The 56,003-nt window shown below is 39.1% G+C and overlaps 2 protein-coding genes across 3 annotated transcripts; both read left to right on the top strand.

Moving 5' to 3' along the window:
- Positions 1–10,737: 10,737 nt before the first annotated feature.
- On the top strand, positions 10,738–37,413 carry znf592.S (zinc finger protein 592 S homeolog). 2 transcript variants are annotated; one of them, XM_018255632.2, is made up of 9 exons: positions 10,738–11,705; positions 18,209–20,477; positions 23,162–23,340; positions 24,842–25,018; positions 25,284–25,443; positions 26,798–27,058; positions 29,289–29,398; positions 30,199–30,352; positions 30,435–37,413. In XM_018255632.2, exons 2-9 carry the CDS (start codon positions 18,243–18,245, stop codon positions 30,891–30,893), a joined length of 3,735 nt encoding a protein of 1,244 aa, XP_018111121.1. In that variant the 5' UTR covers positions 10,738–11,705; positions 18,209–18,242; the 3' UTR covers positions 30,894–37,413. The 2 variants fall into 2 exon arrangements, with proteins under 2 accessions (XP_018111121.1, XP_018111122.1); XM_018255633.2 differs by having other exon boundaries at positions 10,738–11,834.
- A 1,911-nt stretch (positions 37,414–39,324) lies between these two features.
- Positions 39,325–53,536, top strand: sec11a.S (SEC11 homolog A, signal peptidase complex subunit S homeolog). Its single transcript, NM_001093665.1, is given in 6 exon segments — positions 39,325–39,409; positions 41,912–42,021; positions 44,735–44,884; positions 47,426–47,545; positions 51,186–51,243; positions 52,455–53,536. Coding segments are annotated over 6 exon segments (540 nt in total). The 5' UTR covers positions 39,325–39,358; the 3' UTR covers positions 52,506–53,536.
- Positions 53,537–56,003: the final 2,467 nt, after the last annotated feature.

The following is a 56,003-nucleotide window of genomic DNA, read 5'->3' as shown; positions in this document are numbered from 1 at the left end:
GTCCAAATTGTGTAACATGCAGATGCCTCTTGACAGGCCCTGACTTTCCTCATCCACACACAGGCAAAAGAATAAAGATACTAGAGAGACTGAGTTGTACCTCTTCCTATATCATTTACATTATCTTGTGCCTGTGTGGCAAATACTATGTGGGAAAAACGTGCTACTCTCCGTGAAAGAATCAGCAACCGCCAGTCTGCCATTAGTAAAGCGTGGAAGGAAAAGCTATGCAACCTGTTGCGAAACACTTCCTATCCGAAGGACACACTCTCCCTACATTCAGATGCATGGCCATAGATCATCAACCCCCCCTTGAAAGAGGGGGGGGGACCGTGAACAAGCCTTGCTGAGGAGAGAATCCAGGTGGATACGCAAGTTGGACACTGTGTCCCCCCGCGGTTTGAACTTCCACTGGGTTTGAACTTCCACTGGGTTATAAGCACCAGGGTACCTTCATTTATGAACCCTGGACTGATATATCAACTTTTCCTTTTTTTATTAATTATTGTATTCCATGTAAACAGCATATTATATCCAATGTCCCATAATGATGTGTTATGCGATCCTCCAAAGGCATTATTTTGATCACAGTTCACGCTGTTGAGATATGTTGTTACTAACTCTTTTTCTTACCCATGATTTACCCTGCAAAATGGCCCTGTGGGCAGTACCCCGAATTTGTTGTGTCACTGTGAGCTGATAGACACTGTCTTATCCGGTGTTTGAGTACCAACAGCGCTAATATATGGCTTTTTCCGGTCCCAATATGTGTGCAATGGGTGAAGGTGGGGGGAGCAGTGACCGACTGAGACCAGCGCTTATATTGCCCAGCATGGCTAAGTACACTACGGCGTTAGTTAGCCGATTGTACACCTAGGAACTGTAGTGCCTGCGCTGTGGTAAGCAGTAACGGAGCGCCGCCGTTGCTATGAGCAGCAGCGTGGGTTACTGCTCCTAGTTCCGAGTATGTGCATGTTGTATCCAGCTCCGCCCCCACTGAACCCACAGGCAAGCATTACGTACGCCACACCAATACAGGACCTTGGACGAGGACTGAGACTCGCTACATCTACGCTGAGAACACGATTGCTCCAGTTAACAAGGGGTCCATGCTATGGGTAATGAGGTAGGAGCTTTTAAAATTTAAGGCGGCTGATGTGTTTGTGTGATTCACTTTCAAGTGTAATATTCACTGTGTCTGTCCACACCAAGTCGGTTGCCTAGCAACCAACTTTAATGCCATAATTTGAATTTAAGCGTCCTACTGTGCACAATACTCTCACTCCCTGACGAAAGTTCCTGTGAGCAACTGAAACGTTGGTTAAATAAACCTCCAATTTTTTCACAAACAAACTTCGTTGTTGTAATACCTTGGTGTGCTGTCTCCTTGCATTGTCTCTCTCTCTCTCTCTCTCTCTCTCTATATATATATATATCTCTCATACCCCAAGGACCTCTCGAAATAGATAGTTCATGTGCCTGGATGCAGAATCACCAACTTTATCCACTTGAAAAAAAAATCCAGAAAGATCCGCACTCACAGGTCTTATTACAAGGCCTTTCTCAAAGTGTCATTGCATTATATACATGATATGGCGGGAAGAACCATGATGACGAAGCCGCATGCTAAGTGGGAGATATCCACTGGGGAGGGGTTAAGCGGACTGATCCTTGTGACATGCACATTAAGCGATGAGAATGTAGGGATAGGGGGATGAGCCACTGAGATGGAAGTCTTTTCGATACATTGTGGGGTTAAAGGGATCACCACACATAGACCTTAAGGGATACTGTCATGTGAAAACATGTTTTTTTTCAAAATGCATCAGTTAATAGTGCTACTCCAGCAGAATTCTGCACTTAAATCCATTTCTCAAAAGAGCAAACAGATTTTTTTATATTCAATTGTGAAATCTGACATGGGGCTAGACATATTGTCAGTTTCCCAGCTGCCCTGGTCATGTGACTTGTGCAAGCACTTTAGGATGGAACTCCTTTCTGGCAGGCTGTTGTTTCTCCCACTTAATGTATCTGAATCAGTCTCAGTGGGACTTGGCTTTTACTATTGAGTGCTGTTCTTAGATCTAGCAGGGAGCTATTATCTTGTGTTAGGGATCTGCTCTCTGGTTACCTTCCCATTGTTCTGTTGTTAGGCTGCTGGGGGGAAAGGGAGGGGGTGATATCACTCCAACTTGCAGTGTAGCTGTAAAGAGTGACTAAAGTTTATTAGAGCACAAGTCACATGACTGGGGGCAGCTGGGAGACTGACAATATGTCTAGCCCCATGCCAGATTTCAAAATTAAATATAAAAAAATCTGTTTGTTCTTTTGAAAAATGGATTTCAGTGCAGAATTCTGCCGGAGCAGCACTATTAATGGATGCATTTTGAAAAAAACATGTTGTCCCATGACAGTATCCCTTTACGATATGGCAATTATAGTGTATTACTAGACTATTGTAACATAAAAAGAGGAATATGTCCATGTGTTAATAGATACATCCTCAAAGATTGTAACATAATCTTGCACTGGTTTGAATATGAGACTGGAATATGAATAGGAAAGCCTTAATAGAAAGATGTGTGACACAAAGTAGTAATAACAATACACTTGTAGCCTTACAGAGAATTTGTTTTTAGATAGGGTCAGTGAACCCATTTGAAATCTGAAAAGAGTCAGAAGAAAAAGGCAAATTATATAAAAAAAAATAGATTAGGAAAACCAAGTGAAAGTTGCTTAGAATTGTCCATTCTATAACACTAAAATTTAACTTAAAGGTGAACCACCCTTTAAAGAATGAAACATAAGACATTGCACACACCTATTTTGGTGCTATTTTTCAACCACTGTATGCACTTCTTAAATAAATGCTTATTTAGTATCTGTAACATCCTTCTTTGATTAGAACATGCATTCTTAGAGCCAAAATTGTTTTTATTTATTGGAATTTTGGCTCTTCTAGTGCAGAGAGAGCAAGTGGGGTGGCACCGATTTAGACAAATCAGGGAGGCATAGGGGCCTGAAATGCCCCTGGGAGCACAGTGGTAAACAGTATATTTTAGAAGTTACACATGAATGTACCTGGACATTTTTACTTTGCTCGTGCAGCCTCGTCCATCTTCGCAGTGTCCAGAGTGCATACCTTTGCTTATCATGTTCCCACAGGAAGTACAGGGTTTACGGTTCGTATAGGCCTTCATAGTCCTTCAGTGTACAATTTTTGGTGGGTAATTGGAAAAAAAATAGCTCTGTTGCTGTTTCTTCAAACAGTTCTACTAATATGGTACATTTTCTTTTTTCGTTAACACATGCTACTAGGTGCTCTGGCTTGCATTGACTGCCCTCTTTAGTAGCAGACAGAGGAGTTAAATGCCTCAGACATTACTGCCACCAAAGCGATTGTAGTGCAGTTTTCTGGTGCAGTCAAATGCCACTATCAGATTGGGCTTTTAGGTATGTCTAAAGCTCCCCATAGACGCGACGATTCTTCTTGCCGAACGACCGATTTTAGGGAAGCCCGACCAATTATCGTGTGGTTAGTGGTATTCGAACGATCGTACATCTTACGATTTTTCGGCCGACATCTGTCGGGAAATTGATCGGCCAGGTCAAAAAATCTTTGTCGGTCCCAGTGCAATCTCTCTATGTTTGCAGGGCCAAGCAGGCAGCTCCCCTTTGTTTTCCTGGTAAATTGGTCTTTTTAGTTGATGGTAAATTCGTACGATCGTACGATCGTTCTGAGAAGATCGTGGTCTCACGATCAGGATCTGATCTTTTAAAAATCTCAACATCTATGGCCAGCTTAAGTCGAGGACAATGGTTGGTTGTGAACCTTCAAGGCATTTTAATGGCCCCCAGTAGTGATGACACAGAATGATACAAGGCTCTCTAAGATATATATCGGTAAAGTGGCAAAAACAATATAATTAGAATACAATTTAGCAGCTGTATTAATAGTATTTATGAAAACTTTAGGCAAATTAAAATTCTATTATAAAAGAAGAGTTAGGTTTAAAAATAGCTGTGTAAAAAAAGTGTTATGTGATGTCACTTTTTCCAAGATGTTTTTATGCCAGAAATTCTGTCACCTCAGACAGTCCCATTGACTTCAGTGAGTTTCACCAAAATTATGAAACTCTACAATAGGTTAAACACGCATGGCAAGATTCCCTTACACATCTTCATAGGAATGCACAGGTGACCATGCTAGTAAGATCTTTGGTAAATTATCTAGGAATTTATTGTCAAAGGCTGGTTGTGTCAGCATACAGGAAAGCGGAAAAAAACCTGCGAAACTGTCTGAATTAGCAAATGCTGTCTGTGTTAATACAGCTTCTCTACTGTGGAAAAAAATCTGAAATATATCTGAAATATGTATCCCAATACCACCTCCTAAACTGTTACACCAAAAGATATGAAAGTGAGAACCTTTGCTGTGTGTGTTTAATGTTGTGAAACCAGCCTGAATTTCTACTGTCCCCTACTGTGAGGTCAAATAAACCAGGACCCCCTGAAGCACAATACACATTGTGGGCTCCAAGTCTTCCTATTAGAGTTGTCTGGATCCTATATGTAAACTAAACTGGGCAAGCTCACCAAATGGCACCCCGTTGATCTAGCAGTATTAGCTGTGATTGGCTCCATCAATATTCAGGGCTGGATTGGTACCTATAATGGCCCACCTGGGATCTCATGTGATTGTCCCCTTTTGAAAATTTCCTTTATGGTTGGCAGAAAGAATCAAACACTGTTCTGCGTTTAAGACAGGGGCTTTTCCCTTTCTGGCTTACAAAGGTGGCTGACAAAAATTAAAATTTGTTAGTCTTCTTACAACCATCACAGCTGTACCCACATGTTCCAGTGACTAGCACTAGCAATTTCTTAACCCTCACATCCTCCGCAGGTAGAACTGCTAAGTGAAGGGTGACTACCATTGAAACACCGCAAAAACAAGTAAACATCGCTGCTATCAGAAATCATGGGGCCCTGCACAACATTCATTGTTGGCCATGGGCCCCTACAAGTTATTAAAAAAAAAAAACACTTACCCCCCCGCCACTGTGAGTGAGCTGCAGCTTGGGTGCCTTACTGTGCTCTGATTTGCCAGCAAAGTGTAAGTAAAGTAATAAAGCTGCATTGGGATTGGAAAAGTTGGAGGGGAGGTTCAAACCTATCCATTCTCCATGTGGCTTTGCCAGGACTTGCACTTTGCTGGCAAACCAGAAAAAGCTCTTAGGAAAAAAAAGAAGCACCTGAGTGCTTGCCCGCTCTCCCTTCTGAAGTCTTTAGCTCACTAGTACTGGGGACCTGGCTAATCCAAGTGAGTGCAGCACGGTCAGGCCCCTCTTAACACCCCAAATCATCCGGCCTAGGACAGCTGCACCCCCTGATGGTGGCCCTGTTTGTAACCTTGAAACTGCAATAAAGTTTAGGAGGTATGTGTAAAATATCCTACCCTGTGCCCAAATCTTCACATGGCCTGGAGCCATCACACACAGCCAGTCACTGGCATTTTCAGCTTTTTTAAAATATCAATTCTTCCCCCCTCCCGATATTCCCATGTTGTAATTTCAGAGCACATTGTTATTTTCAATTCTCCCTTAACACAGAGCTCTGTCAAAAGTTCAGTAATACCAGCAAACTGTACTACCTACCCAAAACTGGACAAAATGGGACTAGAAATATAGGGTTGTCAAAACAGGTTAATTAACAGCTGTAATGTTTAAATTTAATAAACAGAGGAGAAACCCTGCAAACAAATCTCTGACTCTCACACTGTATCCATTCTGCTGCTCTAGACTCCAATGACAATCACTAAATATGTTTTGTGCAGGGAATTGTGTTATTAAATTAATTACACCACCTTTCTAGCACATTTCTCTCCTTTTTTTTTTTAAAAAAGGTTTTTATTTTGCATTTTCAAACAATAAACAAACAAACAAATATTGTATTATGCATGGTTCCATCTTATTGTAAATATATCACACAGTATCAGCATTTGAAATATTTGAATCCTGTACATTTGTATATACTTTAATTTGGGTATAATCCTGGATCTATTGCCCCTAGGGCACTTAAGTAGGTGATATAGATATAAATGCCATTGATATCTTGCCATCTCTAACATTAAGGCTCCTCTGTGGCCTCCAGCCAGTCCCGCCACACCAGATCATATTTCTGAGGACATCCTCTTGCAGTATAGGTGAGTTGTATTAGGGGGAGTGTTGTTTTTAGCAAGTTCAACCAGCCATTAAATGTGGGTGGTTGGGGGGGACATCCAATTCAGGAGAATACATTTCCTGGCATAGAACAGTAATGTACGAAAAAGAATTCTCATGGAGCCCTTGGGGTTACCTCATCTATTACACCAAGAATGCACACCTGAGGGGTTATCAGGTTGGGTAGTGTTGTTTTATCCTGAATATAGTTGAGAACATTTCTCTCCTTTAATGCAATACCTGGAATGCAATTGAATGTTTTTACACACTTGCATAACAAAACAGAAAAATATATAGTAGCTGATTTTTTTTAATTAACGGGGACATATTGCCACAAGATATAAAAACTGTAAATCCATGTTCCTGATAGAATATTCCTCTTTCCAGTGTGCTTGAATTAACAGCGATTCACCTTTTATTAAATATAATGCTACAAGTACATAGGTTATCATTCCTGATGGAATGCAATCTAGAATCTAGGTCAATGATCAATTTCTAATGGGAAATGCCCAGCTTTTAGGGCTCTTACTCACGCGCGTTTTTACCTGCGCTCCCCTGCGTTCCGTTTTTCGGCGTTCAGCCGCAGGGGAGTGCAGGAATAGACGCATTTCATTTTTTCAAATGGGGCTGTACTCACACAGGCGCATGTAGGCGCCGAACGCAGGAAAAATGCAGCATGTTGCGTCTCAACCTGCGTTCGGCGCCTACATGCGCCTGTGTGAGTACAGCCCCATTTGAAAAAATGAAATGCGTCTATTCCTGCACTCCCCTGCGGCTGAACGCCGAAAAACGGAACGCAGGGGAGCGCAGGTAAAAACGTGCGTGAGTAAGAGCCCTAAAAGCTGGGCATTTCCCATTAGGTCACATGAGCCAATTAACAGACAGAGTTCTGTCTTTTGCTTCTACACTTCTTCCTGTTACAGTTAGAGTTGTAGTATTTCTGGTCAGGTGATCTCTGAGGCAGCACAGAGACCATCACTAAATGGTGGTTCAAAGCAAGAGATGTAAAAGGAAAATATTTACTTAAATATATTTTCCAGTTTGATAAGATTCTTTAATATGCCACGTAATCTGATTGCTCTGTTGCTCAAGTATTAAGTTTGGGGGTATAGTTTTCCTTTAACATTTATATTTTCCCCAAATTATTACTAGTCATCCTTACCTATTGCATTGCAGGGAAACAGATATGCAATGTGCCATCAAAGTGCCCACATCTTCTCCTAGCTTTAAGCCCAAAAATGGATTTCTATTCCTTTCTTTGGAGCTTCTGCCCCTCCTCCCACTATGTTCTTCATCCCAACATCAGCACCAGGTTCCAACTCATCATTATAATCATCATCGCTTGACCAACTGTCTGAATCCTCTTCCAGTGTTTCACCTGAAGGATCTTCTGAGCTTTTTTGTGCAACCGTCTCTATAACACTTTCATCTTCACAAGATGGCTAATGCTTGCAGTTGCTGGTAAGGTGCAAATTCTATACCAGCCTTTTCTGCATCAACATCCCTCTTTAACTAGTTAAACAGAGATAAAAGTGAGTACTTTATGTACTCCGTGTGATAACCTAGACTAATTCACTTGTGGTGAAAGGTTCAGTTCACCAAGTGAAGGAAATAAATAAGTCTTCTGCAACATTATTATTATTAATTAAAAAGGATTTCACTTACCAGTAGTCCTGGGTTTGGACCATCAATATGTACAAATCTAAGGCTTGGGCCAGACAGGGCTGCCTGCAAATCAGCCTACTGAAATCTGAACATCCAACCACTAGCAGAATCCTTTTGGATAATATATATATATATATATATATATATATATATATATATATATATATATATATATATATATATATATATATCTATATCTATATCTATATCTATATCTATATTATATATAACCGACCATAAGCTGTTGCATGTGTGCTGGTTATATGTATCATATAAGAATCCAAAAAAGAACCGCACAATCAGGACTTGTTCAAAGTGAAAAAGATAATACTTGTTTATTTCAACGTTTCGGCTCTAAACACAAGCCGTCTTCAGGAAATAAGGCCTATACAATAAAATTTAGAGTAGATTTCACAATGGCAAACAAAATGATAAGTAAAACAGTGGCATAGCAAAAGTGCACGTAGTATTTTTTTTTTTAAAAAAAAAAGTAGCACAACTTTTGCTTGCATAACTATTTGTCTGTTTTTTCTGGCATTATTGGACTTTGTGACTAGTAGCTGGGTTGGGCAGCACCAACCAATATATTCCTTTCCAGAATTAGATCATACATTTAGCCCCTCTTTAAAGGAACAGTAACACCAAAAAATGTAAGTGTTTTAAAGTAATGAAGATATCATGTACTGTTGCCCTGCACTGGTAAAACTGATCTGTTTGCTTCAGAAACACTACTATTGTTCATATAAACAAGCTGTTGTTGAGCAATGGCGGAAATTGAAAAACGGCTATATGGCACAGGTTAAGTAATGGATAACAGATAACACCATTAGACAGACAGAGCTTATTTGCTATCTGCTGTGTAACCTGAGCCTTTTCTCCTTTGAATGGCTGCCCCATTGCTACACAGCAGCTTATTTATCTAAACAATAGTAGTGTTTCTTAAGCAAACAGCAGTTTTACCAGTGCAGGACAACACTGCATTATATTTTCATTACTTTAAAACACTTTTATTTATTGTCGTTACTGTTCCTTTAAGAAGCTGACAATTTCATTTTACAAAGAAGTTCAGAAAAAAAACATGTTCATAGTGTATTCTGCCCAGAGAGCTGCCAATATCAATTGTTTTGATTTACTGATTATTCCCTCTGCCAAGGGCAGGTTCAATTTTCAATCAACTCCAGTGAAACCTTGCCTACGGTTGTAAAATTATTATTAAAAAAACAATCGTAAACTAACTTGGCATTAGCATGATATGAATATGAAGAGTATATGTGCCCAACTTTAGCATTTTAAAAATTCAGTTTTGGACAGCATAAAGTTTTTGTAAAGCATAATATTAAAGGGGTAGTTCACCTTTGTGTATCACATTTTATTTAAAACATCTTTATGTTCCCCCCAATTCTGTTTACATTAAAAACCAGCACCTAAACTGATTTAAAAGCAAGTAAATGCATACCAATCTTAGCTAGCTGAACATAGTTGAGTGGGAGGAGCATCTTTCTGCAGTGTAACGAGTGATTGCAGACAGCTCACAGGCTACTGTTTGCCCTTACTCTATACTAAATGGACAATAGCACTAATCTTTTTTGATTGGTTAGTCATCTTTACTATTCACATAAGCTGTATTTGTAGTTGCTTGACTAATGTCAAGCTCATATTATAATGGGAGAACTACATTTAGTAATAATCTAGGTAAACTCTTGAATTTGTGTGATAGACATGACATAGGGAAGGTGGTTATTACATTAATGAACGCACTCCTGGACTTCACTAGTAAGGGACAGTCCATGCGAGCAGATTCGGGGGGGGGGGATTAGTCGCCCCAGCAACAAATTGCCTCTTCTCCGGGGCAACAATCTACCTGAACTGCCTTCCCCCTGCTGGCTAAAATGAAAATCGCCTGCAGCAATTCACACGCAGCACTTCGTTTTGCGAAGCCGCTCGAATTTGCCTCACAAGGAAACTTCAGAAACGAAGCGCCGCATGTGAATTGCCGCAGGTGATATTTCATTTTAGCCAGCGGAGGGCAGGGGGAAGGCAGTTTGTGGGAGATTGTCGCCCGAAGAAGAGGCAATTTGTTGCTGGGGCGACTTATCTCCCTGAATCTGCTTATGTGGACTGACCCTTAAAGCTGCATGATTGTTTTAACAAGACTACTATAGTTTAAATAAACATGATGCTGTGTAGCCATGGGGGAAGCACTGTATTCTAGAGCTAATCGGTTGTCTGCTATGTAAATGTGTCTTTTCTCCTTTTTCAACTTGAATGGCAGGTTTCATTAAAACAAAGTAACAGGAGTCAGATCTCATCAGCTACCCTGCAACATTGTATCAGGAGTCACAGTGATGAATGAAAACAGCCAGACAGATGGTGCCAAACACCAATTACATTTACAAATAACGGTAAAACTCATTGCAATGTTTGAATTCATTTATATAGGATTGTATGATTTTCTGTTTTTGGCCAAAAAAAACCCACAAAACAGTTGTTGGGTAATAGCAATTTTCATACAGGGAAAAAAAAAAAGCACAACGCTGCCCAAACTGTAGTTTTAGTTTTAACTGACTGGAAGGTGAACTATTGGTTTTAGAGGCAATAGTCTAGGGCTAATCCAATACTGTTATATTCTCTCATATTATTACTGTTACAAAATTGCTATACTATACATGGTCCCAGAGCAAAATTCAAGTTAGTGGCCCAAAAAAACTAACGTGCTCCATTAGCTCTCTGATGCCTCTACCTTCTTTGTCAATTAAACGCTTCTTTATTTCTCTCCCAGAAATCTTTTCTCTGCTTTTTTCTTCTTTGTATTTAACTATATTTTACCTCTGCATTTTATTTGCATGCAGAAGTGAAGAGGAGCAAAAGACTCAAAAACTCTTGAATCCCCTCTGAGGGGTTGCGATGTCACACAAATAAAGAAGTGAAGAGAAGGCATTTCTCCCCAATACCAGCACTGTCGGCATTGAATAATTGTACAATGAGAGGCGGCACCGGAGGGGCACTACTTTAGCGCTGCAGGATAAAGTCCAGGCTCACGGTGCTAGGTAAAGTCATTGTATCCAACTACCCAGACTATGAGCCCCGCTGGGTTTTCCAAAACACCAAACCCACCACCTGGCCAGTTTTACATACCAAAAGTACGGACGGCGGCCGAGAAGTAATAAATGGTGGGTAAACATATGAATAAGCGCCCAGGCGGTAACACACTGTACGGCCAAAGGGTCCTCTGCAGTGACAGTGAAACAATTCGCTCAGTGAGGTGCAGATTTGTCTCAGGCCGGACTGAAAGCTTGCGCCAGAGCATATAAGCGTCACGGAATACATGTGTCGGCCCCACTAATCAGTTCGAGCAGGTAACCCTGCGCAGGGACACAAAAGTGAGAGAATATTCACAGAGCTGAATTCTCCTACTGCCTCTCACACTGTCTCAGCTGAAATCCAGCCTTCACTGCTTTATCTGCCCCTTTACTATTATAACACAAGAGGGAAGTGGGACTTTCGTTATATGATTATCACGTGACCCAATCTTTACCTTCCCCTCCCCAAAGATTGCCTTCCGGAAACCCCTACTTCTGCCTTCAGAGCTTGGCCCTTCCTCTTTCCCCCAGCCTACACCGCCATTCTACTCACGCAAATCCACCTCCCCTCCCTTTCTACCCAACGGCTCCTCCTCTTCCCAAGGCCCAGTCCCCCTCCGCCATGTTAGCTTCCTCCGGTTCCGGCCTACAGGTCTGGCTGATTCCCGGTTCCCCCGAAAGGTTCCGGGCCCAGCTGCCCCTTGGGGCGCTGTCGTGTGATCGATGAACCGTTTGAGGCAGGGTGAGTATGTGTGGCTTGGGTAAGGCGACCCCTCATGGCGGAGTATGGACTTTAACAAAGCTGTTAACATGGGGAGGGGGTGTATGGAGCCAATACAGGTGTCAGGGGCCATATCATACAATTATAGAGGTGAGCATTGGGGCCATATACATCTGCTGAGTATTACATGGGGGGAGGGCAGGGCATGGTTTACAGTCTATGCAGAGTGCTCTCATGTAATGCTGCAAAAGCATCCTTGCAGTATGGCACTACTTTCATAAGCCAGCAAACACAGGTAAACTGCAGATAATGTATGTGTATGATGGGAAGGCATTTCTACCTCTCCATTTGTTTTTTGTTTTGTTTTTTTTGCTTAACAGCAATAATAGGCATCGCTGCCACAGGAGGTGAGAGTTGTAGTTATACAAGCCTAGGGTGCCACAAGTTTGTCAGACCTATACACAAATGCTTAGTGCTATACAGTAAACCTGAAGCATCGCAGGGTTCAGTTTTGTTTGCAGATTTCCTGCAAGGATGCTTTCTGTGTATTTTTTTGTATTATGTGCTCAGCCTAAAGTAACTCAGGGCATGTGGGGGGTTTAAAGCCACTAACGCCAAATGGGCTTTGTTTGCATTCAAATGACAAGTACTGTTGCCCTGTAGTGGTGAAAAATGTGTGTTTGCTTCACACACTGCAGTTTATATAAGTTGCTGTGTAGCCATGGGGCAGCTGTTCAAGCTGAAACTGGTTGACAGGGCACATGTTTACATGCAAGATAAACGTTATAGAATACAATTGTAACTTCCACAGGAAGATCAACATGGGTGAAATACCATTCATGGCTTTCTACAGTTGCATATACTTCTTTCTCGTGTAAAATAGCACAGTTTTTTCCGGTAAATGTGATTCCAGCAAATTAACCAAATGCAAACTTGAATTATAAAACAAAATATTTTTGCTTTATTATGTCGTTGATGCGTTAGACTCCCTTGGCAGAGCAACCGATGAGGCTATCACCTGCTAAACTAGTTTTTGTCCATCTAGTTTGGCCTTATTAAAGTGAGTTTTGCCCTGCAGTCTACCAAAAGTTGCTGAACGGCAACTTTACCATCATATTTGACAATTACAGCAAATTGTCAAATATGCCGGTAGCTCTATTTTTGCAACATGCAGAGCTTGTGTATTCACAGCCCCTGTTCAGTATTGTTTTCTAGTTGGTGTACTGTGTAGAATAAGTAGTATATTCTGTTGAGTCTCTTCTGCACTACTGGAATGCATACAGTAATGGCATATTGTTTACTTATGTAAAAGGGCAAATCCAATTGCATCGGTGTGGTGGAGTGCCAAAATGTTAGGCACCCTCCAGTGAATATAATCAATTATCATAGACTAGGTGGTGCTGAAAAGTGCATGGGCCCAGGTTACTATACCTTGAGCACTACAACACTATCACTGTCCCAGCGATCCTTTGCACATGCACCAAAAATCCATAACCAAGTTTAGCTTTTAACCAAGTTTAGCTTCTACTCTACTGTGCACATGGGCTGTCCAGGACAGAAAAGCAGATTGCAAGGACTTAAAGGAACATTAACATAACAGAATAAGTGTTTTAAAGTAATACAAATATAATGGAGTGTTGCATTGCACTAGTAAAATTGTTGTGCTTGCTTCAGAAACACTAGTATTGTTTATATAGATAAGCTGCTGTTTAGCAATGGGGGGCAGCCATTCAAAGGAGAAAAAGCTCGGGTTACACAGCAGATAACAGATAAGCTCTGTAGGACATAATGGTGTTATCTGTTATCCACTATTTAACCTGTGCCATATAGCCTTTTTTCAGTTTCCACCATTGCTACTCAAGCAGCTTGTTTATATGAACTAAAGTGGTGTTTCTATATTCAGCGTGGGTCACTAACATATTGGCACCCCCCCCCCCCCCCCCAGTGAATGAGACTTGACCTTAAAGAAGTTTTAGTTAGACCAAAAACATTTTTTATGTAGTCAAATAAAATGTAGTTATGAGCAATTTTTGAACATACATTATTTAAATGTCAGTGGTTTTTAAATGTCATTGCTATTGAAATCACTTTTTGTTGCTTGGGTCTAATGCTTGAAAACTGAAGCAGGATTTAGTTCTCATTTGGATCTATTCATCACTTGGCTTGGCTAGATTGTTTTAGAAAAGGAGAAACACATGTGAATAGAATTTGAACATCTAGACATATACTGCTTTTAAAAGCAATTCTATTTACATTAAAACCATGAGCCACGTGTAAAAAAATGTAAAAAGATGGAGAGCAACACAATTATGCATAAAGTTTCTGGGGTTGCCAAATAAGTGCTGTGATTGGCTATTTGGTAGCCCCTAAGTGGACAGGGTATAGGAGACTGTTTGACAGTGCATCTGGTTTTTATACAACCAAAACTTGCCTCCAAGTCTATAATTAAAAAATAAGCACTGGCCACTGGGAGCAACATCCAAAGGGTTGGTGAGCAACATGTTGCTCACGAGCCACTGGTTGGGGTTCACAGATGTAGAGAGTCGTTTTCTGAGTCAGTTTGTAGTTGGTATTCATTTTTTAATAATGTATGTTTTTAGTTTGAACTAACAATTTTTTTTAACGCTTAAAGGAACAGTTCAGAGTAAAAAAAAAAAAACTGGTTAAATAGGCTGTGTGAAATAAAAACGTTTCTAATATAGTTTATTAGCCAAAATTGTAATGTATAAAGGCTTAACAGAACACTACTTCCTGCTTTTCAGCTCTCTAACGCTGAGTTAGTCGGCGACTTTAAGGGGGGCCACATGGGACATAACTGTTCAGTGTGTTTGCAATTTATCCTCAGCATGCAGCTCAGATTCAAAAGCAAATAGTTATGACCCATGTGCCCCCACCCTGATTGCCTAGTAACCAATCATTGGAAACCAAGAGAGCTACAAAGCAGGAAGTATTGTTCTGGCTATTATGTTAGACATCCAGTCACTCCAGTCTTTATACATAAAATTTTTGCCTAACTAACTATATGAGAAACATTTTTTATTTTGCACAGCCTATCTATGTACCCAGTTTTTATTTTTATACTGAACAATTCATTTAAAATCTTAAAGGAACAGTTAAGTGTGAAAATAAAAACTGTGTAAATAGGCTGTGCAAAATAAAAATGTTTCTAATATAGATAGCCATAAATATAACACTACTTCCTGCTTTTCAGCTCTATAACTCTGAGTTAGTCAGCAACTTGAAGGGGGGCCACGTGGTACATTTCTGTTCAGTGAGTTTGTAATTGGTCCTTAGCATTCAGCTCAGATTCAAAAGCAACAGATATGACCCATGTGGCCCCCCCTCAAGTATCTGCCTGGTAACCAGGGTAATCCGTCAGTGGAAACCAAGAGAGCTTAAAAACAGGAAGTAGTGTTAAAGGGATTCTGTCTTGATTTTTATAAAGTAGTTTATATTTCTAAATTACCTTGTTTACACTGCAAATAATTCACTCTACCATGTAAAATATCATTCCTAACCCAACAGGGGGGAATTTTTTTTTCGTTTTAATATTGGTGTGCAGGCAGCCCTCTCAGGTGATTTTTCCTGGTCATGTGATTTCAGAAAGTGCCAGTGCTGCACTTTCATGGAACTGCTTTTTGACAGGCTATTGTTTCTCCTACTCAATGTAACTGAAGGAGTCGCAGTGGGACATGAATTTTTACTATTGAGTGCTGTTCTTATATCTACCAGGGAGCTGTTATCTGGTTATCTTCCCATTTTTCTGCTAATAGGCTGCTGGGGGTGGGGGGAGACAGGGGGTGATATCACTCCAACTTGCAGTGTAGCAGTGAAGAGTGACTGAAGTTTATCAGAGCACAAGTTGCAAGACTGGGGGCACCTGGAAACTGGCAATATGTCTAGCCCCATGTGAGATTTCTAAAGTAAATCTAAAAAAAAAAAAATCAGTTTGCTCTTTTGAAAAACTGATTTGAGTGCAGAAGCCTCCTGGATTGATGCATTTTGGAAAAGAAAACATGTTTCCCTTTACAGTGTCCCTTTAAAACTGTGCCAGTTACATCACATCAGCTACTAAGATATGTGTTTGTGACAAGGCAAAAGTATAACCATTTTTTTTGCATATTTTTCATCTATATGTGAGCATTTTAGAAACAAAATTCTATTTGTAGTTTAGGTATGGGATCCCTTGTCCAGAAACCCATTATCCAGAAAGCTACGATTACGGAAAGGATATCTCCCATAGACTCCATTTTATCCATATAATCCAAATTTATAAAAATGATTTCCTTTTCCTCTGTAATAATAAAACGGTACCATGTACTTGATCCAGACAAAGATATAATTAAAGAAACAGCAGCACCAAAAAATAAGTTTTTTTTAGGAATGACACTATAATGTACTGTTGGCCTGCACTGGTAAAACTGTGTTATAGTTTATAAACAAGCTGCTCTGTAGCCATGGGGGCAGCTATTCAAGCACAGGATACACAGTAGATAACAGATGGGAAGAATCCCATTGTATACTGCAAAGCTCATCTGTTATCTGCTAAGTAACCTGTGCTTTTTCTCCTTTTTCAGCTTTGAATGGCTGCCCCCATGTTTACACAGCAGCTTGTTTATGTAAAATATAGTAGAGTTTCTGAAGCAAACACACCAGTTTTACCAGTGCAGGGCAACAGTACATTATATTTTCATTAAAAAACTTAATTTTTCGTGTTACTGTTCCTTTAATCTGTAATGGAAGCAAAACCAGCCTATTGGGTTAATCTAATGTTTAAATGATTTTGTAGTAGACTTAAAGTATGTAGATCCAAATTACAGAAAGATCTGTTATCTAAAAACCCCAGATCCTGAGTCAATTGGTAACTTTATGGGTAAGATTAATTAAAGTGTAAAAATTAGAGCTCATCATGGAACAACTCACCTACTTTCTATTCATTCCTATGGGATTTTTAGAAGTGTATTTATCCGTGGGTGAATTTACTATTTGATAAATGCGCTTCTAAAGATCCCATAGGAATGAATAGAAAATGGATGAGTTTTTCTCTAATTTCACACTGATAAATCCTTATGTGTTTGGTTTGCTGATCCATTGTAGTCTCAAGAATTGATACCCTCCTCTCTCTTGTCTCTCTATGCTTCGTGACCTGAAATTTGAATTAATTTGCCATGTGGAGAATCTGCACTAATGGCGCATTATAATAGCAACAATCAGCATATAAACTGAACTATTTATCATACCTTGCACCGTGCCAGCTTTTGCTATTATTATTATTTTTTTATAGGCCAGTATACTGGAATTAAATGTATTGAATGCTGGTAAATAAGGGGGTGGTGCACCAGACCTGATTGCGCTTTGTGTTAATCCCTATCTCAGTCTATGGCTTATTAACTGAACTCTGCTGCCTACCAGCACTCGCATGCCAGGGTTGGCAGTTTATGTATTTAATTTACCTGATTTAATTCAGGGTTAATCGACATACAGCCATAATACACTGGCTTCTCTCTCTTTGGCTATGGGAGGGTGTGCTTGAGGGTGAAGGGGTGGTGGATATTTTAAGGCCTAAAAGCCATCATACAAGGTTTACCCCGACTTATGGCTGATTAAATGATTGTATGTGACTTACCAGTATTTACATTTGTAGGCTCGTGGGTTACTCTTTGACATCCCAAACACCCACTGTATGCTGTGTACTTTTTTGCCCATTTGAATTCGGGTTCTTTGCCTCCCTGTCCCTAACCTTATTTTAAACGCTCCTCTGGACTTACGGTTTTAATTTATTTATTAAAAGTTAAGTTTTATTGTTCCTTGAGTCCTCGGATTTAAAGATGGGGTGGTGCAACTTTAAGGGTTAATCTTTTTCTCTTTTGTGCTACTGGTAAATAAATTACACTAACTTTACAAGGTAAATTGTACATGTTACAGTAAAGTATGGGGATTTATATATATATATATATATATATATATATATATATATATATATATATATAATTAAGATTTTTCTTAGGTTTCTTTTCTAATGTAGAATAGTTTTCAGATTAAAACATCTCAAGATAATGGCCTGTGTTGTATTCAGCATTTATTAATTTACTAATCCCTTTTGACATTTTGCGTTTTTTTTTTTTTTATATCTTTTTTTTTTTTTTTTTTTCAGTTGCGGTATAAAATTTTCACTATTTGAATTTTTGCATGTTGCTGCCTGTATAGAAACTTTTTTTATTCAGTGACTAGTCATAATTTGTAGGTTAATATACATAATTTGTAAGTTTCTAATGCTAATGGACTCCTGCTGCAGACTCCTGCTGCACAAATATGGCAGCCCCCTCATAGATGAACACAGGGAGTCAGATAAATAATGAAAAAGCATTGGGCAAATACTTTATGGCAACATTTTAAGTAGCCTGCAAAGTCAATTTGATGGTAGATGTAAAAAAAGGTTTACTTTCTTGTGTCCATATAACTTTAAATCTGTATCTTCCTTATCTTTGTGCCATGAAACTTTATCTTATTTTCTTCTATTGCAGATTATATACAGTGTTCATAGTGCTACTGTCAGTCATGGGGGACATGAAGACTCCAGACTTTGATGATCTTCTGGCTGCTTTTGATATTCCAGATGCCACAAGCCTTGATGCAAAGGAAGCAATTCAGTCTACAAGTGACGAAGCAGAAAACCATCTTAAACCAGCAGGAATGTGCATGGATGAAAATTTATCCTTGGCTCAGTCAATGCAAACTTCCGATGTCCCAGCTGTTAGTGTGATTGTTAAAAACACGAGCCGTCAGGAGTCTTTTGAGGCATCTGAAAAAGAAGGGAACCACATTGGACCAACTCTACTTCAAAATGGCTTTCGCAGCCCAGAGGTTGGAGCAGAGTCCAACAACTTGGGACAAGGGTATGGGAAATTTGAAGCCAGTTTTATCAATGGGGATAGTTGTAGAGGCTACACAGAAAAGCTTGAGACACACAAATCAGAGCCTTTACCTACGTTTTCACAGTTTAGCCCCATTTCCAGCCCTGAACCAGAGGACTCATGTAAAGATAATGGAATCCCCAGTAAGCAAAAGCAAGCAGAGTCTCCATATTTCCCACAGCCATCCATGTATGTTCCTGCTGAGGGCTGTATGGATGTAGATTTTTTGAGAAAGCCAACAGAAACAGAACTTAGTATGTTTGATGAATACTGCAAAAAAGAGCAAAGGACAGACTGCAAGGAAGCAGAGAAAGGAAAAACTGAGGAACAAACAAAGGAAGATAAGGTTGACAGCTTTATTGGAGGGTCCCTTCCATTCACAGATACTGAGAACAATAGTGTTAAAGAGGAGAGAGGTTTTTCAGAAGCAATGGATTCCTCTGCTATACCTCCTCGCCAACGTATTAAACCTGCTCATTCAAAACTGTCATCCTGTGTGGCTGCTCTTGTAGCACTGCAGGCAAAGAAAGTTGCTGTAGTTACTACTGATGTCTCTAACATCACTAAAGATACAGGAGCCCCACTGAAAGATGGTGTTAAGGGAAGTCCCAAAATGCCAAAGTCACCCAAGAGTCCCAAAAGTCCTCTGGAGGGGGTTAAGAAGATCACCAAACCCCCAGACAGTCCTATGAGTGTCTGTAGTGATACAAGTAGCAGGGGCTCTCCATCAGTTGGTGCAGGCTCCCCGCCTGCTATCCCTAAAGTAAGGATAAAGACAATAAAGATGTTGTCTGGAGAGATAAAAAGAACTGTGACCAGAATCTTGCCAGATGTTGAATCAGATGATATTGTAAAGTCTACAGAGAACCTTTTGGCTCAAAGCTCATCACATAATGATACCAATCAGGCTGATCCACTTGAAAGTGAACCAGAAAAAGCAAAGAACACTGGCAAGAGCACCCTCCATGGATCTAGTATTGTAAATCCCCAGTTAGCTAATGCCAATGGTGAAAAAAAGAAAGGAAAGGAAAGTTTTCAAAATCCTGGCAGTGGTTCAGTAAAGCTATCTAATCCAGCACTGTGCAAGAAACCATCACAATCTTCTAAGACAACATCCAACCCAACCACATTGCTCCCTAAAGCAGTGCATCTTGCTAATCTTAATTTAGTCCCTAATAGTGTTACTTCTTGTGTAGCCACAAAGGCTCCAGTCTTAAAATCAACCCAGGGGCAAACCACACCTATGACTGTGCCTTTGGTGCACAAAGTAAAAGTAGCTGCTCCTGTCATTGTGGAGGCGTTCAATAAACTTCTACACAGCACCAACCCAGTTCCTACCTATACACCCAATCTTAACCCACCTCCTAATTCCAATATCTATCTCCCAGCTTCTGGCTACAATTGTCTGGAGTGTGGTGACTCATTTGCCCTGGAAAAGAGTCTTGCACAACACCAGGGCAGACGGAGCATTCATATTGAGGTGATGTGTACCCAGTGCTCAAAAATGGTTCAGTTCTACAATAAATGTAGCTTGCTGAGCCATGCCAGAGAACACAAGAGCAAGGGGCTAATCATGCAGTGCTCCCAAGTCATGATGAAGCCAGTCTCCTCAGATCAGATGTTGTCTGCTCCATCTCTTCTTACCCCAGCACTTACCTCTCAACCTTCCGCCTCAAAACAGCGGACATTATCTCAAGGGGCTTCACTGGGAGTGTGGTCTGGGGCCTCTTCCTGTGCTCCACCTGCTATGCCTCTTTTTGCAGACCCATATGGACTAATACGCCATGGATTCAAGTGTCTAGAGTGCTCAAAACAAGTAGAGGATTATACTAGTTTAGCAGGACATTATCAGAGAGTAGCTGAGGAAAAAGATGGACTGGTGAGTAAAGTTTGAATTTCAATTGAAACATGTTTTAATATTTACCACTAGTAAAGTAGTAGTTGATAAAAATTCAGATGCCTTAATCTGCATAGGGCTGAACATTTCTTCAAATATATGACCCCTATTAGCTGTATTTCTTGTGATTGTTCTGTGTCTAATAAATGATCTTTAAAGCTACAAATTAGTATAATTAATATAGCTATTGCAATAGTTTATTACTCATCTTTCTATTCAGCTATTTCCTATTCATATTCCAGTCCATTAAAAGCAGTGCATGGTTGCTAAGGTAATTTGGACCCTAGCAGCCACATTGCTGAAATTGCGAACTGAAGAGCTGCTGAATAAAAGCCTGGACTCAAAAACTATGAATATTTAAAATGAATATAATTGCCAATTGTCTTTCTCTACATCATAAACGAAGAATGTACCTCACCTCCAAAGTATATCTAAAAAAAAAAAAGTCCACCTTTATTAATGACCTTTAGAAAAGTGCATAAGGATAAGATGATCCTTCCAGTCCTTCGTCATAGGCTAAATGATGTTCAATTCAAAACACAAATACAAAATATCACATGACCAATCTGATCAAAAGACACAAAATACACAGAATTGTGTATTGAATAGCTTCTCCCAAGGAAAAATAATAGACAGAACATTGCAGTAATTATTAATGACTTGAACAGGTGAAACCATCCTCAGATTTTTTAGCAAGCATAAAATACAAATTATAAATCATAACCATTTAAATCCATACCTTCAGGGCTTCTAGTACCTAGTTTAAAAATCCAAAATGCCTCACAGTGATGAATGATCTCTATATTCTCTACATCATACTTAAATAGGATGTAAAGGCAAAAAAATAAAATCCCATTTTTACTTTCTTTAATGAAAAAGAATCTATCTCCAATATACTTAAACTAAAAAATGTCTACCGTTTTTATAAGAAACCTGACTGTATGCAGTGAAATTCACCCTTCATTTTACTTGCTCTGACAGTTGCAGTCAGGAAACTTCAGACGGTCCCTAACTGCAGTGCAGTGAAACCATCATACTTTCAAACAGGAGGCCCCCCCCCCCACACCTTCCCAGAACTCAAGGAGCTTTGTTTCTTTCCCTGTAACAACTGTTTAGATTTGTATCCGCAGACCCAGTGCATATTCTGATTATTAATCAGTCTTCCTGTATCGGCTTCTGGCAGATATTACTTGACTTGTGCTGTTTATGACGATCCCTAAGCTTAACCTCCCAACTGAAGCCCAGACCACACTGAGCATGTGTGTAGTCTTGGTATTGCAAAGATGTTTAACAAAGTTACAAGATGACAGCCCCCTGCGCCAACTTTAAAAGCATAAATCATTTGTTTAATTGGGCTTCTGTGCAGTAAGTTCATGATTATATTTAGTATACAAAATACAGCATTTCTAACATTATTCTATTTTAGACTTTAGTTGCCCTTTAAACTTAACTCAAAGGTAAACAACCCCTTTAAAGTATGCATCAAATATACATATGATAGGGAAAAATAAATAAATATACATGTGTGTGACTTTTGAGGTCTTTTTATTTTCTGGTAATTACAATATAACCTTATAGCAGGGGGAAAAATTCCCCTCTCCTAAGATTGCTTAGGACACTTGATTAGGACATTTCTACACTGGCAGCTGCTTCTTGGCCATGCAAGCAGCACTTAAATGACAGGGAAACTAATATTCACTAGGAATTCACAATCTACCATTGCATCAAATTGTTGACCTAAGGCACCTCATAGTGACATTCTACTTACATTGTTATTTAAGTTTTTTAAGGAAAATTAAAGCCTAACTAAAGAAGTAGACTAGAAATGTTGTACATTATGTTTTGGGCTTCTGTACCAGTCCAAGGCAACCACAGCCCTTTAGCACTAAAATCTGTGTCTCCAAAGATGCCCCAGTAGCTCCCCATCTTCTTTTCTGCTGATTCACTGCACATGTTCTGTGCTGCTGTCACTTACTGAGCTTAGGGATCATCTCAAGATATACAGTACACATAGAATAGAAATGTCACAATATAAGGCTGATTAATAATTAATACACATAATTACTACATGGCTGCACAGAAACCAGTGCAATTAGCATCAGAATTTAATAATCCACATTGTAGCATCAGTTTATATTACAGACGAACCTCATTTTCTGCTTGATAATTTGCAAAGACCCCTAAGCTTAGCTTCTCAACAGCTGCTCAGAACCCACTGAGCAAGTGAGTGTCACAGACCCTTTCCAAGATGGTGACCCCCTGTGATAAGTTTGGATCATTGCTGCTATTGAGAAACTGAAACTTTAGTCTGTTGCAACCAGTTTAGTATATAAAATAGGATGTTTTTAGCCATATTAATTTTTAGGGTTTAGTTCTCATTTAAGTGCACGGATTGCATGCTTATAGAAGTAAATATTAATAGTTGTTTTTGCCCTAATTTTTGCAGCTTAACCTGTGTTTTCTTCATTTCTTCTCTTAGTCTAGTATGTCTGTTTATCTCCTGTCGTAAATATGATCTTTGATGGCTTTATTCCGCCCTAGCTGCTTCACTTTTTTTTTGTGTTCTTTGGCTAATGCATATTTGTTGATAGAGGACAGGGGGCAGACAGGGTATTTTATTCTTATCCATAGCCTTATTTCTCAGTCTTCCTTTTTATTTCCAACAGACTTGCCAGGTATGCCAGATGATGCTCCCTAATAAGTGCAGTTATGGCGCACACCAACGCATTCACACACACAAATCTCCATACTGTTGCCCAGAGTGTGGCGTGCTCTGTAGATCTGCCTATTTCCAGACTCATGTAAAGGAAAACTGTCTGCACTACACACGCAAGGTGGCATTTCGGTGGGTACAGTCCTTCAATGTTAAAGAGAAATGATTAATGTTTGAACTGCCAGTTCAAAGGGGCAGTATATACCTATGCAGTTTTTTTTAAATGTCGACACGTATGCTGGAAATACATTCTGCCTACACTTTTAAAAAAACGAAATGCATGTTTTCGTTAGCTTTCACATTTAATATATTTACTGATAAAATAATTCAAAACATCCAAAAATGTATGTTGGCTATAATAAAGATATATTTGAACTTTTAGTATATGTTTGCAATTAAGCAAAGTTAAGTTTATATTGGTGTGTGTATTTTGCATCTGACTAGATGCCTTTTTTATTTGCTATATTTTGCTCTTTAAGTTGGTCTACCCAATGAAATTGGTACCCAATGAAATGCCAAACAGTCATGGAAAATTTCAAATGTTACCATTTATGGCTAGTAAATAAAAAGGCTAATATCGCCTTTTTTCTCTGATATTCCTTTATGCAGTAACTGAATGGCATCTGCATGTCACTGCACACTGTGATGGTTTTTGTCTGAATTCACTATGTGCACTATGTGCACAGTGACGTGAAAGATGCTATTTAATGCACTTACTGCCTAAACGGATTTAAAAGGAGAATTCAACCCCTTCGGCGCTAAAATTACTCCCCCCCTTCCCTGTGTTGCCCCCCCCCGGGCAAATGCTCCTAACTTGTAACTGAACCCGCCGTGCAGTTCCTCTCCTGTTGAGTTCACGGCAGCCATGTTTGCCCGTGTGCTTTTCTTCCTGTATTCGCCTGCGTTTGGTGGCACATGCGCAGCAGAGGGATTTACCGATAAGGATCTACTGCGCATGCGCCCGAAAGTCACGAAGTTTACGGTTTCTTTTTTCGGAAACTTCGTGACTTTTGGCGCATGCGCAGTAGATTCTTAAAGGAGAAGGAAATTCCCTGGGCGCAAAAACCCTCCCTCCTCCCCCCTGGCCTAGCTGTCCCCCTGGGCAAATGCCCCTAACTTGTTACTCACCCCTCTGCGCAGGTCCTGTCCACGGAGTTCACAGGCGCCATCTTCTCTCGAGCAGTCTTCTTCCTGCTTTGACCAGAGTTTTTGGCGCATGCACAGTAGGAGCATTTACCGGTACGGATCTACTGCACATGCGCCAAAAGTCGCAAAGTTTTCCGATTTTACTTCGTGACATTCGGCGCATGCGCAGTAGATCCGTACCGGTAAATGCTCCTACTGCGCATGCGCCAGAAGATGCCGATTAATCCAGGAAGAAGACCGCTTTGGAGAAGATGGAGCCTGTGAACTCCGTGGACAGGACCTACTTTATTTATTACACAAATGTGTGTAAGCTATATAATATTTGTATGCGTTCAACTGTTTTTATATGGTGAAGCAATCAAAATCTCCTTAGCTTTTCTTTATAAGACAGTAGCCATGAACCTCTGATGTCAGTGACCCATTTCACCCCTTTGTTGAATACTGTACACAGACTATAATTAGCTTTTCTCTTAAACCCTTTTAATAGGTGCATACACTGTGGTGTGGTGTTTATGTCTCTGGGAATGCTAAAAGCTCATATCCAGGAGAAGCACTGTGAAGTGTTCCACAAGTGCTCATTCTGCCCCATGGCTTTCAAGAATGCAGAAAGTACAGCTGCGCATATCACAGCCCAGCATCCGACTGCAAACCACAAGAACTCACAGTAAGTGACATGCCTTTCTCGTACTTCCACTCTTTCCCTTTCACTAGGATTCTTATTCAGTTTTTATACTTCTGTATTTCTGTTTTTGGTTTACTAATAAATATTTGAATTTTTGTTTTTACCAAATAAACTTCATCTCCACTCTGCATTTATTAGCTTATTAATAATTCTTCTTTCAGCTTCCCAATTTACACTTCTGTTTTCGGCAGGACGTATTCTTGTCTTTTGTGAATATTGGTGATTTTAATTTTTGTTTGCTCTGTAGAATTATCTATAAGTGCTCCTGTGAGACAGTCTTCAATAAGAAGAGACTCCTTCACCAACATTTCTACCAGAACACAAACACGCTACTTGTGAGCGTTTTCAAGTGCCCTGAGTGCCAGCTTGCATACATGCAAAAACAGCTACTAGTGCAGCATCTCAAGGTGAGACATGGATTTCCTCAGCTATAGCTGAAGTTTTCAGACATGGGTTAAGCCAACCAGTATGGTACAGTATTGGGAAAGCTGGCCATAGACGCAAAGATCCGATCGTACGAATCATTGCACGATCAGATTTCCCCGTCTCCCGACCTGCCACTAACCATTCTGATCAAATAAATAAAGTAGAAAAGAACAGATCAGCCGATGTTCTGCCCCTAACAGCAATTCTGATAATGTTAAAATCCTTTATCAGTCATCTTACTATAGTTTTGAGGTTTTTTTACGGTAACAAGCTCATCCAAATGCCATCTTGGCCTTCAGGCTTAGGTTTCCATTCACTGGAATGAAACAGCCCTTTTGAGTAGGATGCAGCTGCTTTAAATTAAAGCGGAACTATCGCGAAAATTTTATATTAAATCATCATATTGAAATAAGAAACTTTGTTAATACTATCAATTACAAATTCTGTACCGTTTCTGAAATATTCAAGTTTATGTTCACTATTCCTCTCTCATCTATTTCTCTTCATTCTGTCTTCATGCAGCAGTTGGGTGTTAGATATTTATTGACCGTTAGATCCAATATATCTTATAGGGGGCCTTACTTTACTTGCAGATGTATTAGAGCTTATTCAAATAACTGATTCCAGTACAAACAAAAATCTTCCTTTTGCACAAATTCTGCATGTAGAGAGACAGGATTTTGGTGAATTTAATAGAGCGAGTGCTAATACATCTAGGCAAAAGCAGCCCCCCTATAAGATATATTGGATCTGTCAATGAATATCTGACACCCAACTTCTGCATGAAGAGAGAATGAAGAGAAACAGATGTTGAGAGAGGAATAGTGAAGATTAAATTGATTATTTTAGAAACTGTACAGAATATTTAATTGATTGTACTTAGAACGTTTCTTATTTCAGTATGATGAAGCTTATATTAAATTTTCATGATAGTTCCCCTTTAATGATAGCTTTTTTACTACTAGTTTCAAATGTGCATGTAGAGAATGCCTATACAATTCCAACAAGTGTACTTTTGTTAAAAGCAAAAAAGTCCAATCAGCGCTGTATTCGAGGTATAAGTGTTTGATTGCAGCTCACAGCAAATGTGTCCACCTTACAGGACTAACACATAGGCTTGAAAATATTTTTGTATTTGCATTAACCAGAAGCCCTTAGTTCTTTGTGCAAAGTCATTAAAAGGGAAGAGATGATTGCTGATAATTTTTTAAATATAGTTTAGAAAATGTGGTGAGACGATATGTAGCCTGTTTGTATAAATAATGTCTGTTCAGACTCGTATACATATGTATTTAAAACTTTGCTGTTGTATTACATGTCTGGTGCCCACTATAGGCTGTGCATGGCCTTCCTAAAGCTCCTGAGGAACCATCAGGCTCTATGAAAAAGACCGACTCTGCAGTAAAGAAAAGTGAGGACAAATCAGCAAAGCCTCAAGCCAAGAGTGACTTGCCTCCTCCAGCAGCCAAGAAAGAGTCTGAGGCCTCAGAATCACAAAACAAAATGAAACTGGCGGGTTGGACCTGTGGAGAATGTTCAGAGTGGATCTTGGATAGAGAGACTTATGTGTTCCATATGAAGAAAAGTCATGGAAAAGTATGTTTTATGGGATGTCGCCAATGTATTTTTTTTTTTTTAACGTTGTGTGTTATAATCCAGAAAATACTTGTTTTGCCATTTGTGATAATTATTTTAGGGGATGTACTGAATCTAGAATTCCAAGTGCCCTTTTAATGATATTGGCTGGCCTCTAAGTGTTTAGAAGATTGTGTCAGTGCATTACAATCTTTAATTATAAAAGTAATGTGCTTATAGTAACTTAATTGGTTAGGTTGAAAAAACACACGTCCATCAAGTTCTTCCTTTTAGGTCTATATATAACCTGCCTAACTGCTAGTCGATCCAGAGGAAGGCAAAGCAACCCATTTGAAGCCTCTCCAATATGCCTCAGAGGTGGGAAAAATCCTTCCTGACTCCCAAGATGGAAATCGGACCAGTCCCTTTATCAACTTGTACTATGAGCTATCTTTCATAACCCTGTATTCCCTCACTTGCTAAAAAGCCACCCAACACCTTCTTAAAGCTATCTAATATCTCAGTCATGACGACTGATTCATGGAGAGAATTCCACATCTTCATGGTTCTCGTAAAAAAAAAAAACCCCTTCTGAATATTTAGCTGGAGCCTCCCTAATTAGAATGGGTGCTTATGTGTCGGCTGGAAACACATGGTTATCATATCACCCCTCAAGCGCCTCTTCTCCAGCATGAAAAACCCCAACTTAGGCCAGTCTTAGTTGCCCTTCTCTGGACCCTCTCTAATGCAATAATGTTCTGTTTGAGCGCTGGAGACCAAAACTGTACGGCATATTCTAGGTGGGGCCTTACCAGGGCTCTGTTTGCCCTCACAGCTGTTGACTGGCGTTGCTTGCTACAGCCAAGTTTTTATCTACACGTACTCCAGGGCCCTTTTTCATTATGGATTTGCCTAGTGCAGTGACATTAAGGATATAAATAACTTGCATATTTTTACGTCCCAGGTGCATGACTTTACATTTATCAACATTGAATCTTATCTACTACTTAACTGCCCAGATTGCCAGTTTGTCAAGATCCTGTTGCAAGGATCCCGCATCCTGGATGGAATTGGGCTGCATAGTCCTTTGCAAAAACTGAACAAGTTAAATGAAAGTAGACCCATCACAGAGCCCCAAGGGACCCCACTAAGAACCTTACTCCAAGTAGAGAATGTACCATTAACAACAACCCTCTGTACCTGATCATGTAGCCAGTTTCCTATCCACGTGCAAACTACTTCATTAATCCCAACAACCCTTAGTTTAGAAAGCAGTTGTTTGTGGGGCACAGTATCAAACGCTTTGGCAACATCCAAATAGATCACATCTACTGCTTCCACGTTATCCAGCATTTTACTTACCTAATCATAAAAAGCAATCATATTTGTCTGACATGACCTATCCTTCATAAAATTGTTTATATTGGGTGGGAAAATTACAAGTGTTCCTGAAACCCTGCCCCAACCACACTCACTGGAACAGAACACTTTTTACAGAAGCCAGTAGAACTGTGCTCTTTAGAAAATTTAGCACCCAGTATTCCTGCCACATGATCTGTCACATGACAGAGAGGGAAATACTGTGACATAGCGGAAGGAATGGGGCACTTCTAGTGCGAGTATATAGAAAAGTGTGCACGGCCCGGAGGTAGAACTGGGGCAATAGAAGGTCACGCCCCACACACTTGCCGCAGTATTGATCCAATCCGTACATCACTAGTCAGCTGGTATCCAATGTGAATACGGCAGCGACTTTCGAGGTTAATATCTTTACACTTATGTAAATAAATGTACAATGGAGATGTGTTTAAAATGACATATTTCCCATACACAAACTTAAATGGTTGCTTCATGAGTAAAAGCAAGTATACAATTTCAACCACTATAGAGTAAAAGTACAATATTTAAATGCATATACATTTCATTTTATTAATAGATGTCAAAGAGCAATGTAACGAGTTGCTGGGTAACTAGAGACCGTATTGCCCATCCAATATCTCTTTCCAAAACACAGTGTATTAATATGAAATTGATCCTCATTTTGCTTTTAGAGCAGCCTCTACTCTTCTGAGGAGTGTTTCCTTAGATGTTTAGAACATTGTGGCGTTTGCTTCCACTCAGCCACAGGAGTATTGGTGAAGTTGGCCATTGATGTTGGGCAGTCAGGCCTGGCTTATAATGGGCATCTAATTCACGTCACAGAGTAAATAAAATGCATATCAGATGTAATACTCCTTGTTTTTGTGTTTAGTGTATGAAGAGGTACCCATGCAGACTGTGTGAACGATCCTTTAATTCTTCTGCCAGCTTAAAAAGACACATGCGAAATAACCATGATACAAAAAAAGATTACACATGCTGGTAAGAAGCCATTTGCATATTTTTTTCTGTATATGTTTTCTCTCTCTTGGTACTGGTATGGTACCTGTTATCCAGAATGCTTGGGACCTGGGCTTTTCTGGATAACTGATCTTTCTGTCATTTGGATCTTCATACCTTAAGTCTACTAGAAAATCATGTACATATTAAATAAACCCAATGGGCTGGTTTTGCTTCCAATAAGGATTAATTATATCTTAGTTGAGATCAAGTACAAGCTACTGTTTTTTGAAAGGAAATCATTTTAAAAAATTTTGATTATTTCATTATAATGGAGTCTGAGAGGCATCCGTTCTGTAATTCAGAATTTTCTGAATAATGGCATTCTGGATAACAGATCCCAAACCTGAATTTGTTTTATTTTAAATATCCATACAAATGCACTTTGTTTTTGTCTTTTTCATATCATTCTGTTAGTGTCATATAGGGTTTTTTTGCAACCTATATGAGGCTGATAAGTACCCCATGTGTCATTCATCTGTGGTGAAATGAAAGTTGAAGTGCACGTGTGCATCTTCCAAACACTTGATTTGGAAATACCTGGACCTGCTGCTGAAACTTCTCATACTTGCACATTTGGAGGTTTCCGTTCAAATCAATAGGAGCCACCAAAGACAAGCTAATTTTCATCCATCTGATGTACAACGCGGAAAAGTGTCCCATGTCTTACCTTAGTCTCGCTCCCTGTGTAGTGATAAGCAAAATAGTTTGAATTACTTGTAACATAGCAGAAATATTTGGAATATGTTTTTTCTCTCAAAGTATTATCCTTTGTCTTTCAGCTACTGCACAGATAAGCCAGTATTTGCCAAGCCATCCATGTTGGCCAATCACATAATTCTAATGCATGGTATCAAAAACCCTGAACTTCCCCAGCTTCCCACAAATTCCCTATCAATTGGAGAGACACCAGCCCAGAGTGGGGAACGTGAAAAGGTACAATTTTCCTTCATCTTGTTTGTCATGTTCTACTTTTTCCAGTGCTTTATCACTTATTTCTTTGCTCTGTGGTTTCTAGGCATCTCGCCCCAAGAGAACAGCTAAAGAGGCACTAAAAGAAGAAAATGATACTTTGAATCCTGAAGGAAAAAAACTGAGAGCTCTGTATAAGTGTGCAAAATGTGGTTTCACTGCAGATAGCAGCACAGAATTTCTGAGACATATACCCCAACACAAAACTGACAACTCTACATGCCAGTGTGTGCACTGTGGCTTATGTTATACTTCTCAGATATCCCTCAACAGGCACCTCTTCATTGTGCACAAGGTAAAAGATGAAGAGGAAGAGCAGAGTCGTGTAAAACCAGAACCAAAGCCTCCGTCAGGCAAGGAGGCTCAGAGTGTAAAGCAGGAACTCAAAGAATCATGGGAATGTTCCCAGTGCAATGTAACATTTGAACTTGAGAGTGTGTATTCTGCCCATCTCCGAACTCATGGCGAAATTTCCTCTAACAAACAGAAGCAGGATTCTGAGTAGCTTCAGACTTGTACTGGTATAACAAAATCACCATTTGGAAACCAAGAGAAAAAAAATGTTTAAAACTTTTTAAAAAGAGAATATAAAACTATTTTTACAGAAAACCCCGGAGGTTTGTTGATTTAAATTAAAGTGAAAAAAGGAAAAAAAAATGAAGGTACTGTGTTTGTATATACAGACCATAATACACTTTTTACAGAAGCATAACTGAATATTACCCAGACGCTTACACAGCCATCCAATTTAAATTAATCTTCAAAGATTTAAAAAAAGAAATGCTTTTTAATTCCAGCTCTGTACAAATTCAATGTTCTTGGTATTCTCCTTGTACACACAGCCAATATTATCCTTTACTGTCACAGGAGTTTGTAACAGTGATATAGAGGATTTTCCAGTGCTTAATAAGCACAGCCAGGTTTTGCAGGTCAGTGATGCAGTTTTGATTTATCTCCTACACAACAATATGTATTTTATTTCAGTATTAACATTTATAAAAGCCTTTAATGATTTTCAACTGTGGCCAAAATCAGCCAGCCATTTGCTAATACAGATGCATGGGAGATCCAGTTACCAACTGCTGGAGAGCATTGTATGTACCCATTTAAAAGCCAGTTGAGATTACATTGACTGTCTATGCGGACTCTTCCTTTACACATAGTAAGCATGCATTTCCATATTTTATGTTTAAAGGCTCAAAAAAGCAAACATAATTATCCTTTGTCATATGTCTCTACTAAATTAAAGAACTGTCAAGAAATAGAAAACCCTGCATTCAAATGTGTTAAAACACAAAACAGTCTAAAATTCTTTCGTTCTATGGTATTTGCACACATGATTTTTCACCTGCAGGAAATCTGCTCGATGGTAGGTGACAAATTTGCTGAAAATGTATTTCCCTTCACAAGCATACAGATCACCCCATGTAACACACATTACATGGAGCGTTCTGGCTTAATTATCTTTTTACATAAAAAAAGCCTGATTGCACGTGCAATGTTTTTTACATGGAGCAAACCGAATGTTTGTGAATGGATAGCCATTTTTGATATATTTTGTGCTCATGCTTACATAGATTTCACTTGGGTGACAAATCTTGTTTGTCATTGCTTTTTAATAACAGTATTTTGTTTTGTATTGCTTTTTCAACCTTCTGCATACCTTTTTACTAGGTTTACCCGCAGCTGAGTTAAAAACCGAGCATAAAGTTGTTTCATTGGTCTGTTCCCCGACAAATATGTTCAGTAAGCATCTAGTAAGCTTGTTCCTTATGGAGGCCAGTAAAATATAGAGAAAAAAAGTGAGGTCCAGACTTGGTGATCGTTAAATCTGACAGCATTTATGACATTTTAATATCTAACTAAAGTTACATACTTTTAGGTGATTTTGAAAGAAGCAGGCAGCATGGCCTCACTTCACAATCCTTTATTGTTCTCAAGGCTGGTAGCAGCGTAGTCAGGCAGTGTTTATTTTTAAACAATCAACACACTTTTTCACTTGATCAGTTAAATGTTCACAAAGGTTCATATATGCTGCCTAACCACATTACTCACAGCTAGGCCTTCTATAACCACTAAGGAGGTGCAGTTCCTCCGTTTAACACTGAGAATATGATTGGTTATTGCAACCTGCTGCTTTTAGAAGCAAATCTATTTTATTGCAACGTGCTGCTCACTCTACTAAGGTGACACTGCAGCCAGGCTACAGCATAAAATACTTACACAAGATTATTTTAGCTGACGCCAGTTAAAGTATTTGGTAAAACATATACCCTGACTGGGAGTCATTGAACATAAATGCGAGCTAGGGAGTTAAGTTACGTCGCTGACACCAACCTTGTGATTTTTTTTAATTTAGGCAGTGTTGATAGATGGAGCAACATCTCTGCCACTTGCTAGGTCAAAACGAGCAAAAGAAAATTGCGTGTGTGATCCCTCAGCCACCTCACTTTCTGTGTATTCACTGACACCACTTTTCTATTGGGCTTGTGGGGGCCAGGACAGTTTTTATTTAAATTTGATTTGGGATTTGGGTTTTCCTTTTTTATTTATTCATAACATGCTCTTTAACTGGATTAGTAGCTTCCTTTTCTTTTTCATTAGGCATTCTGTGTCCTCCCATAGGAGTCCGTTCCTTTCTAATTGAACAGAATGGTGTAATCAAAAAGTGGCATAGGAAGTGTGCCAAAAAGCAAATCCGATTAAGAAGCTGCAAATCCAATAAAGGAGCATTTACTGCTGTTTTTTAAGTAACCGTTTATAAATAACAAACATGCAAGCTTTTTTTATCCTGTAAAAAACTCAATTGTAAAGCCATATGTGTTCACTTGCTGCGCTGCTCCAGGAGAGGGCATAATAAACTCAGTATTTGTCCTAAGGGGAGTGTGCCATGACAACCAAACCTAAAAGTGTGAGTACATCTGTCCCCACTGATCTGCTGTGTTTCCTAGTAGCATTGTGCTGCATGTGGTTTAGCCTGGGACATTTTTCTCCCACATCTTGCGCTCTGTAGCAAGGGATTGGAATAAATTCTCTGGCCAACCACCAGGTAACATGTTTAGCTGTTACACCACTATTTGTACCATTTTTGGCATAGATAATGTTTGCCAATTATTATTCTCTCTAGCAGTTGCTTAATATTGGCAACATTTCTAAATAGCCTGTGTTGCTTTGTTACACTTGCACCTTGTTTAATATTCCCCTTGACATACATTTCCAAATATAATATATAAATATATATATATATATATATATATATATATATATATATTTTCCCAGTGAGACTTCAGATATCCTTGCTGTACATATACAGTTTGATTCCAGGACCTAATGGATACATATTTTGTAACTGTAACCAGGCTTCATTATAATTACTCATGCATACAAGAATGTAAAACATACATACTCTGATTACATTATTCTGCTTCCTTTAGCAGAGCAAATGGCTCTGTCATTCCTTTCCTGGCCTCCATTGCATACCCTGTTTCATGTGAATTCCATATTCCCTTCATCTGACATTTATTGAAGCTTGTGAGATAGAAATTGACTGTTATTTTGTTATTGCCAAGACCATTAGAAGCCCTTAACACCTTTTACAATAATACTGTAAATGAATCATCAAGTTGTTTTGGTGCAAGCAAGAACCATTCTCTGTGTACATGATGAGGCAGTTTTTTTCTTTGAGTTTTTAAATTAGATTTTCTTCTAAATTCAATGGGGGGGGGGTTGTTTATTAAAAAAAATTGAATATCTAACACTTGGACTAATTTTACCAACAGACATCTCCAAATTGGTCACTGGACTTCTCCCATTGACTTGAACATGAATTTGTCAGGTTTTAGGTGATGAATAGTCTTAATCAATTCTAAAAGGGCAGAGTATGATAAATCTTGAAAATCGAATTCAGTTTTGAACATAATTTTTTTGTTGAAAATTCGAGTTTTCAATTTGACCATTATTAAATCTGTCCCTATGTGTAAATCACAAAGTGACATAAGTGGAATGTCCTTCCAGTATATATCTGACTGCTTTTATCCTCTCCACTGCTGATTCTGACTTAAATAAATAAATGTAGCAAGGACTGAGAGAACTGACTGCTACATTGAGAAGAGCCAGCAGGAGTGAGTGCAGAGAAGAAAAAGAGACACATACATGGTCTTGATTGCAGTAAGAGTAACATATTTTTCATATAACTCTGAGGTGGGGAGGGGGCCCAGAAAGGATAAACAGAAGTGGGTAGTCAGGTTGTACATGTGGGATGGGGATATAGTAACATTAAGTTATGCTTCTGTGTTTTTAACTATTAACATTGAATGTGTGTGTGGAGGGCATTTAAGTGTGTAATGGTAAAATCAGAGGCTGTGGAACTTGGTTTTATACAGTATTATGGCTCTCCTTTCTGCTCCCTCTTCTATAAATTGCGGTTACTTTTCCAACTTTTTCCTTCACATAGCTTTCCAATTTATTATATATAATGGTACCACCAAGGCTTCCATTAGTATTATGTAAAGGAATACATCTGGCAATGCATGAGACTGTTTTGCGATAATAGATCCATTGATGTACAACTAATTAGGTAGTTTCTACCTCATACCTTTAACCTTCCAAATTCCTTAAGCTTTCTGTTAACACACACAACAAAGACTAGAGAATAAAAAAAAAAAAGAGAGAAAATGTATGTATAATGTTACTTTTATAGACGGTAAGAAAATGGAGGTGCAAGTATGAAGGTGCATGCATGCAAGACTGGCTTGAGCACAAAATGCAGGGTTTGTATTTCTGGAGACTATTGCTATTATGCTTTGTTTCCTAATATTAAGATGCATAATTTAATTGTCACAATCTGTCAAACATATATCAAAAATATCGGCTACTATGTTGTGGTTTTTTGACAAAAACTTATTGTAAGAGGTCCCATTTTACAATGTCTTGCATCCTCTATTTGCACTTAAGAGGGGAATGGAGAAAAAAGTGTTGTTCTGGATACAGTAATGTCAATCTCCTCCCATTTTGCAATTTTATAAATTACTCACTGGAGATTGTTTTATTTAAATGTAGTCATATTGACTATGTATCGCTATATACATATAAATATATATAATATAAATATACAAGAAATATATATACGTTCACATCAGTTTTGTTAAAGGTGCTGTGCCACTTGCTATCTCTACTTTGCAATATATATCTTTTCCCCATGCTTCTATGTGTTCTGTTTTCCCATTTGTTTCAGTGTGTTAAGATATATTATATTTTTGAAAATTGTATATATATATATATATATATATATATGATATATTTTATTTATATATATATATATATATATATATATATATATATATACCTGTATGTATAGATATTCTCACACATGCATACATTTTCACAAATATAAATACTTGAGGTTTATGCACACACTGAAGGCTGTGAAGTTCTTTAAGTGTATTTTTCCTGTTGGTAAGACATACTTAATTGTATCTTATTTGTTTTAATGTTATTTCATGATCAAAGAAGGCTGGATAATTACAAGTTGATGTTTGTGAACCCATAGCCACATAAAGGACAGAAAAGACTCAAAAAGGAAACTGTACCCTCTTTTTTACATGAGTATTGAGTTGGGATTAAATAAAAATGAACTTCCAGAAATAAATATAAATGTATTTGCATGTATATTTTAGCTCATTCCAAAGATTAAATCATACAGACCATTTCCCAATCCCTGTAGGCTGAAAGAGCCATTCAACCCCTCCATTACCTTGTTCAAGTGATGAGTTCTGGGATTTTAAACTTTGCATAGTGGGTGTTGCACAGATTCTCTGGAAAGCAGAGGTATTTTAAGTCCCAGAATCCATAGTTTCCAAATGGGAAAAAGGTGAGCGAGGGATTGCATGACTCTATGGGGGTCATTTATAAACAGTGGGCACATTTGCACCTGGGCAGTAACCCATGGCAACAAATTAGACCATTGCTTTCAAGTTTCCAACTGACTGATAAAAAGATCCAAAAAAAAGAACCAATCACTGATTGGTTGCTATGGGTCACTGCCCAGGTGCTACTTTCCATTGCTTTCCATTATAATTATTACTGGAAGTTCAGATGGTGTTTATGCACCTCTTCTACATAAGTTCATCGGCACTTGGAAGAAACCTAGAAAACAGTGTTGGGCCACACTAGGGTGGAACGATATCAGCAAATGGAGCAAAGAATTATTCTGTATCCATTACCAAACGAGGTTGGCAATGTAGGGTATATAGTGAGTATAGAGTGTATTTTCACTGTAGCCGTTTGGTGACAAGTATAAATGGACAATAGGCCAACCATTTTTATAAAGCTAGTGCTTCTTTCCACATTCTACCAAGCTTGGCCATCATCTGCGTCGATTAATAATGATGCATTCAATAAAGCTTTGAGTTTAAAAGTGCTTTCCTCTTTTTCTCATGTACTCACTATACAATTCTTTTAAACTACCTTTATTTTACTCTTAAAATGTTTTGTTAAACCTCGTACTCTGTATTGGATAATGAAAGATTTTAGTTGACCTTTAAATCCAGGGTGGCTTTTAAAAGTTTGAAGACTTCACTGGCAATGAAACCGTTTAATCAAATAAACCAACTTAAATATGTTGTGTGGTTGCATGTTCTCTTTTAGTGTAACCCAAACATGCTGCTAGGTGGCACTGCACCTTTATATGTTTAACCTGAAATATGATTCAGTGTTTGTGCTGAGCCAGGATTTCTTCTGTCGCTTAATTGCTCCATAATGGGTATATAATTTAATAAAAGAGAAATTGCTATTTATCTTGTCACATTTAAATATTAGAAAATGTATTATCAGCCCGTTTTGTTTTGATACAAGCAAATTAGATTTGTTTCCCCTTTTATAACAATGTCCAGTGTAATTTAGAAGAATGTACAGAGTAGACTGTCTTTGTAGGTTTTATGTTATGGAAAGTCTTTTCCTCACATTTAACTGCTGAGGAATGTATGTATGTTTACTTCCAGATATTTCAAATAAAAGTTTTAAATATGGGACAGTCTTGTATCTGCCTATGAGTGCATAAACTTGGAAAATTAATGTTTCTTTCCAACCAAGTGGGGTATTATCTGTTAACACATACATACAGTACCATTGCTTTGTGTGCATCATTATCACAGTATTACTAGTTAGTGGCAAAGCATGTTTACAATTACAACATCGTGTGAAAAGGTAGATGTGAGCATCATCCCAAGAAAAAATATATATAAACATAATTGTAATACAGTGTTATAGAGTATTCCCCAGCATTTTCTAACCTCAATGATTGTCGGACAGATATCAGGCAGGTTGTTAGAAAGGCCCCATACATGGGCCAATAAGCTGTCAACTCCCATGTGTAGCAGCCAAATTTGTAGCTCTTAGCAGCCAGTGTTTGACTAGAACATCATGTGAACATTAGACCTATATTTTTTGCAAGTGGTTCTTTTGACAATACACCAGTCGTCCTTTCCTCACAAGGTAGTGTTCCCAGATACTGTCGCATCAAGATCTATGTCCACAAATGCAGAGTTCCCATATGAGAAAATATAATTTTATAAAGCATATATATAGGCTTTGAATAAGAATTGGTAATATAGTAAATAAAAAACGGGATGGTAATTTAATCTGGTTCTTGACAGTGCAGGAATTCGAAGATACTGAAGATGGTCGCCCAAGAGCTCTGCTGCGCTACTCTGCATGGTGGGGGGGGGGCAATGGAGGGAAGGGGTTGGGATTTTTGATTAATGGGGTTTAGTTCTCTTTTAAAAAGACTTAAATTACCAAAATGTGGCTGATAAAAACTACCAATTGTCTCACCTTCAGACCCAGTTGGCAGTTTACTGTCCTGTGTATAGGATCCTTAGGGAAAGCCTAGCCAAAAAATTGGCCAGACATCTATAATGCTAGTTGTAAAATCCTGCCAAGAAAGGACCGCATCAAAGCATTGATCTTGTTTGCCTGAGGGTACCATCAGGTTAAAGAAATGCCAACCAGGGGACAGAGGGTATACTACTTGGTCCTAGCTTTGCCACCTTTTCCAGTAAAAACTACCAGCCATCCTACATTTTTTTTTCTTTCTTCCCTATTAATAACATTGGCATCAGGCACAATTTGTACTAGCCAGGTGGCAACCCTACTTCTCCCAATGTCCTGCCAGTAGGGTTGCCACCTTTTCTGGAATAAAAATACCAGCCTTCCTATATTTCTATGGTTTTTCCCTATACATAACTGACATCAAGCAACATTTTTGCCTGCCCCGCAGCTGCATCCTAGGCATGTAGGGTTGCCACCTGGCCCGTATTTTACTGGCCAGGCCGGTAAAAATGATGGTTGATGCCAATGTTATTAATAGGGGAAAAAGATAAATATATAGGAAGGCCGGTATTTTTTCCAGAAAAGCCTACACAGTGTACCCTTAGATTCAGACCTGGTGGAGTGTAATCATGAATGGAACTTTCTGGAAAGTTTATATTAACCTTCCCTTTTAAGCAAGACTGCTGATTATAACTATTACTTTAAATAATAAATATCCTGCGTGCCAAATAATGGTTAGTCAATGCATGTTTTATTACAAGTATAATGCATGTTTGTAATGTGTAACTGACATATAAATAAAGTTGTGGAAAGAAAAAAACATTTTGCAGCCATTTTATTTTTGGGCAAGAACAACTAACGATCGTAGTGATTTAACTGGACTAAAGCGATAGAAAGAGCGAATGTGTTTAATGGGTATCATCACGAATCTACCTATTCAAAACAAACCGGTTATCTACAAAATTAAAATGTTCATATACGTCTCCTTTGTTGCACATTACAGTGGGCTCTGCCCTCATTTAAAATGGAGCGGCGGCTAACTTCCGTTCCGGGCGAGGCTCAGTGCGGCTGAATGATAGTGGCTCATTCTGCTTCCTGTGCTTTGCTGTCTTCTCTTGGCGCCGGTCACGCTTTGGAGGGACAATGTGGTCTATGGATTTTTTAGACGATGTCAGGAGAATGAATAAAAGACAGGTGAGCAACTGGACATGGAAGCGTGAGCGTTTGAGGGACGTGATAGTGGGATAGATCATGGACAGGAAACAATTTACGGACGAATAGGAAGCAAGACGCATTGGGGACAGTGGCTAGGGAGCCAGGCAGTTACAGAGGGATTGGGTACAGACCACTAGTGAGTGAGTGAGTGTGCTGGGCACAGTATGCTCACAATCTAAGGCGCCATAGATAGCGGACAGAGAGCCTGGGTAAAACAATATTTGTATTTCTGATAGAGGGGCTGGTGACAGAGAGATCTAACAAGCATTTGACAGATATGCCAACACAGGCTACTAGACCAGTGATCCCCAACCAGTAGCTCATGAGTAACATGTTGCTCTCCAACCCCTTGGATGTTGCTCCCAGTGGCCTCAAAGCAGGTGCTTATTTTTTAATCACTGGCGTGAAGGCAAGTTTTGGTTGTATAAGAACCAGGTGTACTGCCAAACAGAGCCTGATGTATGCTGCCAGTCAGTGGCGTAACTAGATATTACTGGGCCCCACAGCAAATTATTTTTCAGGCCCCCAAAATGTTTAGAGGTTGACTTGTTTCTCCAATATTTATTGAATTTGTATATGAATTAAGGCCTCATGGGGCCCCTATACCTCCTGGGCCCCCCTGCAGCCGCAGGGTCTGCTTCCTCTATAGTTACGACCCTGCTGCCAGTCTACATAGGGGCTACCAAATGGCCATTTACAGCACTTAATTGCACCAACCAGGAACATTTTCCATGCTTGTGTTGCTCCCCAACTCTTTTTACTGAATGTTGCTCACAGTAAAAAGAGCTTGGGGACCCCTGTACTAAAGGGTCCTGATATAAAGGTAGTCACATACAGCTGCTCAGTTCTAGACTACGTTTCCACTTTTTCAGTTTGGCTCCCCCATTTGTGTTGTTTTTCTCTGCCACCTCCAGACTGTGTGCAAATACTACCTTTTCATGTCTGTCTCCAGCATACAACTGACTGAGGGGCTGCCCATGAGATGCAGATGACAGACAGCTGCATGCAGAAAGCATAAATGGTGCAGGATCAGAGACACAGGTGGCAGTTGATCATCAGTGGCATCATGTGCTAAGGCCCAGGATGATGGGCACACATTATAATAGTTTCTGTATGGAGAAAGCATGGTGCCCCTGATTAAATAGGTACAGGAAATTATATGGAAGCACTAAGATTCATCAGTGGGCCAAACAAGGCTTTGCTCAGTTATCAGGAAGGACCCCTTTGCCAGGTCAACATTAAATACATTTTAAGTACCCGGATTTTGTTTTTCCGGAACTGAAAATATATTTTACATCCCTGTACAGGCAAGCAGTATCTCTTTTTCTCAGATTGTACATTTTCACTGAATGTACGCTGTTTTGATGTCATTCCCTGGGAAAGGTAAAATTGGGGTTCTTCTGCACAATATCCACTAGATGTAGCTGCCAGAAAGACATGCTAGATATAACTGTCAGAGGCATTGGATGCAATACTAATAAAAGTTGGTAGAGTCACTGGCCAGAAGATGCTAGAGGCAGAGAGGCCAAACACAACTAACTGGGATTGAGCACATAATGCTAGATACCGTTGACAGGAATTGAGTACAGTATCGTAAATCGGTAACTCATGGGGGTGGATGATTGTCGATTGCTAAGGAAAGGTGGCCAACAGAGAATCTCTGCAAAGGATGCTGTTATACTTTTATAGTTTATTTGGTCTAAACAAGGTCTTTCAACCATAAAGTTGAACCCCTGAGTATATCTCCTGGCATCACTGATCCATAGAAAGGCAAGAGAACCAGGCCCGAATTGGTGGAAAGGCCACCAAGGCCCGGGCCTAGGGCAGCAGGATTTTAGGGGGCGGCATGCTGCCCAATCACACCCACATGGTTCAGAAACACTGGGGATGCGCAGGAGATTTTTTAATACACCAATCTACATTGTTCCGGTCCCGATGATGAAAATTTGCACGAATAAAAGGGAGGGAAAGGGGGCAACTAACATGAGCGGGCCTAGGTGTGCCTGCTATATAAATATGACCCTGAAGGTAACCCCCATTGCTCTTGCAGATTTTGCCTCTGGAGCAGGAAAATAACTGTCCTTACTCCACTGGTAAGAATTTCTTCACCAAAATGGGCAGCCCTATGCCTAGCAATATTGTTTTCCTGTAGATATTCATGTTTCTCTTAAAGGCTGTGATGGAAGTATTGGACTCAGGAGTTAGAAACTGCTGAAAAGGGGACGGGTAAAATAACACTTCCAGAGACAGCTGATACAAGCACTAGGCATTAGATTGAAGTTCATATAAGATTGTAAGCTCTTTTGAGCAATACCCTCTTCACCTCTTGTTATTGGTTGCTTTAAACAGCAATGGATGAAACCCTCATTTTTGTCCAGTTAACCCTTATTAATTAAGACAGATAAGCTCACACTCTGACAGTCAGTATTTGACTTTGCCTCTGGATTTATCCAATTGATAAATAGTTTTTTTTTTTCACAGCTTTACTATCAGGTCTTAAATTTTGGTATGATCGTGTCTTCGGCTCTGATGATATGGAAGGGTCTGATGGTGATCACTGGCAGTGAAAGCCCTATTGTGGTTGTCTTGAGGTATGCACAGTAATATCTCTTTTACGTTGTCTTTTAGGGTATCTTTTTGTTCTGTTGTAAGTTTTGTTTTGGTAAAATGCATTTATTATATGATAAGAGAGCAGCAATGTAAAGCAAAGTGGAATATGCTGGCATTATCTAAATCATGAATAATAATCAATAAGCCTAGATTTAAAATCTTAGAACAAGTATAGGAACTATTATCTGGAATGCTTGGGGCCTGGGGTTTCCAGATAATGGATTTTCTGTAATTTGGATCTCCATATTTTAAATCTTCAGACATTTGGATAAACCCAATAGGATTGTTTTGCCACTAATTTGGATTCCTGCAGCGTAGTTACTATCAAGTACAAGGTACTGTTTTATTTATACAGAAAAAGGGGAAATCATTTTGAAAAATTAGAACTATTTAAAGTATATCAAAATGGAGTCTATGGGAGATGACCTTCCCTTAATTCGGAGTTTCTGGATATCTGATTTCTGGATAAGGAATCCCATACCTCAATTGTCATACACTTATGTAATTCAAAAGAACTGTCACTTATGAAATATCCATTAAACAGTGATGAATGCCTAATTATATATTGCATATATGTTTCATTATTTTTACTTAGTTTTTTGAGATATAAATGGTTTCTTAGTGTGCTTCTTCATTCTAACATTTCTCTTTAAACAGATCAACCATGTTGTGTGTCAGTAGCACATTATAAATTGGTGACACCTGCTGTAATCATCCTGTTTACAGTGAGTTGGTTGCAGCTGCAAATATAATGTTAGGCGTAAGAAAAATAATAAAACTTAACTGTAATATGCACTTTTCAGTACTGGTGTTGATTTATCCATGTATAGCTTAGTAAAAATGTTTTCGGTGCTTCTTTCTGACCGGTAGCTTACTGTGAACCAAAGTCACCTAATTTTGTAATTGCTACAGGGGTTTTGTTTTAGACTCAAAACTTGGACAGATATGCAGTTCTTTTGCCCACCAGCTTAATACAGGAATATTATGCGGAATGTTGTAGGGTTGTTTCTGTAATTTGGATCACCATACCTTAAGTCAATTATAAAATAAGTAAACATTAAATAAACCACCTATATTCATGCAGCTTAGTACAAGTACAATTTTATCATTATCTTTTTTTTTTTTTTAATCGACTTATTTCCTTAAAATAAATGATGTGGGAGATGGCCTCCCCATATTTTGGAGCTTTTGGATATCTAGTTTTAGGGTAAAGGTGGCCATAGACGCACCAATAATAGTTGATATTGATACGATATATACGATATTCTTTGTGTCTATGGCGGGAGATGAGCCGAACCGATATTGGCAGAAGACATCGGTCAGCGTCAGACTGGCCGGAAAATTTTGATTGGGCTCCTTTAAAAGGCACCCGAACATCAGCCACTGTAGAATTCTATTGTTTCTACCTGTATATCTGACAATTCAGCTCTAACAGTTAGTTAGTATTGAAAACAAACAATCTTTTGCCGGGCAGATCGTAATTGTAACGTCTGTTGCCACCTTGGGATCCCATACGTTTATCTAGAAAGTTAAGTCTATTTATATATTTACTGAGCTACACTCTAGCATTAGTACGGCAAATAAATAGGAAGCTTAACATAATCTTGATGCCCAGTATCAAGACAGCCATTAGAAACTTTTATACCTCGGGGACCTTTAGAAGAGACACTGGGGTCCAATTGATACTTAAGAGTAGAAAAAATATAGATTTTTTTTTTCAAGAACATTGCAACAGTTTTACCCCCGTATCACCCCTGCCTCCCATAGCTTCCTTCAAAGAAGAATCAAACCCCCTGCTTAAAAATAAAGTCCCCATCCACTACCCCCTTCACTTCTCTTACTGCTTCCTCCCCGCATATTCCACTATTTAAAAAAGTGTCCCTGTCACACTGACCTCTCCATAAAGAATAGCTTCATATCTTTGGGGTTCAATACATCCATGTGATCAAAAGACTGGGGATATGACTGCTTATGTACTTTCCTTTTCAGCACTATTAGTGTTATATTTCTATCTTAGAACAATAACATTTGACCAACACAACCTCATCTTTTATTGACCTCAGCTTATTAAAAAAAAAATCTCTGCATCATCAGCTGCCGGCTAATGACAGTTATGCAAATTTCACAGATAATAATATTTTCTTGCTTTCATATTACTAAGACCTGCCCTAAAGGTTTTGCTGATAATAACCTTACCCTTTTGCTTATCACACTTGCTCATTTATTTATTTTTCAGAGTACAGGTATATATCTATTTCTGAGTGATGGCTTAATAAAGTAAATACTCACAGCCCCTGACATCTCTTCTCAAATTAATAGAGATTACTTTTAAAGGTCATTCACTTCTCCGATCAGTTGTCTTGGTTTTCATACAACATGCCTTTCTGTGTGTAAATATCAAGATTGTAAGATAGCAGCATGAGAAACCTTAAAGAGTATTATGGAAGTTGGTGTGTCAAGCACAAACCAGAGGATTTCTTTTCTTTTGTGTTTGTTAAACCTATAGAACAATCTTTTCCTAAACACTGTCATGGTAGTGGCATAATGTATGGTAGAAGTTAAGGAATCAATTAATTATTTAGGACACAACTACTTAGAAAGCAATGTATTTAAGTAGCAATGTATTGCTTTATATAAATAAAGCCATATATTTCACAAATAATGTAACATTTTCTTCACTTCTCTTTGTTTTAGTGGCAGCATGGAGCCAGCATTCCATCGTGGAGACTTGCTTTTCTTGACCAACCGTGTAGATGACCCTATCCGAGTAGGGGAGATTGTTGTCTTTAGAATAGAAGGAAGAGAGATACCCATTGTACATCGTGTCCTAAAGATCCATGAAAAGTAAGTGCAGGCTTTAATGTAATCCAGTATGGTAGGATATGTGTACCTAGTTACTTTATACATGTAATAAAGGTACTGGCATTTAATAATGCTCCCATCTTGTATAAGTGTTTGTACAGACGTAGGCATCCCCTTCTTTAGGGAAACAATGGGATTTCACAGATATTGTGCCTACCCATGAGGAGTCTGAAACCTTAAAACATTTTTATGAAAGATATGGCTTTAGCACTAATATTAAGTGGATCTATCTATATCACTGCTATAATAATATAGTTATAACAACTGTACAAGGTGGTTAGAAGATTAAAGCACTTTAAAAACTGGGTAAATAGATGCAATATGAAAAAAGTTTTCAATATAGTTTGTTGGTGTTGGCCAATCAGTAACTTGAGGTAGGGTCATATGGGTCATAACTGTTGCTTTTGAATGTGATGATCTGTGTGCTATGGATCAAAAGCAAACTCACTAAACTGGTATGTCTCATGTGGCTGCCCTTAAAGGGGATGTTCACCTTCCAAACACTTTTTTCAGTTTAATTGATTTTATACCATAAACACTTATGTATGTTAAGTTTAAAGTTTAATATTCCTGTCTCAGTTACTAAGTGATCCAGCATTCTGATGTTGTAATTTGCTACATTTAGTTGATACAATGAGTTTAGTTGATACAATGAGTTGATACATTTCTCAGCAGTATCTGTGGAATATTAGCAACTATTGTATCAATTCTAACAGCTGCATTTCATGAAACTCAGGAATTCTGCTCATCAGGCTCTCTCCTAGGACCCTTATTATTCTTGCTCTATACTTCCTCCCTCTGCAAATGAATCAGCTTGTATGGTTTCCACTATCAAATGGTTCTCTATCCTCCAACTAACACCAGTAATATCGCGGAAGTATCCATCATAGCTAACAATTCCACTATCACCCCAGGCCCGGTGCCTTGGTTTTATCCTAGTTTCTGCCCTGTCATTCACTCCTCATATCCAGTCACTTATTAAATCATGTCACTTCCACCTAAGGAACATATCCAAAATACCATCATTTATCACCCAAGATGCTGTCAAAATTCTTATTCACTCGTCATATCGCGTCTAGACTACTGTAACTCTATTTTAATTGACCTTCCCCACCAGAGACTGTCAGCTCTCCAGTCCATAATGAACACTGCCGCTAGGCTCATACACCTCAGCAACCGCTCCTCCTCTGCCTCGCCATTCTGCCAATCCCTGCACTGGCTTCCACTACTCAAATAAATTCAAATTAATGACCCTGACATTCAAAGCACTTCATAACTCTGCCCTACCCTACATCTCTGAACTCATCTCTATATACTCACCCAACCGCTTACTACACTCCTCTACTGACCTGCTACTCAACTCTTCTCTCATTACCTCCTCACATGCTCCCATTCAAGACTTTGCAAGGGCTGCACCCCTCCTCTTGAACTCTCTCCCATGGTCTGTCCGACTTTCTCCCAACCTTTCTGCTTTCAAGAAATCTCTTAAAACACACTTATTTAGAGAAGCCTACCCTCACTCTTAACTACCAAATGCAATACCACATACAGTACCACATCTCTCACCCACTTAAGTCTGATCTTGCCCACTTCCACACATTGTGTATTATTCCCTTCCCTTTAGATTGTATGCTATTTGTGCAAAGGGCCTTCCTGACCTTTTGTACCGGTATTGATTGTGATGCATGTAACTCCATATGTTCTATGCATGTAATTCATGTGATTTAGTTGTATAAACACATTTACTTTACAGCGCTACGAAATATGTTGGCGCTATATAAATACATGTTAATAATAATAAATAAAATAATAATCAGGGACAAAGAAAAACAAATGTATTGACTAAATGTATCAGATTAGAAAAGTCAGCGATCCCCTTTCATAGCTGCTGTAGAAGGTGAAACATCAAACTTTACACTTCAATTTTAGAAAAACTGTCACAAATAGAAAATAGAAAGTAATCGAAAAAGTATTTATTTGAACTATCTAAAACCAACTGAACTGAAAAAAGTGTTTGAAGGTGAACAACCCCTTAAGGGTCAGGGCATACAGGCAGATTCAGCTCTTCTTCGGTGGCGACTTATCTCCCAGAACTGCCTTCCCGCCGGCTAAAATGTAAATTGCCGGCGGGATGGCACTCGGTGCGATTTGTTTTCAGAAATTGCCCGAAGTTTCCTCGTGAGGCAACTCTGAGCGACTTCGGAAAATGAATCACACCGAGTGCCATCCCGCCGGGATAATCAACATGTTAGTCGGTGGGGAGGCAGTTGAGGGAGATTAGTCGCCCCGAAGAATGTCCCTGAATCTGCCTGTGTGCCCTGACCCTTAAAGTTGCTGACTAAGTTTGGTTCTGCTTGTTATGTTAGACATCCAGTCTATATTAGAAGCTATTTTTATTTTCCACAGTCTATCTATTTACCAAGTTTTTATTTTTACACTGAACTGTTACTTGAAGAAGAGTTTGTTGCTGTAGCATAGGGTGAACAGTACAAATATTTATATGCTTTTTTTCTTACTTTTAAGGGAAAATGGAGATATTAAGTTTCTGACCAAAGGAGACAACAATGCAGTTGATGATCGAGGCTTGTACAAACAGGGGCAGAACTGGTTGGAGAAAAAGGATGTAGTGGGACGAGCCCGGGGGTGAGTATATGTCATTTACTGTATTGGAGAAATCGTCTGCTGCAAAGTATAATATCCCTTAAAGAAAAATCACTGCGTTAACTGCAAAATGTTAGGCACTTCCCGGTGATTGGACAGGAATTTGAACCGTTATCCAGCAATCTGTTATCCTTTATCCAGAAAATGCCAGGTTCTATATCGGTAATCAATTACCTGATACCCTGGCTGGTGCTCCTGTTAGCAGAAAACTGCACCGGCCTGGGGTATTTCTGGAGGAGCTCCATAGAGTGATCCTCTTCCTACTACTTTTTTGTGTGTGTGTGTGTGTGTGTGTGTGTGTGTGTGTGTGTGTGTGTGTGTGTGTGTGTGTGTGTGTGTGTGTGTGTGTGTGTGTGTGTGTGTGTGTGTGTGTGTGTGTGTGTGTGTGTGTGTGTGTGTGTGTGTGTGTGTGTGTGTGTGTGTGTGTGTGTGTGTGTGTGTGTGTGTGTGTGCATGCACAGTAGAGTGAAAAGTGAACTTGAAGAAAAAAGCCAGGAAGAGGGGGGGAAAGATCATTTTCTACAGAAGTACCCCAGGCCAGTGCAGTTTTTGGCTGACAGGAGCACTTGCCATGGGTAAGTCATTACAATCACTAGGGGTAACTAACATTTGGAACCCGTCCAATCCTTTCCTTATCTTTTAAGCCTCGGGCATATAAGCATTTGTACCCCACAGATGTAAATATATTTAGAAAAGCAATATAAAGAAAAGCTACTTCACTGTATCTTGCAGATCAAACCTTTTAATGCTAATATGATCAGCTATGGGGCAATGTTAACAACGATATTTATTTTCTTCATTGAAGTAAATCATTGTTTGTTTTACATCCCCAGTTAATAACTTATTCCATGACAGTCACTTGGCTTTTACAGGCAATAGTAGGTGCCTTTATCTCCTATTAGGTGTTCCTAATCTCTTCCTTATCAAGCGACTGACAGCTACATCTTTTCCCTTGCAAGTAATTAAAACTTTTTCTGTTGAATACGCTTGAACATTATGGCCTAGTGATTAACTGCTTTTATTGATTCTTGTTAAGTGGTTAAGGCACAATAAAGTTGCTTGCAAATAACCAGATTTTTCTGACTGTTTGTACAGTAAATAAAAAGGACCACAATAGGGAAATAAGGCAGATGGTAAAGGTACATGAAGTGGGATGATACTCAATTAATTCTACATTACAATTTCTAAATTATATGCTGCTACTAAACTTCCTTCTTTGCAACTAAGTAATTTTACCTGCTGCTGAGTGTTTACCGTTGTGTTTTTAAGCATGCATGTGTAAATATTGCAGTCAAATTGTACATATTTGCTCAATATCAATAATACCTGGCCTTTTATCCTGAGGTTAGAAATGACTAAGCTAGACCGCTGAAAAAAAGTCACAAAAATGTTACTAAAGAAATGTAATTGTGGAGGTAAAGGTAGTGGCCCCCAATGAAGAGCTGCGAGTGCCATCCCACTGGCGATTTTTCATTATAGCCGACAGGAATGTAGGGGAAGGCAGTTGGGGAGATTGTCGCCCCGAAGAAGAGGAGATTTGTCGCGGGGAGACTAATATCCCCTAATCTGCCCGTGTGCCCTTTCCCTTAAGATGGCCATAGATGCAAAGATCTGATCGTACGAATCGAGGATTCATACGATTTTCGGACCATGTGTGGAGAGTCCCGACATTTTTCGTCCGGCGGAGATCGGTCGTTTGGTTGATCGGACAGGTTAAAAGATTTCTGTCGGCTGCCGATAATATCTCTGCGTGTATTGCCGATCGTACGATTTTCAGTGGGAGACTGTCACTAGCTTTTGTCGGACATAACTTTCATACGATTACATCTATGGCCAGCTTTAGGGGATCCCAATTATGGGTCTTTAGCATATCCCACTCTGACCCAGCCCGTCTCTCCCTTGACTCCTTTTTCAAAGCCATGACTGTTATCTATGATGACCCTGACTGTCTCTGCTGATGCAGCAGTCTGTAATCTCAGGCAGGGTAAACAACAGGTTGAGGATTATTGTACCAAATGGTACAGGCTAGAATGATACAGTTTTACAGTTTTAGGCTGGCTGCTGCTATTACGGATAGCCTACTAAACTTTCCTGCTCCATCCTCCCTTGATTCATTTATGCATCTCACTTTCCAAATTGAAAGGAGGCATTGTGAGATACGCCATTAAGAAACCCTTGCTAATGGGTTGTGTTGATACTGTGGGACGGCAGAGCCTAAACAGTCCTGTTTGGATCATGCTGTTTCTACTCCCCAACAATTTTCTTACAATATCCTTGTTCTGGTCCTCTTAAAGTGGGAGGCAGGGAACTTCCTTGACGTTAACTTTGTTCAGAAACATAGCATACCCACTCTACCCCTGGTCCAATTGGTGAAATTGTTAGGTACTGTATCGATGGAAGCCCTATTGAGGGTGGTTTAATGTCTTCCAAACCCCTTCTGTGGGTTGTAACCATTCAGAATAAATTTGCTTCCTCTTTGCCCTTTGTACTCGCACTCCTATGATTCTAGGTCTCCTTTGGTTACAGAAACACAATCCCCAAGTGAATTGGGTCAATAATAATTCTGGTAGACAGGCTATGCAAGTTCATGTCTAAAAGTCGTCCAGGTTCTTGCTACTCCTCATTCGCAGACGTCTTCTCCAAAAAAGCTGCTGAAACTCTTCATCCGCACAGACCTTACAAATGTGCTATGAATCTAGTTCCACGCTCCTCTCCTCCTCAAGCCATGGAGGCGAATATTAAGGAAAACCTGGAAAGAAGGTTCATTAGGCCCTCCCCTTCTCCAGCGTGTACCGGCTTCTTTTTTTGTCGAGAAGATAGCTGGTGGCTTAAGGCCATGCATAGACTGTAGAGGTCTTAATCATTATCCCCTTCCTTTGATATCTGAATTTTTCGATAGATCATCTTTTCCAAGCTTGTCCTAAGAGCTGCATACAATTTAATTCGAATCGGGGAAGAAGTCGACTGAAAGACAGCTTTTAACATTTGTGATGGTCGTGTCGTTTGGCATATGTTACTCCCCAACTGTCTTCCAAGAATTCATTAACAAATTCTAAAGTAGATGCCCTTTCCAGAAGTTTTGTCTCTCACCCTAGCTGAGCCTGATCCTATTGTCTCCATCCATGGAAGTGATTGTGGCTGCACTGAGCCCAGATCTGTATTTCTCCTTGTCTGAAGCCCAGGTTAATTTACCTCCTAACATACCTCAAGGCAAACTCTTTTTTTTCTGGAAAACCTATGCGAGACGATTCTAAAATATCCGGGCTGCAGTAAAACCTGTTCTCTTCTGTCCTGCACTCCCTGTATAATAACAGTTGAAATTAAAAGTAGTACATTGATGCAAATTGTTTATGTTAAAGTAACATTCTTTTCAGTACAGACATTGTGAGATGTCCAATTTTGTTCATTTATAAAAGTGTTGATTTGCATTTCCTAGCCTTGTGTAACATACTGTTAGACACTGGTGCTTTAATGTTTCACACATCATATCTATTGGCTCGTCTCTCGCCATACACGCACCAAATATCTTACAACACAAAGTTCCATACAATATTATTTGTGCATCTACGGCCACCTTAAGTAAATTTGGTCAACTGTAAAGAAGTATGTGTTTGTATTTCAGATTTGTTCCTTATATTGGAATTGTAACCATCCTGATGAATGATTATCCAAAATTTAAGGTAGGTTGAATATAAAGCTGTTCATCATAGTTATATGGTACAAGCTTATATTATTTTAAGTGATTGTTTTCTATTGTTTGAGTAATAGCTCCCATCAAGCATTTGTGTTCCACTCATTTCCCTTTAGGTGGCATCATTACTGTAGCAGTTATTTTATGGACAAAACCACATTAAGAAGTTTGGTTAATAAACCTTTGATTCAATGTAATTGTCTTCAGTTTAATAACTATCTGTAGGTCCAGGCACAGTAATATGACAAGTTTACTCAAGGACATTCCCTCATGTATAAAAGCAATGATATTATCAAGGTAACAAATGTGTTGCAAAAACTGTAATGTTCGAATGGCTCATAGATTAAACATTATTTTTAAAAGAGCTGGGCATGTTAAACATTTTTTTCCCCAATAAGTATTGATTACAAATTATTATTATTTTAAGAATATGGCCTGTGCGGAAATTTCTATATCTACAATATCTGACTTTGCATATACTATTTGGGGAAATGTTTAACCCAGAACCAGCTTCACATCTCCTGAGCTTGCAGATACAAAGACATTCCATCAGTGCATATTAAGTCTCTCCTTCAAAACATTCCTCTTCTAGACCCACCCATTTTATACAAATGATTTATTGTGCTGTTGCTATGGTACAGTTGGTACTTCTGCATGGTGACACCTGCTTGGCATCCCAAGATCACGTGCAACAGCTACAAATTATTTTATTTTATTATAGTGCTGAAACCAACTACTTTGGATTTGTATATATTGGATTAACCTGCCCATGATGTGGAGTTATTCAGGGTAATTACTGACATAAGAAATATCTGTTTAAAGTAGGGATGCACCGAATCCAGGATTCGGTTCGGGATTCGGCCAGGATTCTGACTTTTTCATCAGAATTCGGATTCAGACGAGTTCTTCTGCCCGGCCAATCCGAATCCTAATTTGCATATGGAAATTAGGGGCGGGAGGGAAATCGCATGACTTTTTGTCACAACACAGGGAAGTAAAAAAGGTTTTCCCCTTCCCACCCCTAATTTGCATATGTAAATTAGGGTTTGGTATTCGGCCGAATCTTTCAGGAAGGATTCAGGGGTTCGACGGAATCCAAAATAGTGGATTTGGTGCATCCCTAGTTTAAATGGTTCTTCCGAAAAACTTAAAATCACCACCTGACTATCATACTAATAATTGTATTGTTTTGGTTTGCAGTATGCCGTTCTGTTCCTCTTGGGCTTATTTGTCCTCGTACATCGGGAATGAGGGAGTCCTTTCTTTACAAGAGGCACCAAGAGACTATTTGTGGCAATCATCATCATTATTTGCCTGAATATAAATTGTGAAAGGACAAACCTTATGTGACTGTTTAAACTTTTACATTTGGAGAGCAGTATTTCCTGGCTAAAGAATGGATTCAGTGGACATAAAGCATTTATCTACTTGACCTTCTCTAGCACTGGTTCTCTGCTTTTGCTAGCAAACAGGTTATGCGTTTGTATCTGCTTTTGCTGTTTCTTTTTTTTCCTTTTATTATTTTGTACTTTGGGTGGATATTTTTTAATATTAAAACAAATGCCAAAGTTTCAGTGTTGATATTTTGAAGCCTGTGTACATTATTCAGAAGTGCCTATCTTGGAATTTGTATATGTGCAGTATTTTTGCAATCGCACAGAATAAACTGCGATCTGGACCTGTTTGTGAGTAGTAGTAGTAGAATAGTATACCTTTAACCAAATGTACTTCTGCACAGTTCAACTCTTGCGATATACTCTGTATTTGCTGCTAGGTTCAGAGGGTTACACATGTGCTTGGAAATGTTATCAACTAAATACATACAATTATGGCAGCTGATAACAACACAAGTCAAATACCACTGTTTGTACAGTGATGGAAATCCCTTATTACCTCTGAAGCTTTCTCAAGTGTCTTCTATTTAGTAGGTGTGGTGTGTTTTTTTTACATGTTGTGGTAACTCATTCCTGGTAACTATTTTTAACAACAGCTAGAGGAAGTGAAGCAGTTGTTTGGTCTGTTCAACTTGAAGACCATAAACCGATTTACAAAATCCAGAATGTTTCCCAATAGTGCAATATTTCTTGCTGACTGTCAGAAACATTCTTCTGGCAAAACTGATACATTATCAGATCAATGTGGTGTTTCATCAGAAAAATTGTGTTCAGAACAATAGCAGCGTGTTTAAAAAAAAGTGAATAAAGCTCAAACTAAAGCTTTTGTTTGCATACACACAAATGCATTAGGAACACTGCACATTCTATTCCAAATAAAGTCATGAAGAAAATAAATGTATCATATTTGTTATTCCTTTACAGAAAGTGAAGAAAAGGGAATATTAGGCCGTGTCTGCATTCTTCTATAAACTCAAACATTCGCTGTATAAACTGAAAAAAGATTTTGCTTTCCTTTGAATCACTGAGCTAATATTTAGTTGTATAACCAGTGTTTCTGAGAACTGCTGCACATTTGTGTTACATGGAGTCCACCAACTTCTGGCACCAGTTACATTCTACAATTCTTCTGCATTTCTTGTTTTTTTTCCTCAGAAACAGCATTTTTGATGTCACCCCACAAGTTTTCTATTGGATTAATGTCTAGGGATTGTGCTGGCCACTCCATAACGTCAATCTTGTTGTCTGGAACCAAGATGTTGCTCATTTACTGGTGTGTTTGGGGTCATTGTCTTGTTGAAACTCCCATTTCAAAGGCATTTCCTCTGCGGCATATGACAACATGAACCCGCTGTGTACTATGAGCTATCTTCCATAAACCTGTATTCCCTCACTTGCTAAAAATCCTTCAAACCCATTCTTAAAGCTATCTAATGTATCAGCCTGTACAACTGATTCGGGGAGATAATTCCACATATTCACAGCTCTCACTGTAAAGTAAAAAAAAAAAAACCCTTCCGAATATTCTGCTTATCAACATCTGCTTATAAAATTTACGCCACTGACAACCATTCTCTGAATGCTGCTTAATATTAAAGGAATTGTTCAGTATAAAAATAAAATCTGGGGGAAAAAATGTCACGTCTGATGTCATCATGCTTGGTGCGAAATTTAAATATTTTAAGACGCCAAAACCAATTGCCTAATGTAGGTCTATTGTTAGATAGTTTGTGGGTGCCCTTATTGTCTGGTTTCCTGTTCTTGAACCTTGCCTGTCCCTCATTTGCTGATTCGCTGCCTGTACTGATCATTATAACTGGACCTCTTTCAATACAGCGCTGATCAGGTGGATTGCTACTCGCATTGCTGTGACGTAACCCGGACAAACACGGAAGTTATGTTTTGAATACATATTTTGCGAGCCCAGGAAATTCAATTCACCTATTTAAAGTTTACAAGAAGACGCGCTCGCCACTTATGCTCTTGATGAAGCCAATGTAGTTGGTGAAACGCATAGAGCGGGCATAAGTGGACGGTGGAGTGCTTAGCTCCCACGCATTCCCTTCGTAGAGAGGCAGGTTGTGCACGGGGAAACTGCTTGGAAGGGTAGAAGCGGGTACAAGAAAATCCCCACTATTTTGGAGGGTAACTTATTTATGCCTCCCTGATTGCTCCACGCATCCACCTTTAGCTAATTTTAATTTATGTTTTTTAAGGACATTGTCCAGCACTAGAAATAGTCCTATTTGGTAGTGAGTGTGTGTAATTTTGAGGGCGTTCTTAAAGGTGATTCAAATTAAAAGTTACATTTTAACTTAATTTTGACTGTTGCAATACCATGTTCTGAACTGGCTTGCTTGGGGAATTGATTGGCTACTATATGTCATTAGTGTCCAGTCACTACTTATTTTTCTTCTGGTGTATACATATTATTACAAGCTTGCAAAACAGTGCTATATACAATTTGCTATTGCTTGGTTCTATTTTTGGCTGTACTGATCATTCCGTTACTTGGTTTTCTTCCGGATCCTGACTTTGTACTGCGTTTACTGATTGATTTGACCCCAGCCTGTGTCCTTGACTGCGCTTCGGGTTCCTGATACTGTACTAAACTGTCTGATTGGTCCTGACCCAGGCCTGTCCCACGACTATGATTTTCCCATCCAACCGGTCTGGGATCCCTTGCCTGCCCAGAACCCTCGCCTTGGTTCTCTAGCGGCATCTGAGTAGCTAATCGATCTGTTGGGTAGGGATACTCTGCGCTGAGTCAAGTTCAGATAGTCAAGCGGCACTGATAAAATAATGAACCTAGTAGTCCGCGTGTACAGTTACTTTAAGGCAGGTTCGGTGCTCTAATTATAGAAAAGCCTTTTTCCTCTGTTCCTGAGGAGAAAAATACGCTATATAGTGTAGTGACTTCTCAAAATGTGGTTATGTGCAGGTTTGGAACTAATCACAAGGGAGGTGTGTTTTCAAGCGTTTAGTCAAAAGATATTCTTTTCTGCAGTCTGTCTTAGTCTTGTCGAGTCCCCCCGAATCACTATAAAATCCAATCTAGGCATTACATTTTATAGTAATTATATGATTATATAATTAGCGCACAGAACCTGCCTTAAAGGCATCTGAGTAGCGAAGGGCTCCTCCAGATGTGAAAGGGGGCTGTTATAGGTGGAAGCTTGAGCAGTGACTGTAACCTTTGCATTTGCTCTGGGTTTGGGATATCGGATGTGACACCTATTACTTAAAAGGCAACATAATTTTGCCTCTTTATAGGTCCATAGTAAGGCCCGACCTGCAGTTTTGGGCTTCAGTCCTTAAGAAGGATATAAATGAGCTGGAGAGAGTGCAGAGATGT

Source organism: Xenopus laevis, chromosome 3S (assembly GCF_017654675.1).
Source record: "Xenopus laevis strain J_2021 chromosome 3S, Xenopus_laevis_v10.1, whole genome shotgun sequence".
Lineage (NCBI taxonomy): Eukaryota > Metazoa > Chordata > Amphibia > Anura > Pipidae > Xenopus > Xenopus laevis.
This window is presented reverse-complemented; position numbering and strand designations above follow the sequence as displayed.

What these genes read in the sequence shown, in the direction of transcription:
- znf592.S (XM_018255632.2), top strand. Translation starts at nt 18,243, where the DNA reads ATGGGGGACATGAAGACTCCAGACTTTGATGATCTTCTGGCTGCTTTT. An exon ending in TACTAGTGCAGCATCTCAAG is followed by an intron (nt 25,444 to 26,797) that starts GTGAGACATGGA and finishes TGCCCACTATAG; the next exon opens with GCTGTGCATGGCCTTCCTAA. An exon ending in AAAAAAGATTACACATGCTG is followed by an intron (nt 29,399 to 30,198) that starts GTAAGAAGCCAT and finishes TTTGTCTTTCAG; the next exon opens with CTACTGCACAGATAAGCCAG.